Here is a 72,089-nt window from a genome sequence, read left to right on the forward strand (position 1 = left end):
ATTTTGCAACATACGAGGTTATCATCTTATCAAGTCCTTTTTGGCAGAAATGCAGGCATCAGAAAAACTAAATGTCCAGCAGATTTTGAATTAGAATTGATGTCCTGGCTTGCAAATTTCATAGCATGGAGCAGCTCTGCAAGGAAAGTGGAATTGGGCTAATGTAATGGGGATCTATAAGACTTATAAATGTTTTTCCTAGCAGTATTTCTTTTCGTGTTGGGCATGATATAAAATAGTTCAGTTTGGTTTTATACATGTTAAAACCTATAAAAGCAAAACCCAGAACTAGTTTTCTCATTGAAAACCAGTTTTATATTAGAGATTTTCATTTCTCTGATCAACGTCCTTCCTTTCAAATTAAAGCCAGAAAAAATTATGCTCTCTATATATTGCTTGTTTCTCCCTGTTATGAGTTTCCCATGCAATGTGACAAGTCACTGCAAAATTAGCAACAAAGATGAAAGTAAGTATGTAGTAACCTAAATTTGCATATAAAGGGATGTTCTATAAATTATGGTCATTATCATTTTTTCCCCTGTAAAGAAAGCTCTGCACTGGCAGTGCATTTGTCATGACGAAAGCAATATGCAAATGCTGCCTAATTAGGATCCCCTGAGACCTATTTCAAGAAAGTAAACAGTAGCACTTGGAACTGCTGTAACACTAAGGAGTAATTTCGGGCCTGTTTAAACTAACAGAAACATCATAATTAGCTTCATGGCCTGTGGATCATGTTTGAAGGATTCCCATACGACAGGCGCACTTTTAAAAGAAATTGGGATAAAAGGAAGGGCTGTCCCTTTAATGTCAAAGACCAACATCTGCAAGGCCATTTGCAGAAGCTCCAGAATTGCTCCCAATGTGCAGCAATCCAAGGCAGCGTCTTCATAGCTTACTAAAGTCATGTCAAGCGTGTTTTTTTTATACAGGCAATTATCTCTGAAAACTTTGGCCTACTTTAGAGAACGTTTCTAGCCTGATTTCTCCACTCATCAGAATGCTCTGCAGTATATTTGATGTGGAAGACAGCAGGACAATCAAAGCTTTGCAGCGGCCCTGTGTTTGAAAATAAGGAAATTCACTGTTACAAGCCAAGTTCTGCCAAAGTCCACCTTGTATTTCTCCAAAAAAAAAAAAAAATCTGTTGTGTTGCAAAAGTGGTTTCTGATTTTTTTCCCCTGTCTTATTCTCAGGATGTTTGAGGAATTCTGACACAAAAATGTCCAAAAAAAATCACCCCAAAACCTGGTGTGTTTTTTAAAACTTATTTTGATAAAGGACATTGTTTCTGTTACAATTTTATTATTCTATCATTCTGAAGTATCTCTGGCTGCTCATATTTTGAAGATAAATAGCATTCTTGGGGAAACTTTCCCCTTTAACTAATGGGTTATAAGTCATGCAGGCTATCTCAGCCTCCAAACAGATCATTATACCATGAAAGGAAAAATTGACAAATACGCCTTGGGCACCATGGAGCTAAATAAGTACATAAATATCCCACTCCATCCATGACAATTCATCAAAATCTTTTTTGAAATGAAATGTGTATAGAAATTATATTTCTTCAGATTGAAGGCAGAATGTTCAAATGTTCAATTTCTTTTGCAATCCAGGCCCAAATAGTTATGGACTGTAGTACCCAATGATGGGGGTGGGCAGAGGTGATATTCAGCAGGTTCTGACCAGTTCTGCAGAACCGGTAGCAGAAATTTTGAGTAGTTCAGAGAACCAGTAGTGCAAATTTTGAGTACTTCAGAGAACTGACAAATGCCACCTCTGATTGGCCCCGCCCCCATCTATTCTCTGCCTCCCGAGTCCCAGCTGATTGGCTGGTTCTTCTTTTGTTGCCCTGCACAGGAGAACAGAGCTGGAAAGCAGGTTAGTGGGGTGAGGTCAGAATGGGATTTTGCAGTAACCTTCCTCTGCCACGCCCACCAAGCAATGCCTATCAAGCAACACCATGCTCACCAAGCCATACCCACAGAACCTGTCATAAAAAAATTTGAATCCCACCACTGGGATGGGGAGTAGAGGGGCTGGGGTAGAGGGGCTACAGCAAACAAAATGGGCCAATGGGAGCAGGGCAGATCTTAGCCCTGGACCACCTCATCAGTGAAACATGCTAGATCAGGTCAATGAAATTGTAGTAGGAAAAAAGGAATATCTACATTAAATTTGGAGCAGTTGCTTTTACTGTGGTCTGGAGATGAGATATGAAGGCAATGTCACTAGGATACGTTGCATAAAAATGCTTTTCGGGTTATGTCTATGTCAGAGGGAAGGGAGATGTAATAACGAGCTCTTAAAGGTGCAATTCTGCCTGAGTACTTTGAGTGACTTGTTTGAAGTGGTGCTTCATTCCCTAAAACACCTCTCCAAAGAATACTCACAGTTTTAAAACACATACAATTTAGCTGCAACTATTGGAAAATCACAGCTATATTTAGGATTTGTTTATTAAGTAGACTTGTAAGGGCACCCAACAACATGACTCTGAGTGGCACACCACAACCCAAAAGAAATAATAAACTCATAATATCGAAACATATGCAATATACAAATATAAGATACAAAGCATGAAATGGCAAAGCAAAGAGGACTCCACCTAACTGGTCTCTAATGCCTGGGAGAAAATCCAAATCTTAATGGCTTTCCTAAAGCTGACTAGAATTGGGGCCCATCATATGCTACGTGTGGGAAAGAGTTTATTAACCTCAGACTGATGCATAAACCTATGGGAGATGGCAGCGTGATTCATTTTTCATTGCATGTTGTTCATAAGATTTGAGAAGAACGTTACGCTTCCAAAATATCTCTTGACTTTAATAGGGCACTTTAGATGAGGATCTTTAGTTGGCAAACTTGCCTGATTCCTAAATGTGCCTCTTTACTAATTACTATATATAGTATACACAGTATACAAACCCCTAGTGTTATGGCTTACTTGGGCAAGGAAAAGAAATGGGATGATAGAAGAAACAAAAAGAAATCAGCAAGCTCCTAAAAAGCAAGGACATTTTAACAAAATGTAATATTGCAGTTCCAACGCAAACAGTGCATAAATACAAAAAAAAAAAAATCTTTATTAAAATCCAGAATTTTATTCTTTCCTGTAAGAGCCCTATCAGCTCGCCTACAAAATCCAGGGGATTAAACTTCCAAATCTGCAATGATCTGATGTATGTATCTTTCTTTGAAATACTGACCTTTTTACAATTATTTATCTTCTTTGTTACTTTCACTTTATGGCACTTTCCCAAGCAGTTTGTAGTAACAATTTCAAAATCCCTTCTTAAAAAATACATGTTTCTTAGCAAATGACAGTAGATCTTTTACTGTGTTAGAGCTTTGTTCCTGTTCTTTCTCTTACTTTCTCTCTCTCTCTCTCTCCCTCCTTCCCCCCCTTCCCTTCCAATCGCACATTTGCATCTAGCAGACATTTTGGAGAGGCTAGTAAATATCAAGCAAATGGTTTTAAAATTATGTGTCCTTCTAATTATGGGGTGTGCATGGCTCTCCAGCTCAACCGCCATGTGCACACCCATATGCTAGCATTTTGCAAAAACGCAAGCATGATTAAGGATTGACGCCGCTACTGAATGTTCCACTCTTCTGTCACAGGCAACATCTTTAGATCAAGTCCTAAGTGTTTGCTAAATGAACACACACACACACACACACACACACACACACAGACTGTGTGCTGCAAATACCATGATAGACAGTTGACTAATACAAGTTTGAAATATAAAAGTTTGGAGCTATCTGAGGAAGGGGACAAGGAAGATGATGATCTTTGCCTCCGTATTAGAGCAATATGACAAAAGAGAGCATACTGCAGATAAGTCCAGAGAATTTCTTCATTGGCACTAAAAAGAATGGACAAAGTTGAAAGGGAAATGATTGTTGGCATGATGACAAGGTGTCCCCAGCTTTGCAGAAACTCAAGGGAAAGTGCGAACAAAAGTAATGCAATTGCAAAAGGCATTATTTTCTACCAATAGTGGCTTTAAAAAACAGTATAATACAAGTGCTTGGATATTCTTGGTCCTGCCAGTTGATGACAATTTGTTTCTACCAATAAAAAAATTAAAAAGTTTTTGACATGAGATGGGAAAAAAGTCAACTAGTTAAAATGCCACAGGATGGGAACTAATATTTAACCTACAAAAAATGACACAAAAGTTAACCACTATATCCTATTTTTACTATCCCCCCCAAAAAAAGCTGGGAGCAGATATGGCAGTTCCAGCCCTAACCCTAACCCTAACCCTAACCCTAACCCTAACCCTAACCCTAACCCTAACCCTAACCCTAACCCTACTAATAATTCTACCGGCTAGTAGGGTTCTTGTCTTGTGTGGCCATAAAGGAAACATGGAATTCCTTCTCCCATTGAATCAAAAGTGATGGGATGGGTACATGCCAGAGCTCCTTTGTAGCGCTTGGGCTTATATACTGCTTCATAGTGCTTTACAGCCCTCTCTAAGCAGTTTACAGAGTCAGCATATTGCCCTCAACAATCTGAGCCCTCATTTTACCCACCTCAGAAGGATGGAAGGCGAGTCAACCTTGAGCCGGTCAGGATTGAACTGCTGGCAGATGACAGAGTTAGCCTGCAATACTGCACGCTAACCATTGCACCACCATGGCTCCTGTACATCAGAACATGCATGGGATTTTGCCATAGTTCTTATGAATGGTATTGAAGAAAGCCTTGATCACATTGCCTTTCATTGCAACGTTATTGTTCTTGAGATTAATCTGTTTCACAGAAAGTTCTTCAGTTCTTGGCAGATTTCCCAAATGGATGCTGTCAAGATGTGTTGGACAGCACTCATAGGTAGTAGTGCCTGGAGGATATTGGAATGTAGATGAGATTTTAATACTAATCCAAATCCAAACTCAATAGGTTTAGATAAATACAGGGTATTCCTAAACTGAAGTAAAATTTCTCCGGAGCAACCCAAATCTAAAGCTACTCTTGCATAGGAACTCCATGGAATCATGTCCTACCCATCCCCACCATTCGAAATCTACACCCCACCCACCCCCAAAATGTACAAGTTCAGGTAATCTTCAACTTACGACCACAATTGAGCCCAACTTTTATGTTGTTAAGTGAGACAAATTGTTAAGTGAGTTTTGCCCTATTTTAAGACCTTTCTTGCCACCGTTGTTAAGTGAATTACTGCAGTTGATCAGTTAGTAACACAGTTGTTAAGTGAGTCTGGCTTCCCCATTGACTTTGCTCATCAGAAGGTCATAAAAGGGGAGCCCAGGGACCTTGGGACACTGCAACCGTCATAAATATGAACCAGTTGCCAAGCATCTGGATTTCAATCACATGATTATGGAGATGCTGCAAATGTCATAACTGGAAAATGATCATGTCACATTTTGTAGCTCATGCCATTGTAGCTTTGAACAGTCACTAAATGAACTGCTGTAAATCGGGGACTATATGTGAAGTGTCCAATCTCTTTTGCGGCTATGGCCAAAATAGGCCCAGCAGACCACAAAGAGGAGACTGTCCCAGAGCAGAACATCAGGACTCACTACAGCCAAGCAAAATTGCAAGCACCAATTGCGTCACCCACCCCAATGCTCTTGCGTCACCCACCCCAAATGGATTGTCTTCTTGGGGAGTTTTATTTTGGGGAAATAAGAAAAGAATGCCACAAAAAACAAACTTCAGGCTGCCTCCTGTTTATATACATGTCCTCTTCAAACACGGTGGCAATTTCATGCCATGACAAACAAGACCTCTGAATGAGCTTTACCACATATACTTTTTTAGACAAATAACCCTAACTTATTGAATGGAAAAGTGCAAAATATATTTCTAATTGTTCCTATCTAGCTGTAATTATCCATTAAGGCAACTGAGCACTAGCTTCAAACACCGATGGAAGGTCAGTATTACAGAGGTTTTCCCTTAGCCATCATGCCCTTAACTCTTTTGCACTCATCTTTAATTATTTGTTTTGTAATTGTCCTTATCCACCATGCTAGACATTAATCTATATCATTAAAAATGTTTTCTGTGGCATGATGAGTGCCTAAAAGTTTGGTTTGAAGGTATCATCAGATATCATAACTGTTTCCATCTCATGGCATGAGAGATTGACTTCTATCAAGGTACATATTTATCAGGCTGTGCTTACAGTAGGTGTTAGAAGTTAGGATTAGGGGTTAGAGGTTAGGGGTTAGGGGCTAGGGCTAACAAGCTGGCTGAGGAATTCTGGGACTTGAAGTCCACAAGTTTTAAAGTTGCCAAGATTGGACACCCCCGGCTTAAGGCATCAGTTGGCTTCAATCCAGCCCTGTTCCCATCACACAGAAAAGACTTTTTTTAAACAAAACATACTGCCACTTTGTTTTTTTTCTCTCTCTCTCTCTCCATCCAGAATATTTTGCATTCTTCTTTTGTCATTGGGCAAATATGCCTATAAACTCTTTGTTTAGGAGACACGACATGTATTTGTTTATTGGAGAGAGGGTCATAGGTACAGTATTTATATTAGGCGCATTATTCCATATGATAATAGCATAATTTTGTTCATTGTTAAAAGCCCACATCTCGGTTAGTGAATAATTATTTACGACAAGTGAAGCGAGCAGTTCAATAATGAAATAAGCTATCAGATGATCTGTCCTATCAAATAACAAAATAAACTACTGAGTAGGAAAAGTGCAGCTTGATAATAATTACAGGTTCTGTGTTTTCAGCCTTCTCTGCAGTTTTATTTCAGTCTTGAATCTAGCAGCCATCCTTTGAAGCACCCATCACAATTCTTCCTAGGTATCTTATTTTTTCCTTTTCCAAAACTAGAAGGCTTGCAAGGAATTCATCTGAAGCTTCAAAGTTGACATGAAACATGATGGCGAACCTATGCCACCCGCCATCTCTTCAGGCACACCAGCCACCGCCCATTGTTCTTCCAAGTTCCAGCGTGCACATGCATGCCAGCCAGCTGGTCTTCACACGTGCGCAGGAGCTTCAGAAACCAGAAGAGCAGCTCCCCGGAGCACATGCATGTGCCAGCCAACTGGTCTTCGCATGCGCATGCACGTTAGAAACTGGAAGACCAGGTGGCTGGTGCACATGTGCGTGCTTAGCACATGTGCTAAGCTTCCAGTTTCCAGCGCTCCTGCATGCACACATCGGGGAGGTGCTCTTCCAGTTTCTAGCACATGTATACACACACAGTCCCATTTTGGCACTCGGTGCGGAAAAGGTTAACCACCACTGACCTAGGATATAGACGGCAGTTCTGGCTGGCTCATTGGGGAAAGGTATTGGATAGAGAATTTCTCCACTCACCAAAATATACTCCAAAACTTGGGAAGCAGATTTAAATGGGTGACATTCCAGAATTGGAATAAGGAACTGCTCAGTCATCTTATTCAAAGTCTTGTTTTCCCAAAGTCATTAACTCTGCTTGCAGATGGAATTAGTAGAGAGGCACAATAAACCCACAGCTTCCCTCCAAGGAACCCTGTTTGAGATAGTCATTTCCCAAAGCCTTTAATTCATATCTTCTCAATCTCTCAAGGCTAAAATAAATACGTTCAGTGGTGGTATTCGACTGGTTCTGACCGGTTCTGGAGAGCCGGTAGCGGAGATGAGCAGTGGAGACAGAACCGGTTCTCTCCGCTACTCTGTGTTGGCCCACCCACCCACCTGGGCTCCCATACTCACTTTTATGGCCAGAATTCAAAGCACAGCTACTTTGTGCGGCACAGAATTGCGCCGTGCAGCAGCTGCTGCAGTGACTGGCATCATGCAGGCTTGCAGGAGGTGAGTTAGAATGCCTCTGCACCTGCGCAAATGCCTCTGCACCTGTGCAAAGTGCACATTTGGCGCGTGCGTGCACACAAAGTGGTGCATGTGCACAAAGCGCGCCCACCAAGCCACACCCACCAAACCGGTGGCAACTTTATTTGAATACCAGCACTACATATGTTATATTTCATGTTGTTTCATTTCCAGCTATTATTGACTGTCATGTAAAGACAGAATCTCCTTCAAATCAAGTTCAGTTTCTATAACATCCATGGAAGTGGTCTTCCATTTCATTTTCCCCCCATGCTTTTTAATGTTCTGGTCTAATCCTGCACCTAACACTTCTGAATAGCCTCCCTTTTGAACACAGTACCTACAGGTAATCCTCCACTTAACACCTATTCATTTAGCAACCATTTGGAGTTATGATGACGCTCACAACAGACACATGGTGGCAATCCAGGCACTTGCCAACCAGCTCTGACCTACTACAGCTGCAGCACCCTACAGCCATAGGATCACCATCTGTGGTCATCTCAGCCAGTTTCTACAAGCAAAGTTAATGGACTGGGGAAGAAGCTGGCAGGAGACCACAAGGTTCCGTCACATGATGTCTCACTTAATAACTCTGGGTGATTTGCTTGATGGCCACGGCAAAAAGGTTGTAAAATTGGGGTGGCCTCTTAATGACTGCACCACTTAATGAATTTTCCAGTCTCTATTGTGATGGTAAGTTGAGGACTACCTGTATCAAATCTAACTCTGCTTAGCTTTTGAAAGTCATACAAGGTTAGCTAGACAACGTTACTCTAATTAATTTAAACTCATTCAGGGCTGAATTATTATTTGTGGCATGATAGATGCCTAATCTTCCCAGGCCTTTAACAAATATAAATCTGCATGAAAATGAGTATGTGTTTCCAAACAAATATACTGAAGGATTAGTTATTTCTCTGGAATGAACTGCCATCTCTTCACATTTTTTTAAAAAAAAGGTAAATTGGGACACTATTATTTACAATATCTCTATATCTCTGCCCCTGTTTTTTTTCTATCTATCTATCAACTATCATCTGTCTATCTTTCTATCTATCTATCTATCATCCAACATCTATCTATCTATCACCTACTTCCATCCCCAAACTTTAAAAACTGTATTTCACATCTGGGGCTCAAATTTTCTTCTGTTTTTCCTGATTTTTCATTTTGGAACCTTACCATTACTTTTATATTTAAATTGTTCTCATATCTGTGCCTATGGTACCTAGAAATGTTTTGTGGCAATTTACAGAAAGAGATGGAATGAGACACACAACTGTCATTTTCAAGAGTCACATCCTATTTCTTAAAGCAGCAGTGGCTACATGAAAAACAACACTCTTATTTCAACTTTCCACCTACCCTAAAGCTCATGCTGGCTTTGCTGCTTATAGCATGTCCCAAAAGTACCCTGTTGGTGTTTTGTTTTTAAATTTGTTTCTTGGATTCTGTGTTAATTCCTGGTAACTGTCTAGATTAGTCCCTGTAATTTTCTTGGTAAGGATTTGTGGAAATGATTTGCCTTTCCTTGCTGTTTAGGATTAAGAGAGAATGATTGACCTAGATCACTCAGCTTTGTGACCTAGGCAGGACTAAAACTCATAGTCTCCTGGTTTTTATCCTGATGCCTTAACCACTTCTCCAATAACCAAAGCACTTAGATTTATGTACTGCTTCACAGCGCTTTACAGTTCTCTCTAAAAGGTTTACAGTCTCACCATATTGTCCCCAACAATCTGGGTCCTTATTTTACTGACTTCAGAAGAATGGAAGGTTGAATCAACCTTGAGCCAGTGAGAATCAAACTGCTGGCAGTCGGCAGAATTATCCTGCAATATTGCATTCTAACCACTGTGCCACCATAGCTCATAACCTAATAAGGCAACAAGATAGAACTTGGATGCATTCTCAAGTAATGTATGAGTCTGCGTTTCAAAACTAGATAGCATGATTCTCTACAATGTTTTCCAATGTGATTTAGTTAAATTCAGGAGCAAGTGATTTTCTTACCAAAATGTTTGCTGCCTATCAAAGATGGCTTATGTATCTATGATCTCCTATAACCAAATGTTTAATCTTCCTACAAACTGTTACCAAAGCAATTCATTCAAAGCATTTTCATTTGTAAAAGAAAAAAAAAAAAAGTAGAGAATGGGGGAGTCATGACTCCAATACCTAATCCTTGCCATTTTCACTTTCCATATGTTACACCTAGGACTGTTCCAAATTTTTAAACAAACGTTTTAAGCAAACAGGGCTGATTTTTAATTCCTGTGCTAAAAACACAGCTTGGTACGCAGTCATTGTTTAGTTTAAATTTTGCAATAAAATGAAATTTTAACATGCATGTAAAAGGCATCAGAGGTTGACGTGCTTTCGAAAAGCTTTGAGAAAACTGTATTTTGATAATATGCATTCTGCATCCCCCATCAGAAATCACAGCACCATACAATAGGTACAATAGGCATGTATCTACAGTCATTATTGATTCAATTAGGATTGTAGATTCAATTCAATTAGAATTGGCAATGAGACCCATACAATTAAGTCAATTTGATTCAGATCTATGAACAACATAAAAAAAAGGGGCTTTTGCTCATATGCAAATGTTCTTCCAAATTGTTGAACTGATTCACAGGCATCTCATTCAGATCATCAATCCCGACACCTGGTTTATTTTCAGAAAGTTAAGCTATTAATTTTCAAATCAAATCTCGGATTTCAACTTCACATATGGATAATAAAGTACGTGCAGATAAAATTCAGATAAGCAAGCTCATCTTAAAAGGAAACTTTCCTCTGGTTTCAATAAAAAAGGAAACATGCATCGAAAAGAAGTAAACCTAATGTTTCCCAACTATTTCCTTTCTTCAGTGCTCCGTATTTTATTTTTGGTACCAAAGACACAGACCAAGTTGGGAAGGACACAGAGGTAGGACACTGATGATACAAATCCAGGTAACTTGCATAAAACATCATTTAGCTATTATGCTTGACTACAGTGGAAATAGTAATTGTGTTATTCCCTAGATGTTCAACAGGGTATATCTGGAAATTGTTGAAGAAAATGTATCCTTGAAGAAACCAGATTTTTCTCCCAATCAACTGTGCTCCTATGTACCACCAGATCTCGTCTCAGCTTTTTTAAAAAATTGTGTTGTACTTTGCATACAAATGGTCCCACATTTATATCTTGGGGCCTCCTAGTTCCCTCTCGTCTTGGGAAGCTACTCATAATAAGCTCAGGTCAGGCTCTGCACTGTTATTTCTTCCGAAGATTTGGAACTGATCAGATATTAGCTGAAGTGCAAAACATCTGGGGGATACCAGAATAGTTGATGGCTAACCTGGGACACGGTGGCTCAGTGGCTAAGATCCTGAGCTTGTCGATCACAAAGGTCGGCAGTTCGGCGGTTCAAATCCCTAGCACTGCGTAACGGAGTGAGCTCCCGTTACTAGTCCCAGCTTCTGCCAACCTAGCAATTCGAAAGCATGTAAAAATGCAAGTAGAAAAATAGGGACCACTGGGAATGTAACGGCGCTCCATGTGCCTTTGGTGTTTAGTCATGCCGGCCACACGACCACGGAGACATCTTCGGACAGCGCTGGCTCTTCGGCTTTGTAACGGAGATGAGCACCGCCCCCTAGAGCCGGAAACACCTAGCACGTGTATGCGAGGGGAATCTTTACCTTTACCTTTAACCTGATATAAAACATCTTTTTTACATTCTGGACATTCTCAGTAAGTGGCATTTCATATCATGAAGCCATTCTAAAATACAATTCCATCTGGGGGAAGATAAGCTATTGAATGAGGGGACTGTTAATTAGCACTTAATCAAGAAAGCTGCCTATGTGGTTTTAGGAAAAATACATAAATGTTATTGCTATTTTTTTATTTCCTTCTGAAAGCATTCTCAACCAGTTAGCTGCTAGAAACCTCCATGCTGCCCTAAAGTACAGCTGGAATACTTCCAGACATTCAGATATAATCTTAAATAGTTCTTGAACCTCAGAAAAAGATGACCTACATGAAACCAGTCCAGGGAGTGTCTTTTTGTTTCCATCTTTCTTCCTTCCACAATTTTTCAGCCCAGCAGCTTTCGGGAACTACAAAGCACAGGTATAAATGTTGAGCAAATTACACATCCGGTTTTATGACAACAAGCTCCCCTTCTTTTGTTGGCTTCTGTCCATTAAAAGCAATTTGGAAGGATCATCAGAACTTGAAAGGGCAGATCAAACAGCAGTGAAAATTGCAGCTGCATTGGCCCCAATTCAGAGCAAATTCTAAGCAAAGAGCTGATAATTTATTCCATTTGAGACATATAGATACTTTATACAAGACTCCCTTTCTGCACGTGGGTCTCCCTGCTTTGCTTTATGGTGCAAGAATTCAACATGTCTTTAATTTCAAAAAAGTATTTTATACATTAGTTGCAGAGGACATTTATTACAAATGTTGTACATATGTTTACATACATAAAGATGTATTGTTCAAAATTTGGCTTTCATTTTAAATTACACTTTACTTAGCAATTTCCATAACCATCAGGAGCAGTCAACTTCGAGAAGGTAAATTATCTTCCATAATTTCAGGCCTTTTCATTTTGCAGGTGGAGGGCAGCTGGGATGAGGTTGGAAAGAAAACAACATTTAGACAAGAGTATTGGCTCTGTACTTTGGCGTCTGTGATGCTCCAGCTGTAACCTGATGTTTCAAAATGGAGGGCAGGCTGAAGCAACTTAATTTAAGAGACTGGGGGCATCAGCAATTGCTCCTCCAAAGTACCCAAGGAAATGGCTACCAAGAGGAACGCTAAACTCCAACACCTGACTTTTACAAATACAAGAAAAATAATTGGCCTCCCACTTCAGTTGATATAATCACCACGTATATATTCAACTTTCATATATATTGTGATTTTTTCTTTTGCTCAGCTTTATTTTTCTTTTTTTTTAATCAAAGTATTTTAGGAAAGTCCAATAGAGATATAAAATTCGGAAGAATATCATCTCCATATGTAGCTGCTTTGCAAAGATTAAAAAAGGAACAAGTAGAATGGCACGCATACAAAACTTCTGGTACAAATGCTTTGATTATATATGAGCAAAAGATGGGGGCTATTTTAAGTAACTGGTTTTTTTTTTTTGATATGACTGCTAGTAGTGGAGAAGACATCTGCTGACAGTTGAAGGTCATCTTTAACATTAGATTAGAAATAAATTTTCAGAGATGGTTTATCTCTACGAATGATCTCCTGCTTCTGGCCTTATGCTGTGTTATATCCCCCACACAGACAAATGCACAGAAGCATGCAACAAAACCTATTCTGTCTTGTTTTTCTTAAGCATTAAAGGAGATGTTGTTGCATTGGTTAGGTGACAGTCCTCTTAAAAACCCATGATTTTTTTTCTGATTTTTTTCTGACTTTCACAACCATAGAAATGTCTAAAAAAATCTGTATTGTGATTTGGTGTCATTTAACTTATTCATAAATGAGCTAGCATTGGGAATGAGTATATGGTGATTTCAAAAAATTATTTAGAATAATAAAGTCCTAAAGGAGCTTTAAACTTGTAGAATGGTAGCAAAAGGACAATTCCGTATTGTTAAAGCAGATAGAAAGAGCAGACTATTTATATGCTCAGGCTCCAATTACTTCATATCAGTGATGCACAAAAGGAGAGTACTTGTATTCCCAACATGGATTTCACAGCTTCAAGAGCAAGTTTGGTACAGTGGTGAAGGTGCCAGCTGAGGACCCAGGAGATTGGGAGTTGTAGTCATGCCTTAGGCATAAAAGCCATCTGGGTCACTTGGGGCCAATCACTCACTCTCAGTTCAAACTCACCTCACAGGGTTTCCTGTGAGGAAAATAGAAGGAGGAAAGAGTATTAGTTATGTTCACTACCTTGAGTTACTTATGTAATATGTAATAAAGGTGGGATAATAAGGAAGGAAGGAAGAGGAAGGAAGAGGAAGGAAGTGAAAGAAAGAAAGAAAGAAAGAAAGAAAGAAAGAAAGAAAGAAAGAAAGAAAGGAAGGAAGGAAGGAAGGAAGGAAGGAAGGAAGGAAGGAAGGAAGGAAGGAAGGAAGGAAGGAAGGAAGAAAGAAAGAAAGAAAGAAAGAAAGAAAGAAAGAAAGAAAGAAAGAAAGAAAGAAAGAAAGAAAGAAAGCTCCAAACAGGAAACACAACTGTACTCTCACTACAAACCTTCACTATACAAACTCTTAATGCTATTGTTAGAAATTGAGTGGGATAAGATGCATTGTGCATGGTAGGACATGCTAAAATACTGTTTCACATTTCTGTGGGTCTCTTGGGGTCCGTATCCAGTGTTTTGGTCCATCTCATGCACTCGAGGGGACAACAACTCTCTGTCTGAAGTACCACAGCACTTTCATTAAAAAACAAAGCTGGCCAATGGAAAGTTCATGTAAAAAGTATGCAGTATGTAGGGAATGTGGATACTTAGATGTTTGGGGCCACTCAGTGAAGCTGAGTGATAGAAAATTCAGGCAAGAAAAAACGGAAGAAAGCATTTCTTCCCACATACAGTGATCTGTTTGAATTACAATCAGATATTGGAGTAATAGGTCTCAAAAAGGGATTAACATCTTCATCAAGCCTAGATAAGGTTATTAACCATGATGAAACTATCATTACTTTTCAATACCGTTTACTAGAAAATGTGATCTGAAGAATGTTTTGATGTTTATGTCCTACTTGTGGACTTCTCAGAGACTTAAATTGAGCACTGAAGGTGTAAATTAGCATCATACAGCATCGATTTCTATTGATTCTTTCATGTAAAGACAGCCAGTTTAGAGAAGTAGACAAGGCACACCAGTCTAGAAACTGGAAGGTTGTGAATTCTAATCTTGTCTGAGGCACAGAAACAGTTGGGTGACTTTGGGCCAGTTACTCTCAGTCCTAGAAAGGAGGCCATGGCAAACCACTTCCCAAAATGTTGTCAAGACACCTGCAAGGACTTGTCCAAGCAAACATCAGGAGTCAGCACTGATTCAAAGACACACACACACACACACGCACACACACACACACACACCAAAAATCATGTTAAATTCCTTAATCCTCTCCCTCAAAAATACTCCTTGTGGATGGATGGATGGATCGATGGATCGATGGATCGATGGATCGATGGATGGATGGATGGATGGATGTGGGTGGGTGGGTGGGAAGGTGGACAGATGGATGGAAGGGCAGACAATTCTCTTAGAATTTTTTTCTGTGACAGACCATAAAAAGGCTAAAACATCTTAAAAGAGCAACCTCTTTGAGAAATTATTTTGCTACAATGGTTGCAAATGATTGTAAATCTAGCCAGTAACTTTTTATAAGAAATGTGTTAAGATAAGCATAGTAATTTTCAAACACATAATGTTGTTCTTGAATATTATTCCTGATTATCTGATATTTCTGTTACACTTAATTGGATTGTTTTTAAAAAAAAAAACCACCTTAAGCATGGCAGATGCAATGGTAAAACAGGAAATAGCTATTTCTAATCCAAAATAATTGGAAACCTGTCTAAGTTGGAAAATATTTGATCATCTGTGAATTCAATTAATGCTTTTCTTAGTAATGTTGTAGAACATTCCAAAGATTAGAAAAACAACTTAAAGCTCACACCATTAATGGCTACAGAGCATCTCAAAACATTTAGAATTCATTTTCATTTTTATTTAAACCTGTATAAAATGGGGTGATTTTAAGCAAGACATAATATAATACAGGTAGTTTCTCCTACTGAATTCTACTAACAACTGGTGCCTTCCATATATGCCAATATTTTTAAAGTTCAGAAATATAAAACTGGGAAGTATGTGCAAGGGTGCACTATTTGCAAAATGCATTCTTGTCAGCTCCGTGAAGCAGTAACCCATGAAATACAGTTGGTATCTCAGGGGCACAGTACTCTTTGCCTGCAAACATTTAAAATTGCACTTGTGTAACATAAACTATTTATAATGATCTCACCCTCGTATATAAACTTTATTCCACATCAGAGAGGGAAGATGGGGGAAGATGAGAGGCAGAAACAGTGAACAGCTGAATGGAGTACAGCATCATAAATTCATAACATTTACAGCTTTTTAACCACTAGTCATAAATTTGACTGATTTAATTTACAAGCCTTTGTGCTGGCATCAAGAATATCTATTTTAAAATACTTTCTTCATTCCAGGACAAGTTGGTGTCACCAAAGGCAGAGCTAGAGTTTAGGTGAAGAGAAGACATGCTGTGCCACATTCCACCTTGCTTACAAAAGAATGGCTGGGTGAAAGAAAACACATTTTACACACTCACTAAGGCTAAAAGGAAGAACAGCATGTAAGAGAACAGAGGATACACCTGGCCAAAATGACACACTTTCAAACCCCATTTAATTTAATATCAACTTTAAAAGATGATTAAGAACCGGAAGCAATTGGAATTATGCATGGTTGTCTTTGACCACATCTTGCTTCAAGCAATCCTCTTTCGTTCCCAACATCACTTTCCAGGAAGTAAAAAAAAAAAGAAGAAATCAGGAGGAGTTTGGCTCCTTCTGATTTTTTATTTTTGACTTTTCCCAGAAAACATGTATCATTAAAAGGCATAAGTTTATAGGCCCATACTTCCATACAAATAACCAGCCAACCTGAAGCAGATTTTCACAACCAACAATGAACAACAGGATAACGATACAATATGAGAATCAGGTCTTGCTATGTCTACTTTGCTCCCACATCTACACCAATATACCATTACAGGCCCTGATAACTTCACACACAAGATTGCGGTAGAGGAATCTTCATGTACTCTTCCTCTGATATATGCCACTATGAGCCACGATGGCGCAGTAATTAGAGTGCAGTACTGCAGGCTACTTCTGCTGCCAACTGACTGTAATTTGGCAGTTCAAATTTCACCAGGCTCAAAGTTGACTCAGCCTTCCATCCTTTCGAGGTGGATAAAATGAGGACCCAAATTGTTGTGGGCAATAGGCTGACTCGGTAAACCTGTTAGAGAGGGCTGTAAAGCACTGGGAAGTGGTATATAAGTCTAAGTGCTATTGCTATCTGCCATCAATGCCCTTTGGATTCTACATAGATTCTACATAGAAGAAACTGGCCAAACTTTTCACAAAATAATTAACGGAAGCATTAATTTACAAGTCCTCAAAGCAATTATAAAAGCACTTCACCCTCCCAGGATACTCTGTAGCAGACCTCAAAGTTGTCATGAAAAAAGAGGACTTTTAACAGTGCCATCAAGCAAGAAACATGTTAAACTCACATTCATCTTTGAAGGTTCCAGGCAGAAGTCTCAACAAAAATGTCGAGTTTTTTTTTAACACATTACAGTTGTTAATTGCTGAAGTAATTGTAATCTATCTCACATATAATCTGCATTTACATAACCCACCTGTCTTCTCTTCTTTCTCATCTCAGTTTATATCCTATATCAGTCTAATCACTCTATGTATTTGATAAAGTGAGCTGAAGCCAATGAAAACAGTTTTAATTCAATAAAATTATCCAAAAAAAGAAGTGCTACCGGACTCCTGTTTTTTTGCCATTATAGACTAACATAGTTCTCCTCCTACAGATACCTGGAAGTAAATCCATTAAAACTGATTGGAGTTATATCTTTATAAAATCATCTTAATTTAGTTACAATAATTTGACCAGCACTTGGGGTGGAAGGGTAGAATTGGGGAATGAAATAACAAATGTACTAGAGGAGTTCAAACCAAAGAGAAGACAGGTTTTACCCTTCCAAATGTAACCTGTGAAATTGTAAAATGGGCTAAATAGAGATTTGTATCATATTTCATGTACTTTCATGGGTTTAATGTGCTTTCATCCAAACTAATGAAATTTAAGCCTTCTCTCATTGGTTTCAACAGCAGTTTAAATTTACCCTTAAGCAAACTGCCTAAAGAAGTCCCTGGGGGTTTTTTTGGCAAGTTTTTTCAGAAGTGGTATGCCATTGCCTCCTTCCTAAGGCTGTGAGAAAGTGATCGGCCCAAGATTCGTGAGGTGGCTTCATGCCTAAGTGGAACTAGAACTCCCAATGCCCCAGTTTCTTGCCTGATGCTTTAACTACTACACCAAATTGACTCTCATGGTGCTATTGGCAAAGTCTTAAAAACAAATGGTATTCACAATCCATCATCCTGATTCTTAATGAATCACATCACAATTAAATACAAGTCCACTCAGAAGTAGTCTTTTTCAGTTGAAAGTGGCTTATTCTCGGGTAGGTCAGTATTGAAATATAATCCCAATATATTTCAATTGGAAAGAGAAACATGCATTTCTGTGCCTATAATATCCTCTGGTGTGGGGCATGAATTTACCTGCTTTGCTTTCTCTTTGGGTCTCCAGATCCCTGCACTTAGTCAGCTTACTACTTTATTATACTAATACAGTCATGAAGGATAAACTGACATCTCTGTGATTTTGGGATATGCACTATCTCAGTTCCAAAGTCTCCAACCAAGAAAAAAATAAATAAAGAGGCCTCACCTCTATCTCCTGCCATCAAAATAAAGCTCAAATTTAGAGTCCCTCTTAAATGATAAGCTGCAGTGCCCATTTACCTGACTCAGAATAATACTAGTAATAATAGTACCAGCAAAGGAGGGGAAAAAAACTCCAGAGAAGTTGCAGAGACAGGAAGTCTAGTCCTGCCAAGAATGTAATAAGGGTTAACAGAGAGGTAGTTTCTGTAAGCAACACCAGAATGTTTCCATCCTGCCTTCCTTACAGGATTAGGCCAGTAATTTCTTCTAACAACCAGTTCTCCGAACTGCTTAGAATGTTAACAACCAGTTCTAGCAAATAGGTGCGAACTGGTAGAATCCCACCCCTGGAGTTCATGGTTCTCTTTCCTGATAGCTTTAAAGACTAGGAGAACAGCAGTTGCAGAATCTTTCTGGAGAGCTCAACCTGCAAAATGAATGTGAATAATAGCCATGGAATAAGGAGGAAAGAAAACATTTTTAAGAAGACAGTGGACAACTATTTGTCTGAAATGGTATAGGGGATTTTGAGGGCTTGAGCACGAGTTTGGACTAGAAGACCTCCAAGCAGTGGTGGGATTCAAATAATTTAACAACCAGTTCTCCATCCTAATGATTTCTTCCAACAACCAGTTCACCAAACTGCTCAGGAAGTTAACAACCGGTTCTCCCAAACTGGTGCGAACTGGCTGAATCCCATTACTGCTTCCATGGTCTCTTCCAACTCTGTAATTCTGTTATTTGGAACATTCACATCTTTCAAATATCTTATGTATCAAAGGTTTAATTCTGGAAGTGGCAACAGGAGTGTTAGAAGGTAGTTCTGATTTGACGCGTGCCACAGTTAACACAAATATGGATCCTCAAAACCTGTGAATTGTCAAATATGACCTGCCATTTTTGTGTCAACAGCAATATACTAAACACTAGTTCACAATTTTAATTATACGCCATCAAATACCACATACCATTTCAGGCCAATTACAAACCCTCTCCTAATCACAGGACAGAACAAAAAAACAAAAATCAAATATGAGGCTCCTCATATTAAAACTTTATAGTAAATAATTAGCGCAGAAGAATTTTTTCCAAAGCTTTGGTCAGCTTCCATTCTGCTATGAATTACACAAAATCCCCATATTGTACAATAAGAAAGGCATGCACGGAAATTGGTTGAGGCCAACATATTTGTGAAGCAAAAAAAGGAGTGGAAACTTTAAGATGTTGTGTCTCATTGTTAAATTTGTATCTTTGAGCTTTTTTTTTTTTTTAACTACAAAGCAACAGGTAATTTCTTCTGAGGGGAAAAGTATGTTCTAAAAAGAATCAGAACTTTAAGCATTTTTATTTATTTATTTTAATTAGCCCTGAGCTTTGGCAAATAAAGCGCACTATTTATTTTCTTGGACATTGAGATAGAAATTTATTTTGAGTCTGGCAGAAGAAAAACCTTTGAAACACTCAAGAGAACTAGGCGCTTGCTTCAGAGTCTAGTGTCTACACCTGTCAAAAGCTTGATTTTCTTCTGTTGCACATGTTGGCATATTGGAATGCTAACAAATAAACAGCCTGCTTTGAGGGGGGGTTAACCCCCTCCTCCTTTTCAGATTTAAATTTCTGTCAAGGAGGGGGAGTACATTCAGATTTTATATTTTAGGCATTTCTTTAAGCAGACGGCAGACCCAAGGGTTTCTGAGACAGCGATAGAGAAAGTGAAAAACAAGCTTTTCTGAAAGGTTCTGTTGCTGCCTGTCTTATATGATGCAGAATGCAGACATTTCTCCTGAGTATTTTGTTTTATTCATTTATTTAGAAAATTTGTATTGACATCTACTCACACATAGTGACTCAAGGCTGAATACAAGGACATAAAAACACAACATAAAAGAAATAATAAAAATAAAAAAAGAAAACTAATAAAATAATAACCCACCCACCCACACTCACGCCAGCGACAACATACATTCATGCCAGCCATTTAATGGGCTCCATCCAATTCCCCAAGCCCACTGGCAGAACCACATCTTCAGGGCCTTCTGAAAAAGTGTTAGAGTGGGGACCAGTCTAATCTCCAGAGGGATGATGCTCCAGAGAGAGGGAGCCACCACAGAGAAGGCCCTTCTTCTGGATCTCGCTAGATATTTCTCCTTAGGGGAAAGGACACACAACATTCCTTGCCTTCCCACTCTAGTGGGTTGGGCAGATATGACCTTCAAGAGATGGTCCCTCGGACAACCTGGTCCCAAGCCATGAAGGATGGCTGACAAACAGCACTTTGAATTGCACCTGGAAACAAATCTGCAACCAATGCAGCTCCCACAGGAGAAGTGATACACGTACACATCAAGGTCTGCACAAAACCATGCGGGCCACTGCACTTTGCACCAATTGGAGCTTCCAGATGATTTTCAGGGGCCACCCATGTAGAGCGTGTTGCTATGCCATGAAATCCTTTTCTAATAAGCTACTAAGGGTATAATTGATAGGGAAGGAGTTGATCCACATTGTTTTTGGCTAGAAAGATCCAAGTTGGGCATTCAACATAACCAGTTAATGAAAAATCTACTATTAGGTAAAAGGATAATTCCAGGTGTGCCACTATTTGACCCGGTTGATCACAAAGGAAGGGAAAATTAATCCGTTCAATAAAATACATTGTGGAGATCTGGTCTTTCAGGGTGAAAGAAATCCGGTGCTCTACCACCCAACTTCCTCTTGTGTGATGGGAATTTTTTCTTCTTTCCCTCACTTGTAATCATTTCCCCATGACCATCAAAGGCTGCATGGACAGGTCTGGTAACCCCCTTGCCCTAGTTTTTCAGATATTTTGGGGGCAACCATGCCTTTCCTGTTGTGCCAATTTAGAGCTGGAACCTCAGAAGACCCAGGATGATTTTTTAGAAGCCCCCATACTCGCTTTACCCATATGGTTGAATTTCTCTGGCAATTAATTGCCAAAAATTGATACCACTATCTCCTACTATTTGGGGGCAGGGAACACTAACAATGACAATGTGAATCCCAGAATTATTTTCATTTTTGAAACAAAGGAAATTCCCACTCCCCAACATGGAAGTAGAGAAAAGATCCCTGTCCAACATTGATGTGGTATGGATGCTCTCGATTTATTGCATTTCTGTTCCCACTGTGAGTTTTACCTTCTCTGAAAAAGTAACGTGGACAGTGGTCAGATTCAAAAATTTTACTACCAGTTCTATGGGTGTGGCTTGGTGGACGTGGCAGGGGAAGGATACTATAAAATCTCCATTCTTTCCCACTCCTGGGGGAAGGATACTGCAAAATCCCCATTTCCTCCCCATCCCACTAACCTGCTTTCCAGCTCTGTTCTCCTGTGCAGGGCAACAAAAGGAGACCCAGCCAATCAGCTGGGACTCAGGAGGCAGAGAATAGATGGGGGCGGGGCCAGTCAGAGGTGGTATTTGCCAGTTCTTCGGACTACTCAAAATTTCCGCTACCGGTTCTCCAGAACTGGTCAGAACCTGCTGAATATCACGTCTAAATGTGGCCCTAACAGCACACGATTATCCAGAACTCATGTGGCAACAAAGTAGAGATTAATTTTATTTATTTATTTTGATTTGTCAATTTCTTACAAGATAATAGGTATAAGTATATACATAGTTATGAATACATGAAATGGGTACCTATAAGAAAAATAAAAGAAACAATAGGACAGGGACGGTAGGCATGTTGGTGCGCTTATGCACGCCCCCTACAGACCTCTTAAGAAAGGGGTGAGGTCAATAGTGGACAGTCTAAGGTTAAAGTTTTGGGGGTTTGGGGAAGAAACCACAGAGTCAGGTAGAGTATTCCAGACATTGACCACTCAGTTGCTGAAGTCGTATTTCCTGCAATCAAGTTTGGTGCGGTTAACCTTGAGTTTGTATCTATTGTGTACTCTTGCATTGTTATGGTTGAAGCTTAAGTATTCATTGACAGGTAGGACATTGCAATGTATGATTTTATATACCATACTTAGATCAGACCGAAGATGGCGTAATTCAAGGTTTTCAAGGTCTAGAATTTCAAGTCTGGTGGCATAAGGTATTCTACAACGAGTAGAGGAGTGGAGAACTCTTTTTGTGAAATATTTCTGGACTTTCTCAACTGTCCTAGTATCAGATACGTAATGTGGGTTCTAGACTGATGAGCTGTATTCGAATATTGGCCAAATTGAGTATCGCAGCAGCAGGCGTTAGTAGCTCAGAGCTTGCCATATTAGTTTATGATCAAATGCTGTTTCAAAAGCTTTTACTAAAAGCACACAATTATCCTCCAGACCAGAGGTCATTTCAGGGGCCACCAACTGGATTGTCATGCCACAAAACAGAGTGTTCCTTTTATTCTATATATATGATTGGACAAAAATGGATTTCTCTTTCATGTACGTGTACGCGTAGCCCTTCTTAGCCAAAAGAAGTACAGGAAGCCCTCGACTTACAACAGTTCATTTAGTGACCATTCCAACTTACAACAACACTGAAAAGCATGATTTGTGGCCATTACTCACACTTATGACCATTGCAGCATTCCCGTAGTCACATGATTTACATTCGGATATTTGACAACTGGTTCATATTTATGATGGTTGCAGTGTCCTGGGATCATGGGATCCCCTTTTGCAACCAGAATAACTTGGCCTTGGAAGTTGTGAGGGCACCTGTCAGAGCTCCAACAAATCCACCCTCATTCAAATCAAAAGTCTCTAGCCGCATCTCAGAGAAAATAAAATTGATTTATTAGAGGTTGCCATGTTGGCCCGTGGCTGGGTGCAGCCGATACTAAATTACATCATACATTTCCCCCTTGACCCTAGTCTTTCCCCCACCCCATGAATGTGACTTCTCCAATGGGACACATCCATCTCCAAGAGTCATCCATCATGCTCTCCTTCTTATGCTCCAACAACTTTGGGCTACCGGGGCATTTCAAGAATGCCTTGTTTTCCCACACTCTCTTTTTCTGGCAGCTAAAAAGACCAAAGGAGTATCTTTTTAGTTGACAGCGCTATCACTTGAGACTTTCAAGAAGAGATTGGACTCCCACCTGTTAGAAATTGTGTAGGGTCTCCTGCTTGGGCAGGTGGTTGGACTAGATGACCTACAAGGTCCCTTCCAACTCTGATTATCTGTTATCAGACCTTCTGATGAGCCAAGTCAATGGGAAAGCCAGATTCACTTCACAACCATGTTACTAACTTAAGAACCACAGTGATTCACTTAACAAATCTGGCAAGAAAAGTCATCAGATGGGCCAAAGTCACTTAACAAATGTCTCACTTAGAAACATAAATTTTGGGCTCAAGAGGGGGGTCATAAGTCAAGGGCTACCTATATTCCTTTAAGACAGACCAAATTTGAGGCGAAATGGCAAGATCCAGCAAAGGGGAATCCGCAGAAGTACAAACAGGGAATGAATTCACCAAATTTGTTTTGTCCAACCCTCTAAACCAGGGGTCTCTAACCTTGGCAACTTTAAGACTTGTGGCCTTCAACTCCCAGGATTCCTCAATTCTGGAAGTTGAAGTCCACAAGTCTTAAAGTTGCCAAGGTTGGAAGCCCCTGATCTAAACTGTATTCAAAAATGTATGCGTTTAAGAAACTCATCGTAAAATGCCTAATTTTAGCAACTTTGGATACCCTTCCTAGAACGCTACATCTCTACATTTTCTTTTGCTTACCCATATTTCATTTCCCACTTTCTTGGTGCAGTTAAAACAAATCTCTCATCAGCTGTGTCCTGAATGCCTACGCAAATCCCTATATAGAAAAGGCTTCAGAATATGAAAAGAGGAGTTTAACAAGACACACACCTTATTGTTTGTTCAACTGGCAGATCTAATTGAGCGACGGTATTCCAAGCCACGCTTGTGTTCAGATTGGAGAAGCATAATTTCTCTCTCATTTGTGGCTATATCGGAGAATTAACCCTCATTTAAAACACTCCCATTTGGAACGTTTCTCCCTGCCATGTTGCTTCTGTTACTCTCAAAAATTTCAAAAGTTAATTTAACGCCCAATTCTGTTCAAATCGACAGACCTGCATAGCTGAGCTGAGGCAAGTTAATTTGCAATCAAATAAAGATATGCACGCCACTGAAATATCTGAAAGTCTTCCCTTGTCAATTAAATGAGTATGGATTAAAATAACGAGGTTTTTGCATTGGGAGAAGCGTTCTCAGCTGAACTGCCTAACCTCCAGAAACAAAACGACAGTGTCCACGCCCTAAATTCTTTTTTTTTAAAGTTCTTTTATTTTTTACACAGACATTAATATTACATAAACATAACACATAAAACATAAAACTATCTTTCAGTTACATAAAGTGTGTCGATTGGTACAAAACTTTTGTGCATAATCTCTATAGTCTTTCCCTTATGGTTTGAATTAATGCTCATATTATCCATCAACTATATATATATATATATATATATATATATTATCATTGTTAATTATTTACTAGACTATTATTAACATTCCATCATTTTATGCGAGCTAATCACCATTTTAACTTAACTTACATTGTAACATTCATTTCATTGTCATTAATCAATTCAATAGTAATATATCCTTACATTATTTTATTTCTACAATTCTATTATACTTATGCTATAGAGCCTTACAGAGTCTTGTTTTTTTTTATCTAACCGTTGATAAAATGGGTCCCATATCTTATAAAATTGTTTATCTTCTTGCTCTTTAATATCGAATGTCAATTTACTCATTTCTGCGCACTCCATTATTTTCTTAATAACTTCGTCTTCCACAGGGAATTTTCTCATTTTTCCAGTTTTTAGCAAATACGATCCTTGCCTCAGTTAATACATTTTTACAATCAAGTATATCAATTCTCTACTGTATGTTTCAGGTGTAATGCCCAGTAAAAATATCTCTGGTTTTAAATCTATTTTTTTGTCATTTTTTTCCAACCATGTGTGGATTTTAGTCCAATATCTTTTAGCCTCAGCACATGTCCACCCCATATGATAATATGATCCAGATATCTAATGACACTACCAACATTTCTCCAATTTGTTCTTAAACATTCTTGCTATTCTTGCTGGGGGTAAATGCCACCTGTAAAACATCTTACACAAATTCTCCTTATATACTGTTGACATTGTCATTTTATAATTTTGAGACCACAGTTTTTGCCATTTCTCCAAATCTATCCCATGTCCAAAATTCTTCCCCCAAGCAATCATTGTTTCTTTAACTTGTTCTTCTTTTAGTTTAACCTCTAGCAAATATCCATATAATTTTTTAATCATCTTTTCATCAGTACCTGTCTCCACGCCCTAAATTCATAGCTCAGTTTTAAAGCCCAGGTTCATTTAAATTCATCACTTTCGTCTTTAGTCCCAATGTGTTCTGGAGCTCCAGAAGTCAACTGCTTGATCCTGCCTAGCAAGGCTTATTTTACCACAGAGGTAACAAACTCAAGGCCTGCGGGCCCGATGTGGCCTGTGGGGTGCTTAAATCTGATCCACGCGGCCGGCCTGGAAATAGCAAAGGAAATAGCAAAGAAATAGCCCACGGTGCCAATGGCAGCCAAAACGTTTTGGCTGACAGAATGCTGCAAGCAGGCCATCCAGCTGGTAAGTTAATCACTGCAGCTGATAGTAACCCGATTGTTAAATGAATCTGACTTTGCTCGTCAGAAGGTTCCCAAAAGTGATCACAAGACTCCGGGACACGGCAACCGTCATAAGTATGAGTCGGTTGCCAAGCATCTGAATTTTGATCATATGGTTATAGGGATGCTGCAAAGGTTGTAACTGTGAAAAGTGGTCATAAGTCAGTACCATTGTAACTTTGAACAGTCACTAAATGAACTGTTGTAAGTCGAGGACTACCTGTACAACACTATAAATTTTCTGGTGTCATGTCCAATTTGGAGCCATAGGCTACATTAGTGACATGATGATATCACCAGAAATGGAGGAGAGAAAACCAAGTTTCTCACCTCTCCCTTTTATTTTTTTTAAATGAAGAAGGATGTTAAAACCAAAATGGAGTTTCTAAGCATTTTGGAGACTTAACACATGTAGTTAAGAGCCGTGGTGCTACAGTGCTTGAAATGTAGTTTTGCACACTAACTCTGCCCACTGTCAAAAGTTGGATCTCGGCTAAACCTGGCTCCAGGTTGACTCAGGCATCCATCCTTCCAAAGTCAGTAAAATGAGGACCCAAATTGTTGGGAGCAATAGGCTGATATTATAAACTGCTCAGAGAGTGCTGTAAACCACTGTGGAGCAGTATATAAATATAAATGCTATTGCTAGTTTGCCTCATATTTTATAGGGGCAAATCATCCCAAATTACATGGCCAGGAATATTTTATCGAATTTTGGCATGGGTATCTCAAGAGGATATCATCAAAGAGGCTGTGAGACTGAACATCGCTTGTAGACTGTTTTGTTACAAGGCTATGTTCTCCATGACAAAATAAGTAGATCTTAAAATTAATTAGCAATTTTAAAAAATCAGAAGCCCAGGAGGTTTGCAGAGTGAATTCAGAAGACAATAGTGTTGTTTCATTTCTTGCATATATATCGTAGTTTAAAATATGTAAGGAATGTTAAACTATGTTGTGTCAGTTTTCACTGGAGCCAAAGCACATATTTATGAAGGCCCTTGAATGTTGGGATAATTTTAGATTATATGTATTCGCTCCATTGACAATAGCAAATTTTATTTCTTTCCCTGATTCCTTAACTGCAGTTTTTCCACATCCCTGCTCATGACTATTGTAATCCAGCTGATTAAAACATAGAAGAATAAAAGGCCTGTATTAACTGATATAATTTAATCTGAATGTTGCTGATTACCCAGATTTCAAGAGTTTAAAAAACAAACCATTTGTAGTTCTGAAATTGCATAGATGTGTATGATATTCTCACTTATGTCAGTTTTCCTGATTTTTTGCCTAATATTCTTTCTTCATTCATGTCCCTAATTAATTACAAATCTGTTATAAAGTATTTCAGATTGTCATCGGATATCAACAACCCTACATGAATATCTTTATCACAGTACCTCGGAATACTTTGTGGCTTTTAACTACATTTAAATCTTGCTGGAAGTAGTTTCTGAAAGAACTGCAGCTGCTAGTCCAAAAATTACCAGATAATAGGCTGTTTTTTTTTGTTTGTGCTGGAACATTCACCAGGTTTCTAGACCATAACTGCTACAGACATCCCTCTGTTCTGCTAATGAATATATCCCAGACAAAACTCATTTATATAGGCATTTATTAAAGCACCATCTTATTTGTTTTACAAAAATAAGATTTATATGTAGATGCGTGTGCTTCATTTAGATAATCCAGGATTATGGTTTGTATCTTTGAGCTTTTGAGTCTATGTTTTCCTTAGAGTGGAGCTCAGCTACTTTGTTGAGGATGGACAATCGGAAGTCGCTTAAAGCTGAAAAACAAGCATCTGAACTGCAAAACCTAGCAATTCTAGACAACCATGTTGAAACTGATGGATGCTTGGAGTTCATCAATGTCTAAAGCACCACAAGTACTGCCATGAGAGAGTTAATTATTAAAAAGCAGCCATGTGTACCTGTATGTGTGCAGGGGACTGATTGAAGCTTTTAATTAATGGATTTGGTGTTAGCATGCTTCCACCTTCTTAGTTTCTCCATTATTTAATTGCAAAGTCTTATGATACAGATAAGGAATAGTCAGTACAGGTAGTCCTCAACTTACGACAACAACCGAGTACTAACATTTCTGTTGTTAAGTGAGACATTTATTAAGACAGTTTTGCCCCATTTTACAACCTTTCTTGCCTCAGTTGTTAAGTGAATCAGTGCAGTTGAGAAGCTAGTGATCCGGTTGTTAAGTGAACCTGGCATCCACATTGACTTGGCTTGCCAGGAGATCACAAAAGGTGATCACATGACCCCCATAAATATTAAACAGGTGCCAAGCATCTGATCACCTGATCATGGGGATTCTGCAAAGGTCGTAACTGAAAAAACGGGCATAAGTCACTTTTTCAGTGCCATTGTAACACTAAGTGAACTGTTGCAAGTTGAGGACTACCTGTGTGTAGTGCTTCAGATGTTGCTGAACCCACAAATCACGACACTCCTTAGTAAGGGCTCTGCTTTCTAAAAATGGTCAGAATGATAGCTTAACAATATATGGAATGTCACTATTTGTCCATTCTCTCTATTGTCTAATGTAGGATTATCATCTTATGTTATTCCAGATGTAAATCCTTGGCAAATTAATAAACCTAGGAGTTGGTGTATCTTTGTGATTACAAGAATATTGTTTCTTATTTAAAAATGTATGCTGTGACTAATATATATATATATATATATATATATATATATATATATATATATATATATATATATATATATATAACTGAAACAGCTGTAAAAGTCTGACTCACAGATGAACACAATACAGAAGCCTGATGATGGCAGATGAGATTCTGCCGAAATGTTGCTACAACTTTAAAAGCACAACTATAATGACATGGGAAAATACCCGAACAAAGACGAATGCCATATATATATATATATAAGTTAAGAAAACTTTAAAAAACTATATAGATTTTCACGGGTACAGGTATGCAGGTCTTGGCAACACAGCAAACGACTCAGGAAATCACAGCACAAGACCAAGGATACCACAGTAATAAATCTCACAAGGTCATCACACAACCCATTACCCAAGCCGTTAAAACACTAGAGGCTAATGGAAAAAAGATCACTACAAAACAAACGACCCAGGAGATTACAGCACATGATCCAGGATATCTCCACAACAAAACCTACAAGGCCATCACACAGCCCATTATACCAACATCAACCTCATCAACCAATCAACAGGCAGTAGCGCAGCCAACCAGCCCAGCACACCAGCCCCCACCACCAGTATTTATAGAGAGACGGCAGCTCCAATCACACACTGCTTGCACTGGTACGAAGCCGAAAGCAGCAGCCTGAGGATGGCAAGTGGGGCCTCACCGAAACATCGGCAAGATACTCTCAATCTTACATGGGAAAAGACCCGAACATGCCAAAACCTGTGTGTGTGTGTGTGTGTGTGTGTGGGTGGGTGTGCAGGTCTTGGCATTTTTGGGTCTTTTCCCATGTAAGATTGAGAGTATTTTGGCGATATTTTGACGAGGTCCTACTCTTCGTGCTTGTGCGAGCAAAGCGTGATTAGAGCTGCTGTCTCTCTATAAATCCTGGTGGGGAGTTTGGCTGTGCTGTCATTTCTTGATTGGTTGATGGAGTTGATTTTTGCAGATTTTGCAGATTTTTTGTAAGAACATGTGTGGCTGAGGTATTGGCTGTGTGTCTATCAGCCTCCTGTGTTGTAATGACCTGGATAATGGGCTGTGTGATAACCTTCTGAGTTCTATTGTTTTGACATCATGGGTCTTGTGCTATAATCTCCTGGGTCGTTGGGTGTGTTGTAACATCCTGAGGTTTTGTGGTGTAGCCTCCTGAGTTCCGTGATGTGATATCCTGAGCTGGTGGCTGTGATGTGACGTTCCGGGTTTTGGTTTGGCTCCAAGTTTGAGGCCTGGCTATGTGTTCATGGCATGTGTCCGTTTACTTGGTTTGGGGGTCGGGAAGTGTGGCAGCTGGTGGATGCAGCCATGGTCTGGTTTCTGGACGGTGGTTGCCTTTCATCTATGGGATGGTTTGGGGTTTGAGTCTGGTGAGGGAGATTGGTGGTGGTATCATGTGTTGTTTTGGGTCCAGTGTTGGTTTTTGTGGCTGGGACTCATTTGTTGATAAGGCCTAGTTTCCAGATGTCTGGTAGGCAGGAGGTATCATCCATTTATTCATGTTATGGGGGTGTTTCTCTATTTCGATGGCTTCCCTGATTATTCTCTTGTTGAAGTGTTCAGTATTGGAGATTAATTTGGTTCCCTCAAAATTAATTTCATGTCCAGCACAAACAAAAAAAACAGCCTATTATCCGGTAATTTTTGGACTAGCAGCTGCAGTTCTTTCAGAAACTATACAATTACAGCACTACAAATAGTTTGTTTTTTAAACTCTTGAAATCTGGGTAATCAGCAACATTCAGATTAAATAATATCAGTTAATACAGGCCATCCTTGAATTATAGCCTCAGCTGAGCTCAAAATTTATGTTGCTAAGTGAAACATTTGTTAATTAAGGTACGTTGGTAACACAGTTAAATGAATCTGGCTTCCCCATTGACTTGGCATGGAGAAGGTCGCAAAAGGGAATCCCATGACCCAAGGACACTGCAGCAGCCATCATAAATCTGAGTTATATTTGGCATATTTGGCAATGCATCTGAATTTTGATCATGTGACCATGGGGCTGCTGCAACAGTGTGAAAAATTGTACCCTTTTTTTCAGTGCTGTTGTAACTTTGGCCACTAAATGAACCATTGTAAGCTGAGGACAACCTGTAACATCAATGTATGCTTCATTTATGTTGAATAAATAAATGGATGTTACAATTTTCAGGCATAATGCAAAGCCTAGTGTTTAAAAACTATGGAATTGGAGGAGGGGGAAAAATGCAAAACCAGAATTGTCCACACTCTCTCAATCTACTTACCTGATTTCCTCATGGGTTTCCATTCAATCAATTGCAGTTTTGCTGCAACAGATCTCCCAGTGTTGTAGGTACTTCTGTTTATGTAGAAAAAGAAATTAAACATCCTACACAGGTGCCTGACAATAAAAATCCCATGCCATTAATCATAAAATAGGTTGCACTGGTCTTTCTTTCTTATTTTATTCAGTTTGTTTCCTGATTTTCACTATAACTACAATAAGTACAAGTACAAGGTAGGATTAGAAAGCATAAAAATACGTTAAATATAGCTCTTAGTTCCTAAAAGATCCCCCGCACCATCTTAAAACAAATTACAATGTGTTAACTAAAAAATTCTAGCATATTAAAATCAGGGCAATTATGACAGCAACAAGAGACAAAGCAATATGGTCAACAATTAAAGCTCAAGATAAATAAGTTTTCATCTGACGTTAACATTGTATAGGTTTTGCACCTGCCAGAACTGGAACAGGAAGAGTTGGAAACTCTTTATCAAGGTTGTCCTTTCTCTGTTAGGACATCCCCAGGAAATGCAACATCAGAAAAGGAACATTCCAGAGGTGGTATTCAGCAGGTTCTGACCAGTTCTGGAGAACTGGTAGGCGAAATGTTGAGTTCAGAGAACCAACAAATACTACCTTTGACTGGCCCCGCCCCATCTATTCTCTGTCTCCCAAGTCCCAGCTAATTGACTGGGTCTTCTTTTGTTGCCCTGCACAGGGGAACGGAGCTGGAAAGCAGGTTAGTGGGTGGGGAGAGAATGGGGATTTTACAGTATCCTTCGCCCTGGAGTGGATAGGAATGGAGATTTTGCAGTATTCTTCCCCTGCCACACCCACCAAGCCATGCCACGCCCACCAGGCCAGGCCATGCCACACCCACCAAGCCACGCTCACAGAACCGGTAGTAAAATAATTTGTTCACCACTGGAACATTCCCAACATATTTTATCAACTCAGTGGGTCCAAAAGCTTGATGGAGTCCTCTGGTTCTTCAGATGAAGTTGAGATTTGGAAGGGTATGTTGTCTGCACTAGAAATGAAGGCGTCAAAGATCTCAACCCAGTTTGAGTTCCGAATAGCTTTCAAGGAAGGACTACCTCTCTCTTTCTCTTCCTCTTTCCAGAATTGAGACAGGGCTGGATATTGGACAGGTTTCCAGATTTGTAAGGTTCAGATGAGGTCTTGTGTTTTAGAATACTTCAGGTTCTTCAGTCTGAGTAAAAGTCTCTTGTCTGTGGACTCACTCAGATCTCCTCCAGCCCTACGTCACCCAGCACGACTTCTAGACTGGAACCTGACTTCATAGTTAGCTCTTGGGAATCCCTAGTCAAACAACTCTGCAGCCTCAAAACAAGGGCAGAAGCCATCTCTTATTTAGGAAGGGAATGTTCTGTTCTCTGCCTTCCTGACTTTGCATTCAAATCTTGATTCTTCAAGGTGATCCTTCATCTTGTCACTAAACCGAAGAACGCAACTCACTCTGAACTCTCCTAGAAGCTGTTCAAATGTTTCTTCTTTTCATAAGATTTTCTTACTAAACGTAGACCTGCTATTTTATTATCCCAAAGCCTTTGTCATCTTTTCACTGCTTGATAAGAGGAACATTTACTCACAGGGTCCATTCCATTACATGGGGGAGGGGGAGAAGCAAAAAAGATAAGTGGTGGGGGGAGAAAGTACCCTAAAAGACAGAAGATGAAGTTCGTGTTGAATGAATTCATAGCGGGCAGGTGGTTGGGTGGGTGGCATGGCAGATAAACACTGTGATGGAGCCAAGGTAATTATAATTATAATCTGGCCAGCAATGCTTTCAGCTGAGGGGTGTATAAACCTCCCTAAGTTAATTCTGAGAGAGTCCGGTCCCCACCTGCTCCTTGCCTCCACCTTTTTGTAAAGCAACATTACCCGCAATCAAACCACTACATCTGCTCTTGATACAATATAAACTGGGTCATTTTATAAAAGGTTGCAAACCCCAGAGATTAAAAACAAGATCACAGCAATTTATAGCGATCTGAATTTCTCTCCAACACTACATACATTTCTGGACTGCTTTCATTATTATTTTTTTCAGCGCTGCTATTCACAGAGGTCTAACGTGCCCAAGCTAACAGAAGTCAATGGCAGATGTGTCGGCAACTTTCCTTCAGCAATTTTACTAAATGGATGTAGCCCATAAAAACAGTGTTAATTAATGAACATTTTGAATGCACTTATATTTTGGGGATGCGGTTGCCAAAAACAAAAGTTTGTGGGGGGGGAGGAATATTAATCCAACTTTCCTGAAGATAATGAAAGCAAAGGCTGGTCTGCCCAATATATAATGAAATTCAGTTCACCGCTGGACCATCTGGGAGAATACATAGCCCAGTCACTCTGTAGCCAGCTCACTGGCTGTGCAACAAGCCAATAATATTGTGGCATTCTTAAAAGTTGTCTTCTCCAGTTAATCCTGTGCTTGGTGGACAGAACTTTACCTTCTTGCTGTGTCTGAAGGAATCTGTTCAGATGGGACAATGGGAGCCTGGTCACTTAAGCACTGTCCACCATCCACCCACTCCCAAAAGGATATGCGCCCATTAAGCAACAGACAGAAGGGCACAGATATGCATTAATGTCATATGATAGGTCTAGAAGGGAGGCCATGCTCTGTATCCCATTGGTTGGGGAGTTTTGATTGGCAGGATTGAGGAGGAGAGTCTTCTCAACTGCTGCCCCTGCCCTTACCCCCCAGGGGCAAGGCGAGTCCTCCTTCATCTGGTTTTCCAGAAGAGTGTTGACATCTGGCTTTGCCGATTAGCACGGGCATCAAAAGATGCAATGCAGCCCTGGAGATGGTTGGCGGCCTGATGAAACCCCCATTGTCTTGTTAACTTCCTTGCCATTGAACTTTAACCTAACTTATTTTTACTTGCAAGGGTTCACTGGTTTTTTTAAAAAAAACCTCTGTTTTTAAGCTATGCTTGTATTTAAGGTATTGATCTGGTTTTATTATGCTGTTGTAAATTGGCCAGAGCCACTAAAATAAGATGGGCAGTGTAGAAACATAGTAAATAAATAAATACACTTTGCATAGAGTTGTAGTAATAATTATAAAAATGACATAGAAATATACTACCTCCCACGATGGGGAGGACAGGGTCCAATGGAATTGTTTATGTACTTGGTCTGCTGGAGAAATGCCAAGAGTGTTTCAAAATATCTGTTTCAACACCCCATGCCTCCTTTTTATGGTTTTTGAGCCCTAAACTGGCTATAGCCTGAACAGCCTTGCTAAATAAATGCTTTTAAATGAAGAACTGCCCTCTAATTGCTCATTCAAAGTAAGATATTCTTTAATGGTGGGGCATCTATGTATCAAGAGTACTCACCTCTGGTTGAAGTACTCATTTCATAGAGGCTCCTCTGTTGGAGGCAAGAGAAAGTCATGGAAAAGAACATACTCAAAATGTGTTTGATTAAAGAAAAGAAAAACATGATTGCTTTTGTTTCTACTTGGAAGCCACTTCTGGACTTTGTGCTTGAGGTGAAAAAAAAATGAAATGTTGATGCTATTACATAAAAGTAAAAAGTTGGGGTTTGATGTATTCTTTCTCTCCCCCCCCCCTTTTCCTTACACTTTCCGCTCCCCTTCTCCCTCCCCTGTTTTTCCTACTATTTTCTTTAGTATTTTTGTATTTTATATTATAAACTAATAAAAATGAGGGGTTTTTGTTTTAAAAAAGGAAGCATTTCTCAGGTTTGCAGACTTTCCACAAAGTACTTTAAAATTAAAACTCTTCTCTTTATTTGTCACAGTGGATTCCTTGGGGGAAAAAAACCCAATTCAGGTCACCAACAGTGATTACTTTTGCAGCATTTGGCAAAAGCTATACAGGCTATTGAACCTTGGCAAAATAAATCTATCTATGCATTCATGCTACACTTTAACTATGGGCCATTTTTCATATCACCTTGTTATTAAACCATCATATAGCAAATGCCTTGGGACAACAAGAGGCAATTTATCACGAAGGAAGGAATCTCTTGCTTGTAATCACATTGTGGGTATCAGGTGGCAATGTGTGATAATTTGCTACCCTTTCGCCTTTTCTGTCAAAAAGACTGGGGAAATCTGGTTAGGATTTTTCTATATTCCTTCATCAGAGTTTGCACAGAATTATCTATAAATGCCTACCATTAATATCTTCTCTTGTTCTTATGCAGAATCACAAAAATAGTTGGCTGTCAGACTTATATTCACAGAACTCCACTGTTTATCTTCAAATAGTAGTAGCAGTACTAGGAGGAACTTGGAGCAGCTTTAGAAAATGTTAGATATATATTCAGGGAGGATAAGCATAATTAATTGTACTTACTTGTGATTACAGGAAAAAGGAGAGAGAACATGAGCAAGTAAGCAAGTCAGTCAGTCAGTAAGTACTGTATGTAGTTTATTGAATAAGCCTCCAAAGCATTTAAATTATACTATAGATAATAAAAATACATACACCTATGTTATGACACTGCTATTAAAAATCTAAAATTAATAAATTTAGAATGATAAAATTTAAAGTCTCAACAATAATCATATTAAAGTATTTTAATCTTTATAACATTAAAACTATTAGAAAGAATCTACTATGCCTTTATCCCCTTAGCCCTATTGTCTTACCTGAAAATATGACAACCTACTGTGAAAGAATATCTATCAGACAGGAAGGAAAAGGCCTTCTCCTGCATTTTCCCTAATATGTGGACTATATTTCCTTATTGGTAGGGTTTAATCCCATTCTCTCTCTAGCATTTAGAGTCAAAGACTTTAGCAAGGCTTTTATTTTATTCATTAAATGTATTTTTACTTTTCTTTTAACAACCCTGTCACCCCTTGCATTGGAGTGGAATTGGGGCAACTGAATGGAGCACAGCGTTTATTGACCAGATACCCTTTCTAATGCCTACATGCAGTTCACAGCAGATATTTTCTCTTTGCACCCGGAGAAAGAAATATCTGCCCCTACTTAGGATCAAACTCACAGCCTCCTGATTGTGAGGCGAGATCTCCACCATTAGCCATCATGCTGGTCTTTATTCATTAGGTGTATTTATTTTCTTAGCATATGGCAAATACATGGACTTATAGTGGTTCAAATGTTAATGTCCAGTCCACTCAGCCATTCAAGGACAGGATGGTCTATGTTGAAAAAAATCAGATATTTGGCCGGTGTAAGCTCTTGATGGACATTTGGACACAATGTGATAGATATTTTGTCAAGGAGCACCACAGTCTCCTGTGGTAAACCCTTTTATTTGTACTGCACAACTCAAGAAGAACACCCATAAGATTCTCTCTTCATCTTCTCTCCATAACCACCACCTTGTGAGGTGGGTTGGGCTGACAAAAAGTAACAATTCAAAGTCACCCAACCAGATTTCATGCCTAAGGGAAGACTAGAACTCAGAGTCTCCTAGATTCTAATTCAGCTAGGAAAACTCCATGATATATGTTTGAATTTACTTGTTTTGAACCATAAACTATTTTTAAAAAAATAATATAAATCAAATAAGTAAATAAGGGAGCACTTATTTACTTCAAATGTGATTGGTCTATTCTTGGTCTCTTATCCAGAAGAACCTTCAAGAACAACCAAAAATGCAGCTGGATTTGTAATGACACATATGAAGAAAGAGACTGTTAATGCCAGACTCTGGACACAATCCAGCCAACAGTTAAGCACTTTTAAACTCTATAAAATGTTGGATTGATTGTGTTTGATTAAAAGTTTTCTGGCTTGAAATTCAGTGGCAGCTGGCCCAACTCCACCAGCCTGCCTTTGCCTCTAGAGAGAAAATCACTAATAATAATATATTTGCTATTCATGTGGACTGCTTGAAATATTCTCAGATGTAAAGGACTACTTATACTTTCCATGGCATTGAGTCTTTCTCAGAGCAAATGAAATGCTTTATAGAAACTACCATGTACCATTGTAAAGGTTTACAACGAGAAGGTATTTCTACATTTTTCTTCCATAGCTACAGATTTGAAATACCAGAGGAACTGGGATAGTCAGGGAAGTGGTCTATTTTGTATAATCATAGAAGAAGAATCATTTTATAATAAAAATACTATTTTCATTCAAAAATGTAATCAAAACAGCCGCTTGGCCATATTTTATTGAGTAGGACACAACATCAAATATGTTAATCTCATTTGAAGATTAATTTAAACACATGGTGTAAAGGCGGGATAGTTGATATTAAATCTAAATCTAAATGAAGACATAACACTTTCACTCTTTGGATAGTACTGAAATTGATATGAAAATTGGCATAATAGGATTAGCTATTCACCTACACACAAATAACAGGAAACACTGATGCATTGTTTTGTACAACAATAAAGCCAGCTGTATCTGTTTTTAACCCAAAGGAAAATGGAAAGATGCATTCTGTATATACAGGTTTCAATTTGAGCAGTAATGGAAAGGTAGATGGCATAGCTTGGGTCTTTAAGAGGGCTCTTATAATTTCAAGGCTATAGAATTAACTTTGTCTGGAGATCTTTACTGAACTATCAACTCAATAATCAACATGATTAGAAAGTTTTGTATTTCAATTGGAAGTTAAAAAGCAGTCGACTTGAAAGCACATGAATACTGCGCGTTCTGTGAAGAAAAAGGCTATCATTTCTAAGTTAGCCTCATTCATCTCAAGAGGTTATTATGGATCTTCCCAAAATGTAATATGCTTTTAGAAAAACAGCACTTGAGTCACTTCATCCTTTACGTATCTTTTCACAAACTATAAATGTATAAAATTCTCTCGTCAGAAGAGCCAGATTTAATTTGCACTTTTCATTTGAATTCCCATGGGAAATACAGAACATATTTAACAAGTTAAAAGTTAAAAACTTTTTTTAAAAAAACTGTTCCTCTTTTAATAATTAAAAAGGCTCATTGGTTGCTTAAAGTCAAGACATTCAACACTGATTTTTAAACAGAGGGAAGTGATATTCGAAGTGTTAACATTTTCTATAATATTAGCACCCAATATAATAAAATTTGCCACCACCACTTTGAAATTAAATATAAATACCTGTTCTCAGACCCAGGTAGACCAACACCTAAGGCTTTCTGTTATATTGAATCTCTTTTTTTAATCCTTTTTGTCCTTCCTGTATTTGTGAAACTATTAAACATGATAAGTTCTTATTTTTAAAAAAATATAATCAAAGAGATGTCTCATCTATTAGTATTGGTCAAGTTTATTTTCCGCTTGTATTAAAATATTCTACATGAATTGCACAGTAGTAAAAAAATACTAACATAAAATCAATTATTAAATCTAGCATATATTTATCTTACTCAAGGAATTTTTTAAAACATCACCACTAAAAGTCTATTACAGAAAGTTATTCATACATTGCGACAATTACATTTAAAAAGAAAATTTACATTGGAGGAAACTGTATCTCAGTAACCTGCATTAGGAAAATGTACATATCACAAAACAAAAAGGGGACAATTTCCATTTAATAAAGGAGGGATATGAGCAATTTATATTAACTGCTGACAGTGGTGGACTGCAACCGGTTTAAAAACTGGTTCGCTGAGTGCGTATAGCGTTCAAAAACTGCCCATTTTAAGCTTAAAGACTTACCTTCTATGTCAGCGCTGGTGAGTAAAACAGCTGAAGTGCAGCAATACGCTGTGCCACGCGAAACAGCTGAGCTAAAAAACAGGGAAATATAGGACAGGAAAGGGCAGGGGCAGATAGCCTCACTGGAACTATTGGTTCGCTAGAACCGGTGCGAACTGGTAGCAGCCCACCACTGACTGTTGAGGGTATTAAACTACGATATATCAAAGGCTGCAATATGTAATATTGTAATATATGTAATATGTATACTATGAAAATAAATAGTTATGAAAATTTCTACAATTTTCAAAAATTGTTAGAAAAAAGAGCAGTAGTTTCATAATAATGAGGAGTAAAAAACCTGGCAAGACTTTTAGCAATTTGTACATCCTTAAATCTCAACTTCTGGAGGTTTATAATAGTTTGTCACAGCCACAGGAAGCAAAACAAAACCTTTCATTCAACACAGGGATTCCAATCCACATTTTAAAAACAGATCAGTATGGAATCGTATATGTGCAAAACCAATCTTGTGAGAATATCTAGAGAACTGCACCTGAAGCTAACTCAGTCCAGTTAACTCTAGACTCTTTACACATGTACACCCCATCTAAAATGTCTATGATAATGTTCAAATCCTTTTGAAAGCAAAAATGTCCTAGATAGATTTGAATGATGAGCTAAAATGAATATGAAGGAGTTTAATGAAGACATGTTAAGTTTTGCGCTTAAGCAGGAAAAATGTAAGACCCAAATATTGAATGGTTTGGTGGTATTACATGGGAAAAGAAACAGAATGTCCTTGTTGACCACAAGTTAAATATATTACTCAAGTCTTCAAACTTGATAGCTTTAAGACTTGTGGACTTCAACTCCCAGAATTCCTCTTCCAGTCATGTTAGTTCAGGAATTCTGGGAGTTGAAGTCCACAAGTCTCAAACTTGCCAAGTTTGAAGACCCTTGTCTATGATATAGCTGCTAAGGAAGTGAATGCTATTTTGGAGTTCAATAACAGGACCATGAGTTCAGACCACCAGAAGTAATCATTTCCCTCTACTCTGCTAAGGACAGAATTCATAGTATAACTTAAGTAACGTGTCCGGTTCAGAAAGGACAATGACAAATTGGAGCAAATTCAGGGGAAAGCTACCAAGTTGGTAAAGTGTCTGGAAACTAAATCTTATAATGAATGGTTAAAGGACCAGGGAATGTTTAGGCCACTTCCATCCCCTCCAACAATGATGAGAAATAGGATAGCAGTCTTCAAATATATGAAAGACTGGCATAGAGAAGGAGCAGACTTTTTCTCTACTGTCCAGGAGGCCAGAATTAATGAGTTAAAATTACACAGAAATAAGCTCAGGCTAGAGATCAGGAGGAACTTCCTAACTGTAGAAGCTGTCAGCCAATGGGATAATCTGCCACATGACATGATAAGTTCTTCTGTAGAGATGTCTTCAAAAAAGGCTAGCTGGTCATCTGTTAGACATAAACCATTGGATCCTGTCCTGAGCAGGAGGTTGTATTATGATTATAATCATTTCAATTTAGGTGCATCAAACCAACTTTGATTATCTCTAGGATCCCTTCCGTGTGATACTATGACAATCAGAAAAGACAAGAAAAGGGCATATTGAAGTGGTGTCTCAGCTGTTAACACTTGGATTATAGGTTGATCAGGCACGTGGTTTACCTCTAGTATTCTCTATTATGGGAAAATATATTTGACACAAACCTGTACGCTCCTTTTTGACAAAACATTTTACAGTGGGTTCATTCCAAAATTGAGAGCTCTGTACATCATTCACAAAGAAAAACACCAGATATATTCAACACTAGATATATTCAATATAGATATATTCAACCTAAGGGATCAACATTTTCCAGCAAATTACTTTTCTAAATCAGTATGAAACATTCTATAAAGGATGGCCATAACTAAAACTTCCAGAAGCTGATGTCCACACATTTGGAGAGTGCCCATGTTGGGAGAGGTTGGTCTGTATTCCCAAAGATTTTCCATAGACAATATAATAGATTGATGCCATTACTGGTCTGGGTCCCATGACTTTTAAGACAGCTATTAAGATAATATCCACAAGGTTTAGTAAGGCTAGAAAAATTCCACAGAGGGTGACAGAGCAGGAGGTCATGCCCATTGCAAAATTTATTCTATGTTTGTCTTAGAAAGGACAACAGAAATCAGTCTGAATATGCTTTTTTGACAAATTGAGAAAAGCTGAAACTTTCAAGAAGTTGAGAAATTTCTCAGCAGGGTTAAACACAACTCCCCTGCAAGCCTTCAAGATATCCACTGCATACAATCTTCTTTCTCATCTGCAAAAATATAAACAGAAGGCAGCTAATAATAAGCTAGTTTCACCCTGCCCTTGCCACAAAAGTTATGTAGCAGTGCCCATATTATGAGATTTATGGGGGAAAAACACCTGAGATGCTCAGCACAGACAAGGAGTCTGCCCAGTGTTGAAAACATTTCGAAAGTGCTAAAAGGAATCTCAGTGCTGGAAAATGCCTCACTGAAAGAAATTTCCATCCTGGGAAATGCTCCCCCAGATTCGCTTGGCAAGTTTGGCAGCCTCTTCACACCAATTCGCTCTGTACTACAGATGGCTGACTCAACTGCCTTTCTACTGCAGTGCATCATATTGCTCCCACTGCACTGCCAAATTGTCCACCAAATTTGTAAACAGTCTCTAATTAGGCAGTGGGCACCGGCTCAGTTTCCCACAGAAATACACACATGAACAGGCCTGCCAATATCAAATTGCCAAAAGTCATAGCAGGAGCCATTGCAGATACTTAGTTCATCATCCCAAACGATCGAGTCGATGGGAATTTGTAGCTGAGAGGAGATTATTTAAGTGATCTTTTGGCTGACCTCAGATACGCCGGAAGATCCCTCTCGCTAAGACTGCCTACATACAGTACTTCAAATATGCAAATGTAGATCACAAGAAAGTTGATCCATGTTTCTCACTTCCATGGGATACCCCGGTGTGGTCTATGAAAAGTGGGAAGAAAACAGCATGAACCACAAAATTGTTCAAGATCTGTTATATGAATACCTGCAAGAGAGTAGTAATATAGCATTCATATTAAAATAGCACTAGCAATAACACTTAGACTTATAGCAGTAGCAATAGAACTTAGACTTATATACCTCTTCACAGAGCTTTTACAGTCCTCTCTAAGCAGTTTACAGGGTCAGCCTATTGCTCCCAACAATCTGGGTCCTCATTTTATCCACCTCGGAAGGATGGAAGGCCGAGTCAACCTTGAGCCTGGTGAGATTGGAACTGCCAAATTGCAGGCAGCCAGCAGTCAGCAGAAGTAGACTGCAATATTGAACTCTAACCACCGTGCCACCATAGTTCATATACCGCTTTACAGAGAGCTTTACAGCCCTCTCTAAGCAGTTTACAGAATCAGCATACAGTATTACCTCCAACAATCTGGGTCCTCATTTCACCGACCTCAGAAGGATGGAAGGTTGAGTTAACCTTGAGCTGGGCAGGATTTAATTCCTGTCAATCGGCAGAGTTAACCTGCAATACTGCATTCTAACTACGTCTCCTAATAGGATGCTTGAAGGAGATATTTCAAAGAAGTAAAAATGGTTCAAAACTTTACATGATCCTTAAAAACCATGCCTCCCATACAGATTTCTAAAGGTCAGCTGCTCTCAGATTAGCAAATGAATTGGTTGTACAATAGCCATCCAATGTGCCATGAGAAGGCATCTTAGAGATAGGAAAACAGATTTCCCCCTCCACCTATGCTCACAAAATGAAAACAGGCCATGAAACCTTCCTTGTTCCCAATGTGCAAACGTCCACCATGGTGCATTCTGTCGCTGTTCTGCCAGTAGAAGCAGCAGCTAAAAGCGACTATCCCCAGGCTGTGCCTACAGAAATATGGGAAGCTTTTGGAATGATACAATGCATTCCAGTGGTGGGATTCAATTTTTTTTGCTACCGGTTCTGTGGGCGTGGCTTGGTGGGAATGGCAGGGGAAGGATACTGTACAATCTCCAGTCAGAGGTGGTATTTGCTGGTTCTACGAACTACTCAAAATTTCTGCTACCGGTTCTCCAGAACTGGTCAGAACCTGCTGAATACCCACCTCTGGATTTAATGGAGATAATTCATTCAGATGCCTCTTCCTATGAATAACTCACAAAGTATGTAGTTGGACTCAACTGGAAAGGAGAAACATTCACCTTTTTATTTCCTAATTATAAACGTGGCTGATGACCTAGGTAAGTTTTTATTCCAGCTAAATCGTTGTTCAACCTTACCAAGCGAGCACAAGTTCTAGTTCTGTTCCTGACTCTGTTCTTTGACTGATTTCCCATTAAGGTCTTAACCTGGGGTGCATGCTGAAGCAGGTCATTTGATTGAATTTCCTCAGGTAAAGTGCGTAATTTGCATTTCTGAATGGTTGGGGTAAAATCCCCTGAAAAAACGCTTGTGAATATCTTGCCTGCTGATACATTCATCAGGGATGGTTCCCCCTCACATTTAACAGGTAAGGTTGCTCTGTCCACTTGTAATTCTATAGCTGCTTTCCTAGGATTAAGCCACTCCAGCAATGTCTGGGAGGGAGGTATCAAAAAAAAGGTGGTTGTAGCAGCATGATTGAAGCCCTACCCTTTGTATATGTGCACCGTGTTGGTATATGTAGAAAAAGGAAGTGGCTTCAATCACATTTCTTCAACCATCATCTTGGCTTTTTTTTTTTATTCCTGCCACCTCCAGAGATCATGCTGTTACTTTCATTTTTAAAAAAATCTCCAAAGGGAGGCATATCTACAGCTTTCTGGAAAAAAATAAAACGGTGACCAAGGCTCAACTTACCAGAGTGGGGAGTCCAAATCTCCTTGGAACAGCAGCAGCAAAGAAGTAGAAGATGGGAAAATGTCAAGTTACTAGAAAGTAAAAGAGGCCACCTTCACCCTATCTTCAGACACTGGTAGGTAAGATCAGGGTGACGCAATACTGGAGTTTGGATCCTGACACAATCCTCCACCAAACCGTATGCTCACTATTAGCCGGCATATGTCCACTTTCTCCAAAGCTTGTCATCTTGTATCCTAGTGATACAGCTTCCTCTCCCCTGGACACTTCATTTAGTGCTGCCAGGCAAACCACCATGTTCACAGATTGCAAATCTTGTGTGGGGAATAACATTTTTAGAACTTATGTTATAAGGAAAGTTATGCCGCTTGTGGTACAATTATATGATCAGGCAATTACATGCGCACTGTATATTATCACCACAGCAACATCTACTTTTAAATGTGTACCATCTGTATGTAATGCTGGTCTTATGCATTTGCCATTAGTCCTGACCTTATGTTCTACCTGTGCCGTGTTCCCAAGGAAAGAAGAGGCAAACTGATTAGCAGCAGGTACATTCAGGTGTGCAGATGGCTCGTTCCCATTCCTCGGAAATTGTGTGTCTGGATATTCAAGTATGGATGTAATTTCAGTAGAACTATGTCATTGGAAGCCATAAAGTGAAAGTTCATGTGTGTGTGTGTGTGTGTGTGTGTGTGTGTGTGTTTTCTTAAGTTTTCGCGGGTATTTATATGTATGGTATTCAGCTTTGTTTGGGTATTTTCCCACATCGTTATAGTCGTGCTTTTAAAGTTGTAGCAAAATGTGGCTACAACTTTAAAAGAACAAGTATAATGATGTGAGAAAATACCAAACAAAGCTGAATACCATATATATGTGTGTGTGTGTGTGTGTGTGTGTGTGTGTGTGTGTGTGTTTTTCTATGTATGGTATTCAGCTTTGTTCGGGTATTTTCCCACATCATTATAGTTGTGCTTTTAAAGTTGTAGCAACGTTTTGGCAAAATCTCATCTGCCATCCTCAGGCTTCTATAGAATACATTCATTGTATTCTATATGAATACATTCATTACATACATTGTTTTAATTAACCATGCAATGGTTTTGTGTTTTTATTGTATTCTGTTTGCTGCCCAGAATTCTGGTAGATGTATGGCTATATCAGTTACATACATACATACATACATACATACATACATACATACATACATATATACATACATACATACTCTTACACTTGACTTCCTTCCTGGGCTCAGAGTTGCTCTAAAAGTCACCCTCTCAGTCGTAAGAGACAAACGCAATGAAAGAGATGGCTTTCCTTTTACTATAAGCACATAAGAGTGCTTTGGGGTTTCATTTATCTTGCTTCACTTTTTAGGGTTGTAGATAAAGAGCTTTCTTCCATTTTAATCTATTCTCCTCTTACCAGAGGGGGGAAAATGCACATGAAAGTCAAATACTGCATAAGAAAGAAAGAAAGAAAGAAAGAAAGAAAGAAAGAAAGAAAGAAAGAAAGAAAGAAAGAGAGAGAGAGAGAGAGAGAGAGAGAGAGAGAGAGAGAGAGAGAGAGAGAGAAAGAAAGAAAGAAAGAAAGAAAGAAAGAAAGAAAGAAAGAAAGAAAGAAAGAGAAGGAGGGGAGGGGGAGGGAAGAGGAGGAGGGGAGGGAGAAGAGAGGAGAGAGGGAAGGGAAGGGAAGAGAGGGAAATGGAAAGACAAAATGCAGGAAAAAGAGAGGAAAGGAAAGGAAAAAGAAAAAGAAAATATAAAGAAGTAGTTTCTATTCTTCTTCACAATTATTATTGTATAAATTTACGTCTTACTGTATGGATAGAGTATAACCTTCCTTTTTTTTTCTATAATCTATTTTTTACAGTCATCAAAACCATATACCATACATTCATTTTTAATGGGTTTTTTAGTCAGCAATAACCTAAAATAATATCTTTTCTCTGATCAAAGCTATCAATTTGGCTATCTCAGCAAGTTCCATGCTTTATAACCTATTTCAGAGAAACAAAGAAATGGGCTAATAGGACAGCTCATTTTTAGAAACGTATGCTTCATATTTATTAAATGGAGTGTAATAAAAGAATGCCAGATTCAACGTTGGTGGGAGCTCATTTTTGACTGGGGAAGATCAGCTTAGATGTGCTCATGATATGGAAATAAAACATTTTTTTTCTATTGAATGGTTACAGCTGGATTGGATGATTGTTCCTCCATATTGGGAAATCACTACTATGCTTATATATTTACACAATGCTGCCCTTTACTTCTTCTCCAGCATCTATTCTCTTACTCTCCTTTGACAGGTGGAAAGAGTTGCATATATTTGGCATCCTCTACTTAATTTAGACATCAATGACCTTTCCAGAGAAAACGAAGAGATAGTAGAACCCCTGGTCACGACCATAATTCATTCTGTAACTTCAGTCAGAACCTGATTTGGTTGTGACCGGAAGAGAGACTGACTGAGCATGTGCTTAAAAAAATGGCACAGAAGGAGAAATCAATGCGGAAAGGGAAATCGGCCATAGTCGTGTTTCATTGCCACCTGATTTTTGAATTGTGACCCGATTCAAAAATGTGGATTTAATGGTTGGAACCCAATTTGGTTGTGATCAGAAGCATTTGTGACCAGAGGTTCTACTGTATATGAATGTGGGACTCACTGCAGAGAGATCTAATTTCTGTAAAAAGTACAAATCTGGAGGTGGCTGTCCTGTTCCTTGAATTCAGCCAAAATTCAGAAGAGCCGTGATGGTGCAGTAGTTAGAATGCAATATTGCAAACTAATTTTGTCAATTGCCAGCAGTTCGATCCTGACTGGCTCAAGGTGGACGCAGCCTTCCATTATTCTGAGGTCGATAAAATGAGGACCCAGGTTGTTGGGGCAATAGGCTGACTCGGTAAACCACTTAGAGAGGGCCATAAAGCACTATGAAGCAGTCTATAAATCTAAGTGCTATTGGGAGCATAGGGATTCTTCACCACAAGCTTTACTCAGCTTGTACAGGTTGCATTGTCCTAGTGCATGTACAAAAAAACAAGGATATGACAATGGATGGACAAAAGAGGTAGAGTCTGCCACACTGCTTTCTTCAAGCTCTTCGCTTGCCTCCTACAGATGCCACCAGCTCCCCAAATTCCAAGCCATGTTAGGAATTCTACAAGGGCAGAAGGTCAGACCCGACTTTTCGCTCCGGGAGTCCTAAACGTATGATGAATGCCTGAGGGAGAGACAATCAGAAATAATAAACTGCCTCCACACACAACTAAAGAAAAACAAGAAAATACAGTGATGTATTTGGTTTTGGCTTCTCCCTGCAGCCTCATTTTAATTCACAAGGAGAAATGACAAGGTCATCTAAAAATGCATGACAATGACTTCCACCTTTCTCCAGCTGTTATATTTACAAGATGAAGGGAAACAAAAATCAAGAAGTATAACATTATGCAAAAGAACTCCAACATCATTATCCTTGTCCTCGTTCTGTTTTCTTCTCACATTCGCATTTTATAGCTCGTCTCAAATTATCCTGCACATTTCTGGAGCATATTTATTTATTTATTGTACGGAGGGCTGTCAAGCAATGTAATATTTTCAGAAGATTGCTAGCCTCTCTTTCAAGTGATTGACTAATTAACTCATTAAAATTAATAGCATCATCTCAATATAAGGCAGCATTTTAGTTATGAAACAATGGAAAGAACTGTTCTCCCGACATATTATATAAACAGCTCATTCTTATGGATATTCACTTGGATCTAAGCCCCACACTTTGCAGCAGAGTTTCCTCCCAAATCTTAAAGATCATAATCCAAGAGAATGAATTGTTAACAGGCATCTGAAGGTATATCTGTAATATTTTGCACTGCATAAAGCCGTTTTCACAAAAAAAAATCCTGAGAGGTCATAGCATTTAGCCCCTAAATCCACATTTTGAATCTGATTGCTCACTTAATGTATACTTCAGCTGTGTTATAATGCTGTAATATTTATCTGCCTTGCTGGGAATCCACTATGTAATTAGAGAAGAAAAACGAGGAAGGGGTAAAATATATCAAGAATAAAAGCATTTTGTTCTCGTATTTGTTGTGATCACTGCTATTTTTGAAATCTCTATTGTCTTTAACATGATGCAGATATTTTTCTTTCCTGTTAGCAGGCATCAGATTTAGTGTTTGCTTTTGGTCTCAGAAGAGCCCTATTTCCATTTTCTTATCTGTGAAAGTCAGAGAGGTACCTAGCAGGAATTTGGATACATATCCTCCCTCCTTTTAAGCTGCTAGAGAAAAAAGATCTGCAAAATAGAAGTCTTAGGTCACAGCTGTAAATAGCTATAGCTTGATGAAGTGGCATTTACTCTTTATTATTTAGTACATTTTTCTATACATTCCTATGTTTAAAGAAAAAAAAATCTAATTTTTTGCAATAGTGGAACAATTTTGCTTGTCAAGAATCCTAGGATAACTTCGGTTCCAATGAAAATGCTTTACAATCACCCAACAACCCTTGAGATGATATCCTCCATTTTCTATCAATATGGAGTAAGACCTTTGAAAAGCAGTAGGTTTTCTACACAAGTATGCATTGGATTTCTTTGTTGTCTCTACTGGTCCCTTTGTGTCAATGAGATAATGGAACAAAAGGAAGAAATAATTACAAGGCAATGAACAAGCACAATGCAATAAGAATGATCTTTATCTATCCTTGTACCTTAACTTCATCTCTGCCCTGGATATTCCAACACATATTTAAAATAAAATAAAAATGGGCATCAAAAATAGAATCTGGACTAAGGGAGAAAATAGCTGTAGAATAGCAACTCAGATGGCGATGAAAGAATCAGTTTAGATCCAGCAAGAACAAGATGTGTTACTAGAATATTTTGATGGATTTCACTGATTAGAAGCAGCCAATAGAATTTGAAATAAAAAAATATCAGGCAGTGATCATGCTCCATACACGAAGCATCTACAGTAAGATGCACACCTAGCTTTGTGCATGAAGAGTTCATCCATTTAAGAGCATAGAGTTGGTTCAAGACCAGAAGTTTTTTGAAAGGAAGGGGGAGAATTGTATCCTTGGTATGGTGAGCAAAGTTATATCAGCTTAAGGAATTAAAGAAGATGTACTAAATCTGCAAAATTCAGGGTCAGACAACATCTTTACTGGGACAGTTTTCTTTAGAATTAATCAAACATATTCTAAATTGCAGCTGACCTTTTCAAGTCTTCTCCTCTTTGGAAAACATGACAATTACAAAAAAAAAAATGTAGAGGGAAGGGGAATAGAGGAGGGAGGATGACAGAGGTTGAGGTTATGGAGTTTACACGATTCATCAAAAGAGGGAATGCTAGAAGAGGTCTAGAATTGAAAATGGTCTCAAGGAGTCTAAAAAGATGGCCCTACATTTTTAACATAAACATTTACTTATTGTGAACCTTGCATTTCTACTTGCATTGCAACATTCCTTATGTTGATTAATTGATTGCAATTCCCAGTATTGTGCCATTTTGTTCATCAGCCTCTGAGTGACTTAACGATTCCTCCATGGAGCAGCTTAAGTTTTAAAACATACACAACATAAACAAAATTCTCTGCAATGTCAGCAGGACCGGGGTGAAATTCAAAATTTTTCCCTACTGGCTCTGTGGGCGTGGCTGTGGGTGTGGCTTGGTATACTTGATATAATAGTAATAGCAACCACGGGTGATTGTTTTACCAATTCAAATCGTCCCTACCACCTCTCCCGAGGTGGGCCAAGATAGTTGAATTTCACCCCTGAACATGACATATAAACTACAACAGTACATTCTCATTCTCATCCTTTGGAACAGCATTTACAATTCTGTCTTCCTATCCTATTTAGTACTACTACAAAAGAACCAGTTCTTCATTGTCCTCCAAAACACTGATAGGGATATTAGCAGGGGTGGGTTTCTACCGGTTCTGTCCACCTCTGTAGAACCAGTAGCTCTGAAGAGCAGCAGACATAGAACCGGTTCTATGTCTGCTGATGTTTTTGCCCACCTGCCCACCCGGGCCCTTACCTGACCTTTATTTCCTGATTTTTTAACTTCAGCTGCCAAACAAGCCACAGCTGCAGTTAAAAAAAACAAGAAAAGAGGGCTGTTTCAAAGGCTGCTTCTCGTCAGACAGCGTGCTAATGACGATTTATGACGATTTACAGGCGCAGCTCACAGTGGGCAGGGAAGCTCGTAAATCCCGAACCGGTAGTTAACCCTTTAATATCCCACCCCTGGATATTAGTCATATTTATCTCTAGATGCCAAGTTAGTCCAGAGGAGAGGAGAAACCACTTTAAAAAAGCTTGCCTTCCAGATCTCAGATATCAAAATTTCTTCAGAGGTGGGACCCATAGCAAGCCTTCCCTCCTACATCTCACCTGATGAGGAGATTCCACAGAATAAGTGGAAAAATACTAAGTGTGACTAGCAGTTATCAAAACAGTGAAATCAGGGGTGAGATTCCCCTGGTTTGGACCGGTTTGGGCAAATCCCTTGCTCTGAAGATCAGATGGCTCCGAACTGATTTGCTCCAATGAGCGCGTGAGCCCGCCTGCCCCTGATCTTTCCTGCGTTTTACATCTTTTTGTTAGAGCACAGCTGATTTGTGCAGCAGAGTGGTTTGCTGTGAATCAGCTGTTTTCTTCAGCTGCAGTTAAAGGTAAGTATTAGCTTTTCTAAAGGTAGGGCACGCACACATGTGCACATATGCACATTTGCAAAGTGCACACTCACCAAACCGGTTGTTATACCGGTTGAATCACACCCCTGAGTGAAATGAACTGCAGAGTGCTCTGCCTTCATAAAACAGACCCGGACCTTTACAGCAGAAAAGCAGGTGGAAGAAGATTGCCATTTTGCCATCATAAATTGACAATTCAGACAATCCTAGGTTAACTAGATAACTGGAGTCACTAACTCCATTGCTAAGTGATGTGGTCATAAAGCATGATGTCACACAACTTACACCAATTTACAACAACCATTCTGCTGCAATTGTTGCCATTGGGCAAATCTTGCTCAGTCATTCAGCATGTCATCAAGTGATCATTATTTAAGACTTCCTTCTGCCTTCCCCATTGACTTTGCTGGTTGAAAGCCACCAGGGAACGATTGCAAATGGCAGTCATGTGACCATGGGTATGCTGTGGCTGCGGTAATTGTGAGCCAGTTGCCAAATACCTGAATTGTGATTGCATGACCATGGGGAAGCTGCAGCAGCAACAACTTTGAGAGCCAGTCTTAAGTTGCCTCATTCAGTGCTGATATAACCTCAAATGGTCATTGAATGAATGGTCAATATCCAAGAGCTATCTGAATAAAAATAATATTTGAATATAAGGTACTTGCTGGAACTCTTATATGCAGCTTCACATTATTTCTGGTAAATTCTATTCATCAGAGTACGTACAATCTTGTTCCTTGGATTAACTGTTCCCAGTCCAATCTGCAAAGAGGGAAAACTGTCAATCAACCCTCTATCCTACAGGGATTTAAGGGAAATGGCTACCATTTTTGAGTTGCACCCGGAAGAAAACCAGTAACTCATATTATTCTCATAATGATGGTCTCAACTTAATTCAAAGGTTTATTACAGTTGTAGAAAGTTAGCACCCCACCTGTCCTAGACAAATGAAATATTTTGAGAAATATTTTAAAAGGCATGATAAAATATTTCCCCTAAAAGAGAAATAAAAATCTTAAGGAGACAGAAACTCGGAGCCCCAGCTCCCTGCCCCCAAGCGGTTACTAAGCTGATGCCAGCTTTTAAAAAGGCAGATTTGGTAATCCATTACCCCCGGCAGCAAGATCTGAACAAAGGTAGGGTTAGCCTTCAACCACAATAGAAATTGTCCAACAAGCCCCTTCAATGCATCAGTCCAAACTTCAACCAAGCTTGCTCAAACAAACTCCTAGGATTTGTACCTGGCACCATGGGAGCCTGACAATAGCCAATTGAACACATGTTCTTGCATAGGAACAGGAAGCTCAAGTTCAAAGCCCAAGAGACGATATTAAAAAACCCTCACTCTCAATTCCATGTGGTCAGCTATCCAGAACCCATGTGGTTCTGCTTCATCATTAAACCATCTTTCCAATCAGCCTCCATGTTTCCAGTATCTTTTTTCCCAGCTTGGAACTGAGCGAGATGGACATTTCTTCCAACACAGTCATAAACCAGCATAAACAGGGGTCTCACATGAGCAAACCCAGATCAGTCTCTGCCTGATCTTCAAGAGCAGCTCTGGGTGGAGCAAGCTGCAAATATCCAATGCCTCATTGTAATTCTAGCATATGGTTTAAATTTCAGAGCAATGATGACAAAATCTGTTATTCCTCCCATCTTGGAAGATAACAAGATTTAAAAAAAAAAAAACTGGGGGTGAGGGGAAAGAGAATTGGGAATCCTGTCTTGGCTGGGTGGATTTTGGTTTGTTGTTTTTTATGTGTCCATTTAATGTGTCTAAGTTTTATCACCTGATTGGATATTTTGCTTGGCAGCTCTGTGCTTTGGGAGTCGTGCTGAATATTAACCATTCGGCTACATCCGCTTCTGATGCGGGTTAATCTCCGTATCATAGACTGCCACCAGTTTCCTAAGCAGCTTAAAAGAACATGTTATAACTTTGACAATGACCCGCTAATGGTTTGACATTTCTCAAAAGTATTATGAGCTGTCTTTGTCACTGTTATCTTCTAATGAGATCAGTAAATTTAGGGAGCAGACATGGCTGATGCAAACGGCAGTGCTTCAGCCAAGGACAAGGCATATAATTGCTATACTATAAATAATAATCTGCAAACTATTTAGACTCGGCTCCTCCTTCAGTGAGTGATTCCATTTTGGGTCCCCTGGAGCTATCAAATCTGTTCTAGGATCGCCTGTGGTCTTTCTTTTCACATTGTGCAAAGCCCCTAATAACAAAATGAACCCCGAGAAATAGGTTTTGTCCTCTGGAATTTTTTTGTGGACTTACTAAAGGGGGATTTTGCCCTTTGATCACTGGCAGTTCTTTTCTGGGTCAAATGTGAAATATAATATTTTTAAGGCAGTTCAGATTGATCCATCCACGTGGGACAATGATAAACTGGCATTTTTCGAAGCAGGTCTAATCCAGTCCCCTGGGGAAGAAGGACGAGATTTAAAGGGCAGCGATAGTGATTTCTCCCCAGCCAGTTTCACTTGGGGAGGTTAAAGAATGGGATCTTTATCATTTTCTGGTATTTACTAACTTGAATTACTTCTCCCAAACTAATGTGGGTTTAGAACTTTTGATTCCCAAGCATTCCAATGCCTTTCTCCACCAAAAAAAAAAAGTGTCAAAATGTATCTCAAAATATGAATTCAACCCCATTGCCTTTCAGAACCAATTGCATTTGAAAACAGATATCTCAATCTTAAAATGGATAAAATATATTTATAGAGGCACATATGCAAAACTGAAACAAAGATATCCACTTAGCCATATCTGCAAATGTGTTTCAGTAAGTAAGTAAGGGGAACATAGAAGAATAGAGTTGGAAGGGACCTTGGAAGTCTTCTAGTTCAATCCCCTGTTTAAGCAGGAAACCCTATATCATCTCAGACAAATGGTTGTCCAGTCTCTTTTTGAAAGCCTCCAGTGATGGAGTACCCACACCTTCTGAAGGCAAGCTGATCCATTGGTTGATTGCTTTAACTGTTGGGCATTTTCTCCTTAGTTTTAGGTTGCTTCTCTCCTTGGTTAGTTTCTATCCATTGTTTCTTGTCTTGCATGTTGGTGCTTTGGAAAATAGTTTGACCCCCTTGTCTTTGTAGGAGCCCTTCAAGTATTGGAACACTACCATGTCTCCCCTAATCCTACTTTTCATTGGACTGGACCTATCCAATTCCTGTAACCATTGTTTGTATGTTTTACCTCCAGCCCCCAAATCATTCTCGTTGCTTTTCTCTGCACTCTTTCCAGAATCTCAACATCTTTTTTCTATTGTTGTGACCAGAACTAGATATACTGTAGTATTCCAAGTGTGGCCTTACTAAGGCTTTGTAAAGTGGCACTAGAACTTCACATGATCTTGATTCTATCCCTCTATTAGTGCAGCCTAGGATTGCATTGGCTTTTTTGACTGTTGCCACACACTGGTGGCTCATATTTAAATTAGTGTCCACTAGGACTCCAATATCCTTCTTACAGTTACTGGCATTAAGCCAAGTGTCATCTAGTCTGTATCTTTACAGTTGGTTTTTCTTACCTAAGTGTAAAACCTTATTTTTATCTACGTTGAATTTTATTTTGTTAGACAGGGCCCACTGTTCAAGTCTGTCAATATATTTTGGGATCTTGAGTTTGTCTTTTGGGGTATTGGCCATTCCTGCCAGCTTAGTCTTCTACAAAGATAACTTCTCCTTCTGTTCCCTGGTCTAGATTGTTTATGAAGCTATTGAAGTGTACTGAGCCTAAAATGGAACCTCGGGGTACCCCCACTTACTTACTTCCATGTGGATGTAGTTCTGTTGAAGAGTACATGTTGAGTATGAGCATCTCACAATAAGAGTGGACAGCAAAGGCACTTAGCTATCTCCTCCTTTCTGTACCATCCCTGCTTCTTGTGATCCCTGGACTTTATATTAGAACACAGAAAACATGTATTTATTCAATGTGCTTCCAACATTCTAATGCATGTGTACCTTTTCCTTCTGCTGCTTGTTCTATTGTTTATGAGAGTTCGTGTTGTGGCCCACCAGCAGCTGATGGACCTGACAGCAGAGTCGTACAGCGAGGAGGTTGGGGAAGAAACTGGGCCAGTCCTGGAGGCCGAGGAAGGCTCAGACGAGGGCTCTGCATCAGAGGCAGAGAGGGGGCCAGGGCAGGCTGGCAGTCATCAGCTGCCTTCGGGCTCGGATAGCAGTGAGGCGAGGGAGCTTCTGGAACTGGTTCCCAGCCTGTGCATGTGCAGAGCTGCCAAAATGAAGAAAGAATTAAAAACTCAGAGTCAACATGGAAGTAAGGCCACAGATGGATGATGAATGGTCCCTCCCATAAGGATTAAAAGTGGAGCAAAAGGGAGGGGGGCTTTTGCAGGAAACAATTTATTCGTTCATTTGTTTGCTCATTCATTCCAACCTTGTGAAGACCTGTCTGTGTAACCTAGACACTCCGGGCCCAGCCCTTCCCTGTCATCACTGTGTGTGGAAATATTTACTGGGCAGCTTTCCAAGATAGATAAGGTTTGAGCTAATAATTATACCTTTGCAAGACTGTTTGCCAGGCCATTGGCTGAATGTGAATGCAATAAACTCACATTCATTTAATAAAAGAGGCTTTGCCGGGACACAGAATTGCTTTTGGGGGGAGCCTAGTACAGAATCATTCATTTGCCAGGGTAGTTATAAAAAAGAGAGACAGAAATCTTCCCAAGACTTCAGATTAGTGAAGTGGTTTCAATAAAACGATATGCACGCCACACGTTCCTATTATTTTTGGTTACTCATATGAGACCTAGTTAAAGCATTTTGGATTGCAATCCTCTTTCCTGCCTGTTGCAAACAGATACCACTACCTAAAACTGGATTAAGGACAATTTAAACGTGGCTCAGTGATGAGATGAAGACGAGAGAAAGACAATGCCAGGAAGACATGATCTTGCTGCCATCAGAGGGGAATGACAAAGAGCCCATTTGTGCAGATACAGCACAAACCTTCTCAAAAGCTCCATCAAAACAGGGAGGTCTTTACAGTTTAAAAAACCAAAACCAAATTCATGCTTTGATACTTTAGCTACATGGAGAAAGCCTATTGGTCTGGTAGTGAAGACATCAGACTAGAAACAAGGAGACTGTGAGTCCTAGTCAGGGGTGGGGCTGCTGGGGGTTCGCAGGAGTTTGGGAGAACCCCTAGCTAAGATTCCCCACATCCCACTCCTGGCTGGCCCTGCCTACCCTGCCCTGCCCCTCCCAGGAGTCTCCACATGGCCCGTTTTAGACGCAGGTCAGGGCAGGGCATGCGCAGAGGCTTGGGGAAAGCGAAAAACAGGCCTCCTGGAACTTCAAGAAGGCCAGAAATGGACCCATTTCTGGCTTCCAGAGAGCCTCCACAGCCCAGGGAGGTAATTTTCATTCTCCCAGAGGCTTGAGGAAAGCCTCCGGAGCCTAGGGAGAGCAAAAATGTTTCCCCCCCCTCTGTGGTACAGGAGGCCAACTAGGCCACCCCACCATGGCCACACCCACCCAACAACCAGTCAGAGAACCCATTGATAAAATTTTTGAAGCCCATCCCTGGTTCTAGTCCTGCCTTACCATGAAAGCCAGCTGGGTGGCTTTCGGCCAATCGCAAGGAAATCAAAGTTTTAGCCCATGGAAACCAGCAGAGCAACTCTGGGCTCCTCACACTCTCTCAGCTATTGTTGTGCAGAGTATCAGGTATATCTTCTATGGAGATTCTCAGTCGTCCAGGTCATAGGTGACCCAAAGGTGCTTTTTCAAGGGGCAACTGGACTTTCTTGTTTTTCTCTGAAGACATCCAAGAAGCTTCGTGCTTCTCCTTTGGGATGAGTATTAGGTAAATTCATCTTCTTGGGTTATTTATAAAAATAATGAAGGCGATAGATAGATAGATAGATAGATAGATAGATAGATAGATAGATAGATAGATAGATAGATAGATAGGCAAGCAAGCAAACAAACAAACAAACAAACAAATAAATAATGTATTAGAAACCCCACACATATCCCAGCATAGAAGTCATATATGTCTTTCAATACTTTATAATGGATTCATTTTAAGCAACCTGTAGCAGTCACCAAATAAGCCAGAGGTGGGTATTCAGCAGGTTCTGACTAGTTCTGGTGAACCGGTAGAGGAAATTTTGAGTAATTCGGAGAACCGGCCAATACCACCTTTGACTGGAGGTTTTACAGTATCCTTCCCCTGCCAGGCCTACCAGGCCACACCCACAGAACCGGTAGTAAAAAAATTTGAATCCCACCACTGAAATAAGCCCCAAAGTCCACAATGGGCTTATTTCTCCATAAGGCACAGCAGCAAGATGGGTAGCAGCTCTTTCAAGGTAGAAAATATAAGGGGTGGATTGTGACTACGGTCTCATCTCAATCTCCTATTCCAGGATCAAGCTTCAGGAAGGCCCCTGGGTGTCCTGACATACAAGAGGGGAGGCTAAGCTCTGAGTCTTCTGCTGCCAAAACAACAACAACAACAACTACAACAACAACAACAACAATGTACATTACAAACGGGAACATTCGAAAGGCTATCTTCAAAACAGCAACATACATACCTAACACTTTACAGTGAAATAAATGACATTTATGTTCTTGTCATAAGCTGGGAAAAGAGAATGCCCTGTCTAGGAAAGAAAAATATAAGATGGGATGTGCAGTTAATTTATGAATGGCACAACAGACCAATCGACACAATCAGCAGATACAAAGAGAACTGGATAGTCTTGCCCACACACCCCCCCACACTCCAAAGTTTGGAATGTAGATTAATGGCTGCAGTGCCCTCCCAGATGTTCCCTCAGCAGTCCAAAGTGGGAAGAGAAATGGCCAGCAGACCAAATCAGATTTTTATATTCCTCTAAGATTGTGCCAGACACTAAGATCTCATCAGTATAACATCTGAGGCCCAGAGACAGTGCAGTGAGGTTGGTTCAACCCCCCCCCCCCAAACAATCAATCCATTTTGCTGAAGATGGGATAAAGACACTCAGAATCAGAACATTCAAGAGCTCAGATCCAAAAGTATAAATTGAAAGTCAACACTTAGAGCGCCTGTAATCAAGCCAAGGAAGAATTTATGGCCTAACATTTCTGACATGGGAAAACTTATTGTTTTTTTGCTGATAGACTACAAATGCTCGTTTTAAACATTTCTAGCCCTTTCAAGTTGGGAGCCTGTGCACACTTTCGGAAACAGAGAAACAAATTGCAAGAGATTCTGTGCATTTTTATTTTATCCACAGATTAGAGTTGCGTGGAACAGAGGACTTTGTCATTGGAATCATCATTGTCATTATCAACATTATCATCTTCATTTTGACCAAAAGGGATTTCTTCTCTTCAATCTGCCTTGGTATGGTTTTGATAAATAGTGTGCCGTGCAAATATTATTAATGTAATATTTGTATATTATATTAGAAGGTTCTAAAAAATCCATTTTAGGTCTTTCCAAAGGCTTTGACACACTTGGTGGATTTTTTGTTGGCTTGCTTGCTGTATCATTCAAGTTACTGACATTTTATCAGTTATCTTTTGAAAGTTGAGAAACAATATTTGCTCACTAAGCCATAGATTTGACTGCAACTATACAGTCTCTCTTATGTTTTGTCAAAACACTTGTCTAGGGGATGAGAAAATCTCACTTGTTAGTGGGTTATACACTCTGGAAGAGCTAAACAAAGAGTTTCTGTGATTTCTGATTATCCACATTTACAAATACACTGTGCGGTTGTTGCACGACAAACCAAGAACCCCACAACCTGAACCAAAATCTACCTATTTCCTGCAATTTTCTCACAGCTAGAAAAAAAATTAGTGGAATGACTTGCCTTCAGAAGTTGTGGATGCTCCAAAACTGGAAGTTTTTAAAGAAGAGATTGGTCAATCATTTGTATGAAATTTGTTAAGTTTGGGTAATGAGAGGCTGAACCAGAGCATGAGTGCAACAAATACTTTATTATAACAATAAAGGACTGACCGTGCTTGCCAAGCCTGGAACTGGCTCGCAGCGATCAGCAACTGGTTGGACCCCGCAGCCTGCTTTTATAGCTGGCTGCTGGGGAGAACCAACCAATGAGCGAGGGGGAAAACCGCCCCCGCAATGTGAACGGACCTGAGTGGGAACTCCTAGAGTTCCAGGGACATAACACCCCTTCCCCACAGATGCGAACACGCATAGTCTTTGAGGTAGGCAGGAGGTTTATGCTGGCGCCCAGAACGGCGCAGCTCTGGTGGGTTGTCTGTCAGTTCAGAGTCTGTAGGGGAAGGCAGAATCGGTAGAGTGTCACTAACGCGCCCCTCGGTTCGGGTTGGCTCGGGACTCGTAGGGCTGGTCACTGGGGACGTGCTCCCGTTGACTGGTTCGGACTGGTCAGCCATCTGGACGTCGCTGTCCGTGTCCGGATTCCCTGGAACGGCTGCTGGTGTAAGCAGGTCACTGGGATTGATGCTGATGTGGGGTTGATGCTGAGGCCTCGCTCCGGTTTGTAATTCTGGGTCACTGCTGACGAGGGTGCTGTGACGCCTTCGCAGCTGGTCCAGGTGCCTTCTCCATATTCGGCTGTCCTCCAGTCTGACTCGATATGACCTGGGTCCGGTGATGGCCACGATCTCGCCTGGGATCCACAAAGGGTCTCCAGCGAAGTTCCTCGCGAATACGGGTTCCTGTAAGATAAAATGTCTAACCCCGATGTGGAAGCGAGGGAGAGTCAGGGCAGTAATGTGGGTGAAGTCTGTCCAATACAGTCCTCAGGCGCCTGCCCATCAGGAGCTCAGCTGGGGACTTATTGGTGACTGAGCACGGAGTTGAGTGCTGGCTCATCAGGAAACGCGAGAGTTTGTGGTGCCAGTCATCCTTGCTGAACCTAGCTAGGGCTTCTTTAGTGGTCCTAACGGCTCTTTCAGCCAATCTGTTACTGGCAGGATGAAATGGGGCCGTGAAGATGTGGCGGATGCCCAGGTTGGCAGCGAAACGGCTGAACTCGGCTGATGCGAACTGTGGGCCATTGTCGGAAACAATGGAGTCAGGCAGCCCGTGTGTTACAAACAGGCGAGTTAATACCTTGGTAATCGCTAGTGTGGTGGTCGTGGATAGTTGTGCCACGTCAATCCATTTAGAGTAGGAGTCCACGACCACTAGGAACATTTTCCCTTGCAATGGGCCGGCTAGGTCGATGTGAATTCTGGACCATGGAGCGCTGGCGCTTTCCCACTTAGTAGGGGTGGCAATAGGAGGAGCTGGACGGGATTCCTGGCAGGGATTGCAGGAGCTTACCCATCTGATGATGTCCTCGTCGAGGCCCGGCCACCATACGTAGCTGCGTGCTAATGCCTTCATTCTGACGATGCCAGGGTGCCCCTCGTGCAACGCCTCCAGAACTCGGGTACGCAGTGAGGTCGGGATGACCACTCGAGTGCCCCACAGCAGACAGCCCTGCAAACTGGATAATTCCTGCAGGCGGGTCTTGAAAGGTGTAAATTTGTTTTCAACATCACCGCCCGGCCACCCCCTCCTCACCCAGTCCAGTACCTGGGCGATTGTTTTGTCTGCCTTGGTTTTGGCAGCAATGTCAAGGGCAGTGATAGGGAGGTCCAACTGGGTGACCTCAAAGATAGCGTGGACAGGAGCAGGGTCTTCGGCTGGAGCCGGCAAGGGGCAGCGGCTGAGAGCGTCTGCGTGGGACAATGTTTTACCTGGGCGATGTATGAGTCTATACGAGTATGCCGCTAGGAAAAGGGTCCATCTCGTCATTCTAGGAGAGAGGACTTGAGGGGTCTGTTTGTCCCCAGCTAGTAGACCCAGGAGAGGCTTATGATCCGTGACCAGCTCGAAAAAGTGGCCAAAGAGAAATTCGTGAAATTTCTTCACTGCTGCAACAGCTGCTAGAGCTTCCTTATCGATCTGGCTATAATTGCGCTCTGTTGCAGAGAGCGTCCTGGAGAAAAAAGCGATGGGAGCCTCAGAGCCATTGGGAAGTCTGTGGCTTAATACTGCCCCAATTCCAAAAGGGGATGCGTCTGCTGCTAGCACTAATGGAAGGTTGGGGTCGAACTGAATAAGGACCGCCTCTGACGTGAGTAGTGATTTGACGGCGCAAGCGGAGTCTTCCTTTTGACCCCAGTGCCAAGGCGACTTTTTATCCAACAGTCTGTGCAGGGGTTCTGCCACTGATGCTTTATGGGGCAGGAAGGACGCGTAAAAGTTCAACAGCCCCAAGAAGGCCTGCAGCTCAGTTTTGGAGGTTGGAGTGGGTGCCTCGTGAATTGCCTTAACCTTGGACTCCAGGGGGTGAATGCCTGAGGCGTCAATTTTATAACCCAGAAAGTCCACCTGTCTAGTGGCAATGGCACATTTTTCTTTTTTAATTTGAGGCCATGCTGTCTGAACCTCTCTAACACTGCTCGAACTCTCTGGAAGAGTTGGGGTCTGTCCCTGGCCGAGACTAAGATGTCGTCGAAGTAGGGTACTACACCAGGGAGGCCCTGCAAAATCCGCTCCATGAGGGATTGAAAAATGCCTGGGGCAACACTTACGCCAAATTGGAGACGCTTACACCGAAAAGCACCCCTGTGGGTGACAATGGTCTGGAGTTCCGCTGTTTGGCTGTCAACAGGGAACTGTTGATACGCTTGAGACATGTCCAATTTGGCAAAAATGCTGCCAGGTTCAAAAGTGTGTAATAAATGCTGAATGACGGGCACTGGGTAAGCGCTAACTTGTAAAAACTTATTAATTGTGGTCTTGTAGTCCGAGCAAATTCTCAGGCTACCGTCTTTTTTGAGGGGTGTGACAATGGGCGTCTCCCATTTGGCGAAATCTGTTGGCTCAATGACCCCTTGTTTTAGTAATTTATCCAATTCTGCATCTAGTTTTGGCCGAATAGCGAACGGGACTCTACGCGGTTTTAGCCTGATTGGGACTGCCTGGGGGTCGACTGAGAATGAGATAGGGGTACCGTTATAACACCCCAGTTCATCGCTGAATACATCTGAGTAATCAGCAAATAAGGAGTCAGTGTCAGAGGTTGAGACAGCATGGACTCCTGTTAGCCCTAGGCCGAGATGGGGAAACCAATCGAGCCCCAAGAGTGTGGGGAGATTGCCGTTAACTACCACTAGAGGTAGGTGACCTTTGAAAGCTTTAAAATTGACAAGGAACTTGCCTCTGCCGATTACAGGAATGACCTTCCCCTGGTAGTCCTTCAGGCTAAACTGGCACTTCTGGAGCCGGCTTGTAGATAGACTGGGCTGTAGCCTCTTGAGGGTGCTCCACGAGATAATTGAGAGCGCTGACCCTGTGTCAACCTCCATGCGACACGGTTTACCTTCTAACAAAACGGAGAGAGAGATTTTACTAATGGTATGGCAAGTGTGCTTGGCATGGTGGTGAGTGCGACAGTTCAATACTTGCCTCTGAGGTCCCAAATGTGAGAAGGGAGGGTGCCTTTGTGCCGAGTTTTGAGGGGCTTGACAGACCCTCACGATGTGCCCCCTTTTGTGGCAGATGTTGCAGGTGGCTCCTTTGAATTTGCAGGCGGCCCTCGGATGAGATCCACCACAGGATAGGCACAGGGTGATGTGCTTGGGTGGACTGATGTTTTCTTGCTTGGCTCCTACCTGCGGATGCCTGGCATTGGTGAGGCGGTGGGTTTCTGTTTCATCACTATGGGCTTCCTCTACTACCACCTCCTCGGAGTGGACTGGAATTGTCGTTAGCTTGGAAGTTGGACCATGGATTTCGGTGGCTGAGTGTGCTGCCAGTTCTGCTGCCAGGGCCTCCTCAACGGCTTGTGCGAGGTTGAGGTCCTTCTTAGCGAGTAGGCACCTTTGGAGGTGGAGATCCTTGACCCCGCAGACTAGTTGATCGAGGAGCATGTCCTCCAGGTAGGTTCCAAACCCACAATGGAGTGCTGCGGTCCTGAGGGCGGCCATGTACTGGTTGATGGTCTCTTTGTCTGATTGCTTCCTCATGCGGAAGGTGAATCGCCTGGCAATCTGTGAAGGTCTGGGAGAATAGTGGTTAGTAAGGATTTCTAACAGTTCAGACCATGGAACGTTTTTTAACTCACGTGGAGCCACGAGTGCTGTGGCAGTGTCAAAGACGATGGCTCCACAGTAGATCAGGAAATATGATTTTTTCCGGTGCTCCCCTGCATCAGCCAGCCCAATTGCGTCGATGTAATGGTTAAAGCGGTTCTTGTATGACTCCCACTTCTCCTCATCTGGTTTGAATGCTGGGAAGACTGGGTTGGAATTCATAGTGAGGAAGTCGGTTGTACACTCTGTGGAAAAAAATCTCTCTGGGGCAGCAGCAGAAGGTTTCTAGTGCCTGTGGCAGGCAAGTGATTTCAGCTCTGGAGAGGCTTTTTCACAATCCTCTCTCTCTCTCTGGGCTAAACACGAGGTTAGGCTGCCAGCCGTTGGCAGCGTTTTGAAATTGGCGCCTGCGTGGGCGTCAGTGACTTGTCTTACAGCACCGCGCTGTACTTTTTTAGGTTTGAAATTCAAATGACAGCCGTTTGAATTTCGCGCCTAAAGAAACGAGCGGCTGCGGCTCGCAGCGCTTCACTTTTCCTGTAGCTAGGCTAACAAGCGGCTACAGACGCTTCTCACTTTCGTTGCTGGCTGACCGCTTTCTCTGGCTGCGGATCAGCGTTCGCTTCTCGTTGTTTGCTGACCGCTTTCTCTGGCGGCGGATCAGCGTTCGCTCTCGTTGCTTGCTGACCGCTCTCTCTAGCTGCGGATCAGCGTTGCTCTTATCGCCGGCCGATCGCTCTCTCTGGCTGCGGATCGGCGGCTAGTGACTCAGCGGTTGCATTGTGCTTCTGGTAGCCATCCCATCCTCGTCGCCAGTGTTAAGTTTGGGTAATGAGAGGCTGAACCAGAGCATGAGTGCAACAAATACTTTATTATAACAATAAAGGACTGACCGTGCTTGCCAAGCCTGGAACTGGCTCGCAGCGATCAGCAACTGGTTGGACCCCGCAGCCTGCTTTTATAGCTGGCTGCTGGGGAGAACCAACCAATGAGCGAGGGGGAAAACCGCTCCCGCAATGTGAACGGACCTGAGTGGGAACTCCTAGAGTTCCAGGGACATAACAAAATTGTATAGGGTCTCCTGCCTGAGCAGGAAACTAGAAGATCTCCAAAGGTCCCTTCCAACTTTGTTATTCTGTTATTCCATATTCCAGTGTGACCAATTAGATGCCATTGGGAAGTGCAGAAGCAGACTATAAATGTGATAGGATATGTCCCCCCATGTTCCCCAATACTGGCATTCAAATGTTACAACCTTGGTTCCTGGAGGGGAAGTATGATGGTCATCATGAGCACCTATAAGATAACCAGATGAGTGCAAATGTAGATCATGATACCTTCATGCAAATGATTTATTTTGCATACTAAACATAATTTACATTTTTGTGCCACAGGTGCAAATCGCATATTTCGTGTCATCTGCACAATGGCATCATGACGGATATAGTTTCTTTGTGGTTTCTATCAGATACATTTGGTAATAACTAGGGTAGATTTATTACCCCTGGATTTTGTCAAATCTTCTTTTAAAGCCATCCATATTAATGGGTACATTTTCAACTGGTTAACTGTTCTGCATAGATAAGGTTATTTGTTCTTTCTTGGCTGAATCTCCTATTGGATGACCTTGATTTGTAGAACTTTGGGGCAAAGAGGGAGGAAAAACCCTTTTATTCCACTTTCCATATTTCATGCATATTATATTTTAACTACTTTTTTCTAAGCTGCAAAGATTCAAATATTCTCTTTTTCCATGTGCGAATTGCTCTGCAGCATTGATCCTTTCCGTTGTTTCTTGTTTCTTTCACACTATGTGAATATTACAATTCTTTTGGGGAGGGGGGATGTTGGAGATAAATATTAATATTTTTTTAAAAAAATATTGTTTTCAACCCATAGCTTCACCAGTAACAGGTGAGAGGAGAAGACTAATTTGATTTGCTTGCAGTCTAAATTCCATTTCCAATTTCCTAAAATGGACAAGCCAACTGGCGGAGATCCCGTAGAATCTTTTTTTCTCTCCTTTTGACTGCTGGAATAAAGCAGGTTCTAAATTCTGGCAAATATATTAAACCTCTTTGTTGTTCACAGATCCATGCCTCTGTAGTCATACAATGTCATGGGCACATAATTATTTAGAAGAATAAGTATCTATAATCTGTGCTTTACCGCCAGCAGTGTTCCAGACTAGGTCTGATAAAGCCTTCTGAGTTGGCTACGTTGAGCAAAATCCTTTATACTGGAACATAATGCTGCTTGCTGTTTTGCTTGGCAAGTATAGGTCTTAGATTTTACCATTCCACACAAAGAGTCTTTGAGATTATGCTTTAGAACAGGGCTGTCAAACTCCCGGCCTGCGGGCCAGATGTGTCACACACTGGCCACATCCACGCCTGATTTAGCAAAGTGGGGAGAAGTCCTAATACGTTACATAACGCCACCATGACAACGTGAGTTTGACACCCCTGCTTTAGAAGAATAACAGAATAACAGAGTTGGAAGGGACTTCAGCGGTCTTCTAGTCCAACCCACTGCTCTGGCAGGAAACCCATTTCAGACAAATGGTTGTCCAATTTCTTCTTAAAATCTTCCAGTGTTTGGAGCATTCACAACTTCTGGAGGCAAGTCATTCCACTGATTAATTGTTCTAACTGTCAGGAAATTTCTCCATAGTTCTAGGTTTCGTCTCTCCTTGATTATTTTCCACCCATTGCTTCTCGTCCTACCTTCAGGTGCTTTGGAGAATAGCTTGACTCCCTCTTCTTTGTGGCAGCCCCTGAGATATTGGAACATGTCCCCCGCCAGACTTTTTTTTCATTAAACTAGATATACCCAATTCCAGAAACTGTTCTTCATGTGTTTTAGCCTCCAGTCCCCTAATCATCTTAGTTGCTCTTCTCTGCACACTTTCCAGAGTCTCAACATCTTTCTTACATTGTGACAGCCAAAACTGGATGCAGTATTCCAAGTGTGGTCTTATCAAGGCATTATAAAGTGGTATTAACACTTCACGTGATCTTATATTTTATACATTTGAAATATTGATCTCTAAACTATTGCGGGATCAATGTATCCTATGGTAATTATTAGGTTAAAATTATAGATGTGTATATTATCAGTTATGTACAGCATATCAATCAACTAGTAGTGAAATGGGAATGAAAATATCACCCAATTGCTCATCTTCTGGGTCTCTTGTGGCTGGGCAGTCTTGATTTCCTGAAAAGATGTTCTACTTACCCTTTGCATCCCACCATTTTCCAAGATTTTATGACAGCTATGGTAGGACTTTCTTCCATGAGGTCTTCTTTGATAATCCTGGCCTGAAATGGAGAGTAGAGACCAACACAGAAGTACAGCTTCTGTTCCTCCTGAGCTAGTGACCTTTAGGTTTTGGCATCATATATATATGCCAGTTTTACAAAATGAGGTCAAGATACCAAGACTTGTAGAAACTGTTTCCTATTTACTCTTGAGGTGCTGAGAATTATATTTGTACCTGCATCAAAATCCTCCAAAGGAAGTGGTATATGCCTATTCAAGCAGGTAGCCTGTCACTGTCCATGTCTTGATTTTCACTTCAGAGTTGTTGTGCAAGATTACTTTCATTTATTTCCTTTTATTCCTGTCTTTCTTAAGAAGCTTCATGCCAGTTTTCTGGTTTTTCTTTACGTTCTTCCGTTTCATATCTCTCAACTGCTGGGCAAAGCTTTCTAAAATTATTTTGCCACTTGTTCTAGGTTATTTGGTGACCTTAGCACTTACATTCTTCAGCTTTGTATCTAATTTCCCTGTGTTATTGGTTCAGTAGTTAAGCATTTCAGCACTGGTGTTAAGCTTAGAATCCTTCAGGCCTACTTTAGGGTCTGCATTTCATTTTCCTGGCGGATTGCTTCTGAAGAATAATCATCATTAGGGCTGGTTTTGAAAGAGTAGTCAAAAAGTCTTCTTACTCAGCCAGATATTTTGCTCTTCCAGCTGCTGGTAAGATTGTTAGTGTTGGTTTCTTGCAATGGTGGGATTCAATTTTTTTTGCCACTGGTTCTGTGGGCGTGGCTTGGTGGCCATGGCAGGGGAAAGAGACTGTGAAATTTCTAGTCAGAGGTGGTATCTGCCGATTCTCTGAACTACTCAAAATTTCTGCTACCGATTCTCCAGAACTGGTCAGAACCTGCTGAATACTACTTTCTGGTTTCTTGTCTCTTCAATGTGTTACAAATTAGACATAAATCAGATGTTAGTAGTTGCAGCCCAGTGGGAAGTGATAGTGAATTAATCTCAAGGGAGTTGGCTCTGTTGTTATAAGCTTCCAGGATATTATGAGCATGACAAAATTGTGATAGGTTTCCGAAGGTTCAAGATCAGGTAGTTCAACCAATTCAGAGGCAAAATTATACCCCGGCATCTCTGGCTCTGGGAAATACAGAGTTTGGAAAGTCACTGTTCTTGAGGTAGTTAGTCCCAAGTATCTTATTGTCAGAGACTAAAATAGGGCTAGTTATTTGGGGGGGGGGGGTGTCTGCTGCATACGGTGAGGTCAGTTACTTGCCTTGGGAAGACAAGGATCCCAACCATTTTTGTCTGTCTCCAAATCTGTATCCATAAGGCTGCCCCTTACTTCTCCCATTTAAAATACCTCAGGAATGAGAATCATGCACTCATTACGTTCCCTTGCAAAGATTTCTTTCTCTCCTGTATTACTTATTGCCGGTGTTAAGCCTTGTTTATGAGTTCTTGCTTGTATGGAGAAATGCAATAAGTCTCACTATGTCAGGCTGTTAAATCACCTGTCTGCCAGTAAGTAAATTAGGTCTTCCAAGCAGTGTAGTAGCAAGAGGGAATATATATACTCCAGGGAGGGTACTCCACAGAGGGATAAACTGAGGATCCTCACCTTCACTTTGAGTCAGCAGTTGATCATCTCTGATTCGATCTCGGGAAGACAGACTGAAGTTTTTTTTTAAAATGTGTTTTATAGCCACGTTTGCAGGAGCTCAAAGCACACCTCCTCTCATTATTCTAATCATTCTAATAATTATTCCAGTGTAAGGTCTGGTCCTTTGCAGATTCACTGGACTGTACCTGCCTTTATTTTTGTGAGGAATATTATGGATATTGCAATCAAGTACATCTAGAGATCACAAATTAGATAAATCTAGGATTTTCAGATCTGAGGTGCAAGAAGCCAGATCTTTAGGTAGAAACCTAGAGATAGAGCAAAGCCTATTTTTCTACCCTTTGGTGATTCATGTAAGTTTTTCATGAACTTACAAAAGTTCTGCTCCAATTAAGTCTCCAGCTTGTTGCAATTATACATTAGTTACTCTCTGTAGTAACTATCACATGTGCTTCTCAATCACTTTTCTAATAAGCAGTACGCAAACAAAATAAATACAGCCATTAAGAAAAGAATACCATTCCTCTGGTCGGACTAGAGATAATAAGTTTTTAAAAGCTCCATCTAACAGTAGGAGAGATCTCTGCCAGGGTTGGAAGACATCTGCCCTAGAAGTCCCATTTGCACTTATGGATGCAAATCTATGTTTTGCTAATGACAGGCTCTAATTTGAGGTATAATGGAGATAAGATGAAGGCAGTCTTGAATATTCAAGATGCAAAGTCCTCCATTCTTCAGTAAGGCTGCAGGTTGATGTTCCATATCTATCTCAGCATCCTGCATTCTCTCATAGCTTCAGTTCAGATTTTTGCAATAAAGTTTCCCCATGGGGCAAACTTAAGGGGGAGAAAAAGACTCTAAGACCCATAAGATGTTTTCAACAAAAGAAAAAAACCCACAAAGTTTTTCAGTAAAAGCCAGTGGCGGATTTTATGTGTAAACAATGAAAATGCAGAAGGTACAGGAATAACTTAACAAAGTTACTTTGCTAAAAAGAGAAAAAAGGGGCTTTTTTTTTCCTTTTAGAAAATTATTCTAAATGTTCACAGAATAATCCAAAGTTCACAGATCTCTGCTTTCTTTTAAGAGCCATTTGGGAAGGATATCAGTTCAAGGTCTGAACGCATCTTCAAAGTCAAGAGAAGAATGGGGAGTTTTCTTGAGTACACAGCTGACTTTGATGGTATTCTAAAAGATAAGAACTGCAGGATCATAACTGGTTAGTACTTGGAAGGGAGATCACCAAGAAATTCCAGGGCTGTCGGATAGCCTGGGAAGACAATAATAAATGGTGTTTATATTGTTGCCAAAATACCTTAAAATTGGTGTCAGTGAAACCACCAATCACTCAGGGACTTTCATGTTTATTGTTCTATACCCATGCACACTTTACATACATATAATAAACTGATCACTTTGTAGATTAAATGCAGAGAACCATAGATTTTATTTTGGAGGGAACACTGTTTAACAATACTGGGAGCAGGCACACAAAGAATTGTGTTATAAATAATTATTTCATGTATGAGGATCCTGTGTATCAGGCCTATCTTCTGCTATCAAATAACTGCCATCTTGATTTGCCATGGTGATAATTTGTAAATAATCCATAGGTTTTCCAAAGACCTGGTGATTCAGTAATCTCTTTGGTCCTGTCCAACTGTCTTTGTCATTGCCTTTTGCTTCTTCTACTTTACTCACTCTTGCTAGCCATAGTAAAAAAAATTATAGCTTTTTGTCACAACAGGTAACTGGAAAAGCACCTTTGGGACAACCATGACCTGGATGACTGAGAATCTCTGTAGACATTCTAGTTCTTTATTTACTTACATGGCATGTCCAGAGTATCTGAATTTCTGGTTGCTGATCATCATCTCAGAGAATCAATGACTAATTTATTTTGTGTAGAATCTTAGATTAGTTCCTTTCTTTCCAAATCCATCATTGTAAGGTGCATATCTTCTTTTCCACTTGCTTTCTTAATGTCCAGAAGTTTGCTAAACTTTTCAGTGTCCCTGGCATCAAGTCTATCTCAGTTAGCTGCTTATAACTTTTCCATTACTCCTGTGCAGTTATCCAAACTCACAATAGATTGAGCAAGTGTTAGCAAAAGATTAACTAAGAGGAATTTATGGAGGAGGAAAAATGTCTGCAAAGTCAATCCTTTTAGGGGTAGGAGGCTTTGGTTAAAATGTGGGTTCTAATAACAGAATAGGAATAGGAATAGGAATAGGAATAGGAATAGGAATAGGAATAGAATAGAATAGAATAGAATAGAATAGAATAGAATAGAATAGAATAGAATAGAATAGAATAGAATAGAATGAGAGAAGAGGAGAGGAGAATAGAATTCTTTATTGGCCAGGTGTGATTGGATAAACAAGGAATTTGTCTCTCAGTGTATATACAAACAACAAAGTAATATAATTATAAAATACCAATACGAGAAGTTAGTAGAAAAGATGAAGACACTATAAATAATAAGTTTTCAGCATCTAGTGATTGAAGTGAAAGGTACATGGACAGAGTTCTGCTCCAACAGGAAAGAGTTTTTAAAACATGTCTCAAAGGCAAACTATACTAGCAAGCAGCCATGCCATTAATAAATCAGAATGGAGAAGGAAAAAGAAAAACATCAGAAAATTATTTTGAAAAATAGCAATCTGGCTGGACAACGTGTACAGACTTTAGAGGCGAAAACAATTTTTGGCAGGAGGGGGATAAAATCAAGCTAATTATCATAGCCTGAATTTCTGCTTGAATCTTCATATCAGTTTCAACATGTCAATCTGTAGAGATTTAAGAGGGAAAGGTTGCAAAGCACACAATGTCAGCCTCTTAAAATTAGAATTACAATATAATTTTAAGCAGCTGTAGAAGTCATATCTGAAAAAAATAATCATTGAAAAGAGTGCTACTTCTGCATTTCAAAATGGCAGCAACATTTCATATTAAAAGGCCCAAAATCAGTTTCAACAGATGGTCATTCAAGATAGAAGCATACAAGAGAGATCAATATTACTATCTCCAGGATGAATTCCTTAATCCAGTTTGGGTGAAATATACGATGTCCCAATCTTCCATGCATTTTTTTGAAAAGACTAAATCTAGAAGTAAAGTGGCAGAGAGCAAAGAACAAGAGATAAGATAGTTATTTGACTTACCTTCACCTTCTTGAGATAATTTTGTAGTTTTAAAAATATGGACTTTGCTCAAAGAAAAATAGAAAACAGGATCTCACTGCTGAGTAGATGCCATCAAGTCAATATTAACTCTTAGTTACAGAGCTACTTAGTTACTCTTAGCAGGTGGATTTTCTCAATGAAGATCTCTCTCTAACTTGATCCTTTGTGTCTTCTAGTGGTCTAATGGTCATCAAGAGCTTTGCAACTAAGTCACAATTTTGCCACCAGAACAACAGAAATAAAAGGCAGACGAAGATGTCCCACTGTCAAGAAAGGTTGAACATACTATTCGATCATATGCACTTAAAGATAACTTTCTACATTCAAAACAAAGCTGGACTGTTATTATTCCTGACTGCCTTATTTCCCACAGCCAGCTCAAAAGTATATGGTGCCCCTAGATGGTATCACTTCCGTTAAATGAAAATTAAATAATAAATAAATTAAAAGAAAACAAAAACAAACAAAAAACCCTCCAAGGGCAGGCTCAAAAAGACCCCTTTTTCTGCACTCAGTTTTCTATGTTTCTATGTTTTCTACTTTATCCACCATAGGTGTCACACCTTGTTTGTGAGCCATCCTTCTCTTAGAGGAGCAACATAAAGCAATGGGAGAGAAATCAAAATATTTCCAGATTATTTAAAGACACACAATATAATGTTAGTGTAAACAAAAGCATCCTGTTTGTGTTGCTGCAGCATGTCAGAACAAACAAAAACAGTCTTACCTGAGAATCTGGAGCATGAAAACAAACACTTGGGCGTCTGACAAGATTTTGAAACAGACTCAAGAAATAAAGCTCAGGGAAAAGGCTGCACTTTTCCTTGCTGTGACTGAAAGTTTCCAAGTATCACCTTCCCTCGGCATGTGATGTGCAATCTGTTTTCCTAGCTATGGTGTTTGCATCTCAGATTGGTTAGAAGAAAGAATTCAGGTAGTACACAAACAATAGGAACAGGACAACTCTACATTCCCAGACAGTTGCAGTCATCCTATCTCCTTTGCCAGGGCCATCATTAAAGGAACTGGGTCATTGGTTATCTTTCGGCCTAGTTCTCTAAACAGCTGCCATGTTTATCTGGATGCCATTTACATTTCCCAGAGTTCTTTCAGTGTAGCATCCCTTACAGGCATTCAGGGAATTTGGAGAATGAGCTGAAGCATCAAGCAGGGTGCCACAAAGTTCAGTCTGAGTCCTCTACTCCTCCACATGTTTATTCATGACGGGGATGAAGTGGAAGCATCTGTACAGTATTGAGAGGCTAGGAAAGGAGCTGAAAATAAAAAAAAGGGAAATTTAACACCGAGAAATGAAAATGTCTTCACTTGGGAAACTGAAATGGAATGCACAGGCATTGCTAGTTTAGCACCAGCCCTTGTGAAAAAGATTTTGGAACACTAACTAATTACATACCAAGTTATGAGTCACCGTTGTGATATTGGCTGCACCAAAGGCAAATCAGTTTGAAACCGCCTCAACTGGAACGTGCTTTCTAAATCTGTATTTGGCCAGTTCTCACCTTGCATCGCATCCAGTAGGGATTCAGTCAAATTAGCTCAGGGAATGATAGTAAGGGTGATAAGAATACTAGAAAGGAAAATATAATAAAGAGAAAATGAAGTAAATGGGAATTTAAAGGCTTAGCCTTGAAATAGGTATGAGACCATTTTTCAATAAACCAGTGTTTCTCAACTTTGGTCACTTGTAGACTTCAACTCCCAGTGTGGAATTCAGTTCTCACA

The 72,089-nt window shown here is 40.2% G+C and overlaps 2 long non-coding RNA genes across 2 annotated transcripts; both read right to left on the reverse strand.

Moving 5' to 3' along the window:
- Nucleotides 1-12,433: 12,433 nt before the first annotated feature.
- Nucleotides 12,434-34,470, reverse strand: LOC148127809 (uncharacterized). The gene is made up of 3 exons (XR_015741125.1): nt 34,347-34,470; nt 30,974-31,047; nt 12,434-12,461 (listed from the first exon to the last, which is right to left on the reverse strand). It is a non-coding gene; the product is annotated as an uncharacterized LOC148127809 (long non-coding RNA).
- A 33,741-nt stretch (nt 34,471-68,211) lies between these two features.
- On the reverse strand, nt 68,212-71,169 carry LOC148127810 (uncharacterized). The gene is made up of 3 exons (XR_015741128.1): nt 71,074-71,169; nt 70,326-70,609; nt 68,212-68,431 (listed from the first exon to the last, which is right to left on the reverse strand). It is a non-coding gene; the product is annotated as an uncharacterized LOC148127810 (long non-coding RNA).
- Between the last annotated feature and the right edge of the window lie 920 nt (nt 71,170-72,089).

Source organism: Pseudonaja textilis, chromosome 1, assembly GCF_049901715.1.
Source record: "Pseudonaja textilis isolate UNSWEBS1 chromosome 1, rPseTex1.2, whole genome shotgun sequence".
Lineage (NCBI taxonomy): Eukaryota > Metazoa > Chordata > Lepidosauria > Squamata > Elapidae > Pseudonaja > Pseudonaja textilis.